This window comes from Haliaeetus leucocephalus, unplaced genomic scaffold (assembly GCF_000737465.1).
Source record: "Haliaeetus leucocephalus isolate CR32 unplaced genomic scaffold, Haliaeetus_leucocephalus-4.0 Scaffold240, whole genome shotgun sequence".
Taxonomy (NCBI): domain Eukaryota; kingdom Metazoa; phylum Chordata; class Aves; order Accipitriformes; family Accipitridae; genus Haliaeetus; species Haliaeetus leucocephalus.
In genome coordinates this window covers 3,878,051-3,945,647 of record NW_010972676.1, presented here as the reverse complement: position 1 = coordinate 3,945,647, position 67,597 = coordinate 3,878,051, and the positions used below count along the sequence as shown (strand labels likewise).

General features: G+C 37.3%; 2 protein-coding genes across 2 annotated transcripts; both read left to right on the top strand.

The window, feature by feature from the left end:
- Nucleotides 1-11,991: 11,991 nt before the first annotated feature.
- Nucleotides 11,992-33,674, top strand: NMNAT3 (nicotinamide nucleotide adenylyltransferase 3). The gene is made up of 4 exons (XM_010568265.1): nt 11,992-12,100; nt 23,777-23,960; nt 28,737-28,846; nt 33,265-33,674. Exons 1-4 carry the CDS (start codon nt 11,992-11,994, stop codon nt 33,672-33,674), a joined length of 813 nt encoding a protein of 270 aa, XP_010566567.1.
- Nucleotides 33,675-35,212: 1,538 nt separating this feature from the next.
- On the top strand, nt 35,213-51,589 carry RBP1 (retinol binding protein 1, cellular). The gene is made up of 4 exons (XM_010568263.1): nt 35,213-35,337; nt 35,942-36,120; nt 47,913-48,014; nt 51,311-51,589. Exons 1-4 carry the CDS (start codon nt 35,265-35,267, stop codon nt 51,362-51,364), a joined length of 408 nt encoding a protein of 135 aa, XP_010566565.1. The 5' UTR covers nt 35,213-35,264; the 3' UTR covers nt 51,365-51,589.
- Nucleotides 51,590-67,597: the final 16,008 nt, after the last annotated feature.

The following is a 67,597-nucleotide window of genomic DNA, read 5'->3' as shown; positions in this document are numbered from 1 at the left end:
GGGGCGTTCGGTGGAGGAGTGGGGGCGTGCCGCCTCACCGGCGGGAGCGGACGGAAACGAGCGGGGCTGGGGCGGGCAGAGTCTGCTGTGACAGCTTATCTCTGCGGCACTGCGGGAAAACATCCAGGCCTTTACGGCCAGGGGCTGAAGTCTGCCGTACTCTCCACGCCAGATACACCGTCAGCATATATCCAGGACCAGATATACATCTATTTAAAATAGCAAATTAAAGCTTTTTATTATTTTCTTTTCTTTTTTTCCCCAGAACACCTACTCTAGTTCCAGTGGGAGTTAAAGAAGGCAAGAGGATATATGGTTTGGGTTTTGCTTTTTTTTTTTTTAATCTTTCTGGCTTTCACTGTGTAACTTGCTCATCTTTCTCCTCAACTTCACATGAAGAGGTTGTTTCCTCCCTTGTGCAACAGCTGTTGTTCGGTTTTATACATGATCCCTGATGTTTGGGGTTTTTTAAGCTTTGTAGCAGTATACTATGTGCGGTAGTTCATTTTTCAGGCATTATTATTTGCTACTTAAGTCTAGTTACATTGTGTGATTCTAGCAGTGAATTAGCCTCGTGCCTTTAACTTCGGAAATGCAAATTTTAGAATTTAGTGTAGCTATGATGAGCTAATTAGGGTGAGGCTGATCCAGGAGACCTTTGAGAAGCCCGGGGGGGGGGGGCACTGAGGACACAATAGGTGACAGTCCTGTCAAAGGGGAGTTTGAGCTCCTTGAGGTTCTGCCTTTTAAAATAATGTAATGAGACAAATCAGATTTCATTGCAGTGATGATTTCTAAGGTCTTAATTCATAAAATGTTTAAGTAGCTACTGCTGCACCTGGTGTAGCAGATTAAATCAGCTGGGTGAAGCTGTTAAACCCCCAGCTGTTTGCCCTGCCCATAGCAAAGAGTGGTTGCCCACAAGGAGGGCTGCCTGAACATCAAGAGCCAACTTCACAGCTATATTTTTTCCCCCTATAGTGTTCGTTTAGTGCAAAAAAATGCTGTAGAAGGCCCTCTGCCCACCAAGCATTGTGTATTTTTCTTAACAATAACAAGAAGAAACTAAGAAATTAGCCATATAGGCTTACAAAGTATAATGAAGATCTTAAAAAACACAAGAAATGCCATACTGTGTCAGACTAACAGCCAAGCGACCTGTCTCGGGCAATAGGAGAGAGGAGATGCAAGTTAGGAAAACGAACCTGGCCACTTGCTTCCCCTTGTATTCCCTGCCACCAGCCACAGCTGCTTCATTAGCGACACCGTACATGCGTGTGTCCTCCCTGTGTACACTTTTGCCTGTTGTAAAATTTTTTGTTGCTTTCACTGACTGCCCCCTAGATCTAGTACTGCAGGGAGAAGTTTTGCATTCAGTTTATGTAGTGCTGTCATAATTTTATAAAACTTAGCTGTAGCCTCCCCCAAGCCCCTCCTCTCCTAATAGTCCCAGACACTTTTCTGCCTCTCTTGAATAGTGGTAGCTCCATTCACTTGACCATTTGAACTGTCCTTCCTGAGCTGACACGAGAACCGCTCATAGTAGTCAAAACGTGAGCCCATCCAGGTTTTCTGTAGTGCTAAAACAGTACTCTGTGTGAGGGTCTCAGTACTTTTCTTCATGATGCCCAGCCAGCATTTTGTTGGCTTTTTGGCTGCCACCAAAAAACAGAGGAGGTGCAGTCAAAGTTTTGAGGACGGTATAACTGTATGGTTATGAATGTTTATTTCAATTATCATAAGAACTTATAAACGTTTAGGGTGATAGTTGTGATGTGATTGCAGTTGTAATTAGGTACCTAATTTCATTGTAGTTGTTTCAGAATCTCACTTCCTTTTTCTTTGGATAGATAGAAGTCCCTGTACAGGTGAGATATTCTTAAAGAGCAAGCAAAACATTTTGGACAATAGGCAGGGCACATACATGTTTGTATAATTTCCTTGAATTCTTTGGTTGTACAAGATGAAGCAAGTAGAATTCTAAATTGATCATTGAATTAAAATAGAAAGATAACGAGCAATGTGAACTCTTCAGCCCAGGAGCCATTTACTTAAACTGCCTCATTACTATGCAAAATCCTCAGTGTTAGTAGGCAAATTCATATATTAGTGTAAGAAATGCACATAATGCTTTTCATTTTGATGGCTTAAAAATTTAATTGCAAATAGCCTCACTGTCAAGTATGCTACACTTAGGGAAACCTGCATGCTACTGAATTGGTGCAGGAGGGCATGTTGTTTCAAACAGCAGCTTTATATATTCATTGTTAACCTCAGCTGTTGAGTTGGGTTTCTTGCCTCTGGCAGTAACTAAAAGATGAAGTTTCAGATGAAAATGAGACCTATCATGCAGTTAACAAACTGAGCAGTTCTATATATTGCAGAAGAAATCCTTCCTGCTTCCTGGAGGTGGTCAGGTAAACCTTGACGCATAGAAAGATAGCCTTCTTAGTCAAGTTTTAAATTTTATTTTCTTTACTTTGCTGGAAGACCTCTTCCATGTAACTGTAGAGCCAGTGAGAAGTTCTTTCCTAACTACAGAAACAGTGTCAGGAATTAGTTGCTCCTAACACAGTAGATAGCAAATAGTTACCCCTTTTTTGAAACAGAAAAGTAAGCAGTGGGATTATGGATGTTGATGTTTGTCCTGGTTAAACCAGGACAATGTTCTAACTTTGGTCTTGCTGGATGTTCTGGAAATCCTGCATTACCCTGTGGTTGCTATATGTGCAATATTTTGCATCTGAGTCTTCTGCGGTAGTACTTTTAGGAGTTTCATTAGTTTGCTACCTTTTAAAGCCAGCTTTGTAAGAACAGATTTCAGTGATTGAGGATGCATTCTTTACCACTTAAATATCTACCATTTGTGCGCAAGCTATATTTCTATTACAAGATTTGCGTTAGGTTCTGCTAAATGTATTTTGCTAATTGTAAGAAAATTGCAAAGATGTTGATAGACAAAAAATCACTGCGAATGGCTTCTCAAAAGGAACTCTTGAAGTTTTGGTAAGAGTTTGTTTTGACAGACAAGTTGGTGCTTTCACTAAATCAGCAGTTTCTTTGCTTAAAAACACCCACCCTAGGTTGCAGTTCTGCATATATCCTCTTTTTCTAGAAATCAATATATTGGTTTTTGTGAATGACTGACTCATACATGCAAATAGAAGGATGACTATTGGTTACTTAGAATAGTTTATACAACTGTAGAAGAAGAAAAAGCTTATTCACTAGTGTGGTAAGGGCATAAGGAATAGGAGTTGAGTGTTAGATGTTGAGAGATCACTAGAGATGATTGGATAAGTAATTATAAAGATCATACTGCAGTGAATACAAGAAGATGCCAGGAGCTGATTGTATTCTCTTGACCTTGTTGAAATGCTACAAAAAGGTGCAGGGACTGCTGTTGTGTAATGCATGCTGAGATCCTGCATTACCCAGCAAACACTGAGTGTGTGTAGTTTGCTAAGCTGGTCTTTTTTTACTTATTTTCTGCATAGTTCTGTGTTAGTGTAGTATCATTGGCTTTGTAACCACATGAAACTGCTACAGAGCTCTGTGTCTAAGCGTTGCTGAATGTTTTATGGGCAGTTAGAATGAAATGCCTTTTTTACAAAATGGGGATTATTCCGTGATTTTCCCAGAGAATACAGAGAAAGAACGAAAGAGCGTTATGCTGTGCTTTGTCTTTACATTTTTACTGTTTAAGGACAACAGATAAATCTGACAACCTCAAAATATTTAGTAAACACACATATATATACGTGTTAACAATATGGGAGTTTACTGTTGATGTGCATGAGTGGTGGTTTCTGAATTCCATGTTGCCGAGTTGTTGAATTCCATATTGCTGTTCAGGCAATAGGCAGCCTGTAAGCATGATTATTTTGCAGGATGAGGGTCCAGATTAAGAATATTAAGAAAAACATATCCTGCAGAATACTATCATGGGAGTATCTCTGTGGACATCTTATCGGCTAGACTCTGGAGACCGGACACTTGTGTGTCCCACTGTGTAATTCTGGTTATAAACTTGCAAGAACTCACAGGCTTAAAAAATAATGTTGTAGTTGACTTGAATTCACTGGCACTGTTTTGTGTGTGTTGAGAATACCATTGTTTTTTAAGGTTGTGCTAAGGAATTACTCTGCTCAAATTTTTTGCACTTGAAAATCAGTTAAGGCAATACCATGTTCATTATTATCTGGAGATTCAATTTTAGCATGTATTTCAGATTGTATGAGTCCTGTGGCCATTTTATTATGTATATTTTTCATGCTTTGTCCCTGTGAAGTTTTTATGGTGAATTTTCCTGTTTAGTGCCTTTCAACTGTAGTTTCTTTTTAGCAATGGAGCAGAAATGGTTGGGAATGGAAATTAAAAGCAGAGAACTAGTTTTTATTTGAAAGAAAAAAAAATCGTTAAAAGGACAAAACAAGTGTAAATCGTGTTTTAAGTTGATTCCAGAGATGTAACTGATGACGAGGTCTTTTGGGCCGTTCTGGGAAAGGGAATCTCCCAACTGATATAGCCTGAAATAAAGAAACTGCAAGAGTGAAGTATCATACTGTGATTTGAAGGATTCTAATCTCAGGAGAGGAAGAAACAATTCTGCTGAGGCTACTTTCTCTGTTAGCTGCCAAGGCATTTGGAATTTGGGCCACAGACATACTGCAGTTTTCTGTGAGGTAACTTTTCTGTGGGTAGCTTTTTGGTCACTACCATTTGCTGGGAAAATTGCTGCCTGGACAAAGCTGAAGGGAAAAATGGTGAGTACCCCAAAATTAAGCAGATCTTCTACCTTAAGCAAAAGAACGCTATGCATTACTAAAGACAGTATTTGTTGTGCTTTGGGCCATTTTCACAGATACCTGTAAAAAAGCCCGGATGATTTTTATAAGGTTGTATAAGCTGCTACTCTGGTGAAGACTGCAATGAGCTTGGAGGTGATTAGATTTGGGGGTTTCTTTGAAGCTGATTTAGAAACTGTGATGGGATTTGCATTTTCTGACTAAAAGTCTGGTGTGGGAATTGGAAGGGGCAACTTCATACTTCTGATATGCTGAATCTGATGGAAAATCATGTATCCTATCATACGCTTTGTTAATGGCTTTCCAATGAAAGTCAAAGAAATGAAGTGCACCTGAGTCACTGGAATTTAACAATAATATGATCCATCGTGTGGCCCTGAAGAAGCTATTTTAGAGGATTAGAGTGTCATATTAGGCTATGTGTAATATTTATGTGCACCTTGTAAAATTCTTCTTGGCTGGGGTGAGTAACTTTTTGATGAACAAATAAAATATCACCCTAGATTATACATTTTTCATTTTTTCTCTCACCCAGATACTTATGTTCATTATTAAAGTGAAACGTGCGGTTATACAGTCACTGTTGCAGAGGATTGATTTCAGTGACAGCACATGCTGGTAGCTTACTGACTGGAGTAACTTTTGTTATGGCAGTGACTCTCATTAGTAACAGCATGAGAAAATCTGGTACCCTGTCATATTTTTAAGGGATATTTGTGTACTGTGGTTTGCTATGATTTGGGTCAGCTACTAAAATGCACTTTTTATTTTCTGACTTTGAAAATGTGTCTTGCAAGCATAACATCCTTAATGTCACCTGGTGTAACTCAGCTGGGCTCAGTGCAGCTACATGAATTTATATGAGGTAATGATGTGGCCCAGTAAAAGAAGGGATGTGGGCAGCTTTGAAATTGTTCAGATCTAAATTTTATCTAAATTAATCTAGATTCACCCTCACAGGAGGAGATAACACTTTTATCCTGTGCTAGGATTCAGTCCATTTCTGCTCTTTGCAGAAATTTTACCTCAAGGGTGCGTCTGCCTCATAGCATGCACGTATCGGTGTCTTGTCCTCCAGTTTACTAATTTAACAGCTCATAAATCAGACTACACTGCTCAGCACTCCATTGTGCTTCTGATAATTAATCAGATATGGCTCTAATTACTGATTTTCAGCAGAACTTAACTGTGGTCATCTGTAATGTCATTTGTTATTGATGTATTGTAGGAATATAGGCAACAGAAAAAGAACTTGCAGGAATTTTCTAATGAGAATTATAATGATTTTTCCATCATAAAACCTTTTTTATATAGCTTAAGTGTGGTCTCCTCATTCGAAGGTATCTGCCCTTTTATGTATAGCCACGTGATGTACCATATTGTTGAAAGCTTTCTAAACTGCAGACACTCACATAAGGTAACTGACATTTACAAAAAGACACCTGCTTGGCCAAGGCTGTTGATACACGTGCCCAGGGCAGAGCACACAGAAGCACTCACCAGAAGGAGCCGTACATAGTTATTGCATGAAATGGGAACATACTGTAACTTGTCTCCTTCAAACCTTATTCTTTAAGTAATCTCTTTCATCATTAAAAACAATACCTACAATGTTCCAAAGCAGCAAACCTTCACAGTCTCTGGTCAGAGCTGTGCTTTCTCTTGCTTCCATTATTTATGAATTTTGAAGACAGACAACAAAGATGACAAAAGATGTGTTATCTTTTACTGATTAGAAGTACAAAAGAAGGCAATGTCTGTCATGCCAGGAGAAAAGCTGAACTAACAGGAGATGTGTTTCCTGCAAAAATCAAACATGGTTGTTTCTTTTTAAAACCATAATTACATTTTAAAAAAATGAGTCAATTATACTCTTAAAATAAGCATACAAATCTTACTAATACTGCTTGATGATAGTGATGTTAACTGACTTATTCCTAAGGTTTCTGTCAAATGCTTTTAAACTAGTTGAAAGTAGAAGGTGCAATCTTGCTGTAGAAATATCACAGGCAATTATTAAAAATATTAATCACATCAATCAAAAAGTGCTTTCATAGCTCAATCTGCATCTGTGTCTCTTGCTTTACCAAACTTTTTTCACTAACTCACTGTAAGTATTTTCTTTAGAATTCTGAAATAGTTGGGGTTTTTTTCTTGTGGGATTTCAGATGCTTTGAATTTGATTTGATCCTTTGAGGTGCACACATAGACATGGTACTGATGCAGCAAACACTTGAATAGCAGAGCGGACTCTGCTAAAATCTTGCCGTTTTTAAGCAAGGCAGCAGCAAATCACTTAAGTCATATGAAGATAGTTCAGAGGTACAGTAGTTGGGGGTGGAGGGGGACAGGTAGGAGAGTACAGATGTAACTTTTCAATGATTTTCTGCCCCTTCTCTCAAGAAACCGAGGATTTGAAGCTGGTTTGCCAGGTAGAGAATACCTAATCAACATAAAATGTTACCATACAATTTACCATTTCTGCTTCTTGAGTAAGAGTTTCGCAGTTGCAGTAAATGCAGAGTTGTGGGGGTTTGTCTCTTTTAGCACTAACATCTGAAATTACTGATTAGTACTAATGAGAGAGAGACTGTAAAAAAAAAAAGGTTGGCTTTTTTCCTATAACAAATTTGATTTGTTAACAATACCACTTTATAAACTCAATAAGAGAATGCTGAGAAAATGATGTGAAACGAAGTGCCTGTTCTTGGATGTTTTGGTTGCATTCCTTCTCTGGAACCTGTGCTTAATCAATGTCTAAATACACTGGGAAGGTAAATAGTGCTGTTGGGTAGGACAGAAAAGGTCCTAAAATCACACATGTGTAACAATGCATTGTTCCTTGTACTTCATATAGTAAGTTTATTAAAGTAGGGGTGATACCAGTATTGGAATTTCTTCAAAATAAATACTGCCTGTTTCTATCTAGCTTTTTCTCTTCCTTTCACTTCCTGGGTAGGTAGAATATTTTGATGCAAGAGTGATCGTAAGTACAAAAGTGATTGCTTTATAGAATTAATCACCCCCAGAGGATTCTTGAGATGACCATTGAATGATTATGGAGCACTCGCATGTATGTAGCTTATATATAAAAGCAGTAGTTTGTCACAGATGTAATAGGGAGAATTAGGGAGAAGACAACATGAAGCAGGTATCTACAGGTGTGGTCACTTCAATTAAGGTATGTGTGAAGCCAGGTCCAGTCTCTGAAATAGTTGAACATTAGTTGTGATTTCACAGTTGTGGAAGTGGAAACGCAGAGATTCAGGGCCTGAATTCTAGAAGTGCTGAATAATTGCTGTTTCTGCTGATTGATAACATCATTAGATTGCAACACTCCTAGAAGTTGGGTACCGAGGAAAACCCAGAGAGAAAATTTACTTTCTTGGTTGCAACCCTCTTTTAGATGTCAAACTCTAGTCTTTCTTCCCATCTCAGTCTATGTGCATTGTCCATTTTTAATTCTCCTTTCCTGTTGGAGATCAAGATACATGTGTGACTTAATTGGAATTTCTTTTTACAGCCTTGCAACAAGACTGGATTAACAGTTGAATTATCCATGCACGACTTCTCCAAAAGTACTTCATATTTTAGCTAGACTTGGGAGCAGCAATAGGAAGAAACGCTTCTGTGTTTTATGGGGTGCCATTAATGGAATATGCATTGTATAGGGACAATTGCTAGGGGACAAATTAATCACAGATTATTTATTTAACAAAGTACATTATTGATGTTACACTTGTGTGACTTTTTGCAAACATATAGCAACTAATAGGTGCAAATTGGTATTAGCATATTTAAACTGATGCGGAAACTACTGCTTTCTTGGTCTGTAGGCCATTTGGCAAGAAAGACAATTTATTAAGTATTCAGGACTGGCTTATTGGCTTATTTTTATGGAACGCATGAAATAGAAATGTATTCCCCTGGCACAATGTGCACACTCAGTAAATGCCTGATAACAGCATAGTCACCTACTTGTTTGTAATTTGCATTCAGTTGGTGAAACTAGTTAAGGACAGTCTGCTTCATGTGTGTAGGTAAAATGTATATGACTTTGAACTGAATGTTTGTAGAAGCCTGTAATTGTAGGAACACTGGGATGCTGTAGCACTTAAAGGAAGTGTGACTACCACTGCGTTACTTAAGATGAACAGGTCAAGAAGCTTTCTCCCCTGTTTAAAGTTCTGTGTTTAAAGTTTTCTCTCTTATTTCTCAAGAGAGCTTAGCTGAAAAAATCAGTCAACTCTCTTTTTTTTCTGTTTTTCTGGGTGGTGTTCTAATGACTTTAAACAGTCAATTAATACCAGCCAAGATAGCAGCTGAATCAGAAAGTTTTGTTTAAAATCTTACAAGTTGTATTATACCCATTGAATAAGTTTAGGATACACTATATCGGGGAAAACGGGAATAAAAATGCTACTGTTTTGATTTTTATTTACATATATAGATATTTCTTGTATATGGTGGGGGGTATATATATGTATAAAAACATCTTTTGAAATGCTTCTTTACAACGTGTTTACTATTAGTACATTCTTGGTTTGAATTTTTTTTTCTTTTTGTCTTTTTTGTTGTTATTGTTGTTTTGGTTTGGTTTTAGAGTTTCCATTAGCAGTACTGTCTGGTTATCATTAAGAGCCACAGGTTGAAGTGTTTCCCTAGAGTCTCCGAGGTATAAATGAATAAGAGCTGCAATCAAACCATCCAACACATCTGTTTCAGGTGAGAAATAAGAGACATCTATAGAATTAAAAGCTTTTTTAAAAACCAAAAAAAATCATTCAGTTTATAACTTTCAAGATGGCAAAGAAAAGAACAGCAAAGGAAATTTAAACTACACTTCATCAGAACAGAAGAGAGCATATCAGAGCCATCAACTAGCAGATGTAAGAGCTAGAGATGCTATTGATAACATCTAACAGGGAAGAATGAGTATGTGTTTTTCCCCCTGAACACATACTTGTTTGAGTGAGGTGCTGACTGATACTGCTTGGCAATTGGGTAAGGTTATATGACTGTGTCATTGGGTTTAGGCTGTCATATAAGATTGTATAAGCCTGTTTGCAGGGCTGAATGCTGAGCAACATCATTGTAGTTATGACTGTAAAAAGTTTCTGTTTCTAGAAAATTCTTAGTCTGGAAGTAATTGATTTGTCATTGAGAGTTCAGCATTGACTAATCTGTGGCAACAGAATTTATCTAGCAAAAAGTTGGGACTATAGGAGAACACTTAGATGGTCTAGCAATGATTTCTTTTTCAGTTAATTACAGGTACTACTGTTTTGCTACCTGTTTCAAGGCAAAAAGACTTCTCCCCATGCAATGAAGATACATTTACAAAATTGCTGATGTTGAACAAAAGAACACTTTGAGTTTGATTTCTCTGAATAAAGAACCTGTGAAGTTTGCACACAGTTTTCACATATGAGTTTGTTAGTGTCTATACAGGGATAGTAAATCAGTGGAGAGAGAGTGCTGTGAAATGTGCTTCCTACGACTGCTGTAATTGTAGACCGTAAAATTGTCACTAACTTTCAATGGTTCTACAGCCAGTGAGTCTTTTCTCCCCCAGTATAGCTCCCTTAGTATGATGGGAGATATGAGAAATCAGTAAAGTAAAATGAAAACATTATAAAAGAATCTTTATCTGTATATTCAGTACTAGATGGTCAAGGTACAGGTAGCACATATGCTTCAAAGAATTTTCTTTATAAAGTATTTGCCAGCTGCCAACGTGTCACAAGTGGAAATATTAAAACTTGTTGCTAGGTGCATTCAATGCTGTTAAATGGTACAGTCCTAACATTATAAATCCTCTGTAAATGAACTGATAGAGTTGGCAGCTATAAAACATCAACCTGACATTGATTTAACCATTATTGTTAAATTTTTCTAAGTAAGAAAAGGGAAAAAATAAGGGAATATACGGACTGGAAACAGCAAGAGGTAGGCTCTGAGCTACAGTGCTTTGGTACACTGCAGATGGAGAATAGGATTTGGCTAAACAGAGCACAGAGTCCGTACCGGATTTGGTCTGTTAACCCAAGACTGACTTCTGAAGTTTGGGATGCAAGTGTCTTCTGCAGGAAGACTGTTACACTTGATGGAGAGGGCTGGAGGCCAGGAGAAGGGAAGAGAATGATGTATGTATGATTATATGGGTTGAGCATTGTAGGGATTTCAAATCCTAGGAAAAGAAGAGAGGCCCATCTGAAAATCAGATTCACAGATATGTATGTGGGACACAACTGTTTTTATCATGCCCCACATATTCTGGATCACTTGTAAAAAGAGCTATGCAAATAAGTAGCTCCAAGCACAGTGACTAACTTAAACTGATTTCTGCTGCATTTTTATTGAGATGACTGACATTTTAACTAAATTATGTAAGGGTTGTTTGTAAATGCACCTGCAAGGTTCCTAACAGCATTGCTCCCCACCCATTCACACTATTCATAGCTTTTTAATGTCCCCAGTGTTTTCCTGTAACAGCTATAGTTTCTCCTCCTTGCTGTTCCCTGTTGTTGATCCACCATCACTTGCTCTGCCATCCAACAAAAAAACGGTACAGGCAGTTGCTGATAATCTGGTTAGAAGTGTTTGCTGGCGGGCTGGCTGGCCACCAGCTGCTTCCTGCCTACTTGTAAGGAAGTAAGTCAGACCTGTAGGTGTGGGTGCTGCATGTGGGGTTTTGTCATAAGTTGCAAAGGTCCATTGTAAGAACTTGCCTAAAAAAAAAAAATAATCTGCTTTTGTAGCAGGCCTACAGATACCAAAGTTATTAATAGGTGGTTGACAGAATGAAACCTTGTTTTCTGACAAAAGCAGGTTAAAAATAAAAAACCTGTAAAAAATCTGACAGTTTTTAGTAATAGCAACAATACGAATTTCTAGAAATACTTTCTAGCCCTCTCTGTATGTGGGGAAACAGAATTTGCTGATGCTCTCCTAATTAATATCAAAGAACACGTGTGTTTCTGAGCTAGTACTTCCTGTATGCTGTGATGATACAGAGGACTGATCTTCTGATACTTTACTAGCATTCCAGGAACAGACAGTTCTGAAAACAGTGCTCCTTTTAGCTTGAGGAACAAGGGGCAGAATGGTCTTTGTCAAGTTTGTCTTTTATTTTAATAATTTTTTTTTTTTTAGGGTGGTGTTTTAATGTTTTGATGTCAGAATGGTGAGCAGGACACCTCTCATTCTTCTAGCTTGTGGCTCCTTTAACCCCATCACAAACATGCATATGCGTTTATTTGAGCTGGCTAGAGATCACCTGCAAAAAACAGGTCAGTAAGGTGTTGTTAGGACCACACACACACGGTGTTTTACTGTGAAAACGAAGAAAGATTTTTAACACTCACTATAGATATGCTGTCACTTTACATCTGGCTTTATTTTAATATTGTTTATTTATCATTCAACATGAGGCTTTCATGGCGTATTCAATATAGAAAGTCTAGCATTACCTTTTCCTTTGACTCAGTACATAAACAAGTATCATAATGAGCATTCATGCAAATAAATGGAAAGTTTTATAAGCAGTTTTAGGATCATATTCACGGAACAGGCTGAGTCCTGTGAAAGAGTATGCTTAACAATTTTGGAACCGAGAAGAAACATTTATGTTCAAATTTCATGCTTTTATGATACATTGTGTTTTAATATGAAGAAGTGTTACAGTTAGCAGTTTTGACAGCCCGGTGAAACTGGAGAAAAGATGAAACGTTAATTATTCATTATCCGTCTTCACTAAGAGGTACAACTTATCTCCCCTAGCAAAATAATTTCCTCATAAAGGAGATCAGAAAAGCTAGATGTCAGCAGGCTAGAAAGTTTTGGCAACAAAGGAGAAAGGTGGATAACATCAGGAACTTAAGCAAGGATCAGAAAAGCTACTTCTCAGTAGCTTCTAAGCATTGAACTTCTCGGCTTGACAGTGCTTCTCAGCATTGAACTCTAAGCTTGATCAACTACTTAGTTGCTGAGGCGCTTTTTTTTTTCCCCGCATCTGGCAGCTAAAATATACACATATGTTTCTGGAAGAGGTTGGAAGGGAATCATAGTTTACTGGAACCTGACAGAGAAGTTCCTAGGGATGTGGTTCAGTAGGAACCTGAATAGAAAATAATAGTAAAAGGAATTTCGCTGTCAAATTGGGAGCAAGGGAAGTGGAGAGAATCTGGTAACCCACTGATACCATTGTGCAGTAAAAGAAGCAACTACATACTGACCATATACTGTGAGAATACTTTGACTTTAATGAGGAAGAATTACACAACTGGCTCTGAGGGCTGTCTCTATTGTAACTGTAAAATGATTTTGTTGCTCCCACAGGACTAGAAGTAAAGGGTTAAAAAGGGATTTGAATTGGCTTTTCTCATTGTAATTTTATAACTGCTTCTGCTGCCCAGCTGTGCAAGGAGTAGAAAGGCAATGTGAGATCAATTGGTACTTCTGTTTAAGTCGTATGTTACAGTCCAGTAACTTATTTCTTTACCTTGAAAGAAGGATTGAACTGAGAAATGAATCCTGATACTGTCTGAATCACAATTCATTGTCTGGTCTGTGTAACAAGACTCCACCCCTTACTCAGAGCAGTTTACTTAAACAAGTCTAGTGAAAATCATATTAAAAATGACATTTTGAAAGGCTGAAATGAAAGTTGTGCATTACATTGCACCTCTTTAACATCAGTGCTTAGTTCTGAATAGGATGTGACTTGCCTTTTGACTTTAGTTTAATGTGTGGAGTCTTACTAGTATAAGTACTTCATGCATTGAAGAAGGAGACTTCATTTGTGTCTGGGTTGCCTACAGTGTTGTCATTGTACTTTCTGAACACATAACCTAGGATGTCTGCAAACCAAGAATCCTCAATTAGCTTGTGGAAGCTTTACCCATCACACCTAGAGGTGGCTTTATTTGAAGTAACTATGAATGTATATGTATGTGTTTGTATGGATGGATACTTACAGATCTGGTATATGGTCTTTCTTGCTATGGTGAAGACAGTTTCTCAAACAGAAGGGGTTGGCAACACGCTATAAAAATGATTGACTCTGGATGCCTGTTTTATGGCAGAACCATTCCTACCCAGGAAATTAATTGGTCATTCTCTCATGGTTTTAGTTCTGCTTCTGCAGTTACCCAGGAGAGGAGAAATTGGAGCTTATTTGCTGAGAAGAAGCACTAGTTGCAGACTGGGAGCTGATAGTGGGGCTGGAGAACAATTCTTATACATGACTAAAGCTTGTTTGAATTGAGGTAGTGGTCTGCCATATTCACATTGATTCCCTTCTCAGTGAGAGCAACACACTTCTGAGCTAATACACACACTGAATGCCTGAAAAAGTAACTAGCATGAGAGAAGAATTAACTAGCATGAAGGGCGATGTTTCCTAGGCTGTGAGAATGACTTCTGGTGCTGCTTCAGTATTTCTGCTCAATCACAAATCCGGCAGAAACAATGAGTTGTGCAACAGCTTGGCTGGAGTTGACTTCACAGTCAGGTTTTACTGTTATGAATGACATAACTATCCCTAATGTGCATCCTGACTGACATCTCCAGTAATTCTGTCTGCTAGCTTTTTGCACATCAGTTCAGTTTCAAATGCTGTCTATTCTTATTTTTCATACATCCTTATTTTAAGTAGGGAATTTTATTGAGTTTCTGATACTTTAAGCAGTATCTGCAGTTTCATTGCCACATGTCAAGTAATTCATCCTTTTTTTTGTTAATGTCAACAAATCTTGTCGTGCAGCTTTTTAAATACAACAGACGTAGTTACATGTGACTGAATAACTCTAATTATTCTCTTTATCTGGATTTTTGTCTCTACTCTTGTGAATTTGACTCTTTACACATCCTCAGACATAGCTAGAATCCTCTCAGATTCAATCCCTTGTTTTAAAATTATTTCTTGAAACTTGCACTGACTGTGGCAAATGCCTTTCAGTCTGTTAGTATCTAATGCCAAATGGTTTTATTTCTCTTTGACTGTATTTTTCATTTGACCATAAAGTCCAAAGAAGTAGTACTAGAATCAACCTATGTAAGATGTTTAAAATGTTGTTTCCTAAGTATTGCCAGTGGAGGATACTTACATCACCAAGTTTCCAGAGAAGACCAAAACGGATAGAGGGCAAAGTAGGGGGGTATGAAAGGCAAGATGTTTCTATCTGTGACAAGACACATGCAAGGGGAGGTGAAGGAAAATGAGTTACTGTCTTATGAAAACTTGGGAAAATGTGACCCAATCAATGGGTTGTGTCAGATGCAGCACTGGGCAGCAGAGCTGAGAAGTCCAATGAGTAATTAGTCACTAACCAGCCTTGGGAATTTAGAAGTTTATGTTGTTCAAGGGCTGCATGTGATTAAAATGGACTAGTATTTTCAAGAAAGGGATAGGAGCAGATTGTAACAGCAGCAAGTCAAGTCAAGCAGGTCCTGCTTGACTAACCTGATCTCCTTTTAGTACAAGGTGACCCGCTTAGTGAATGAGGGAAAGGCTCTGGATGTTGTCTACCTAGACTTTAGTAAGGCCTTTGACACTGTTTCCCACAGCATCCTCCTGCAGAAACTGGCTGCTCATGGCTTGGACGGGTGTATTCTTTGCTGGGTAAAAAATTGGCTGGATGGTCAGGCCTGAAGAGTTGTGGTGAATGGAGTTAAATCCAGTTGGTGGCCGGTCACAAGTGGTGTTCCCCAGGGCTCAGTACTGGGGCCAGTTCTCTTTAATATCTTTATCAGTGATGTGGACAAGGGGATCGAGTGCACTCTCAGTAAGTTTGCGGATGACTCCAAGTTGGAAGGGAGGGTTGATCTGCTTGAGGGTAGGAAGGCTCTACAGAGGGATCTGGACAGGCTGGATCAATGGGCCGAGGCTAATTGTATGAGGTTCAACAAGGCCAAGTGCTGGGTCCTGTACTTGGGTCACAACAACCCCATGCAGCGCTACAGGCTTGGGGAAAAGTGGCTGGAAAGTGCCTGGTGGAAAAGGACCTGGGGGGGTTGGTCAACAGCCGGCTGAATATGAGCCAGCAGTGTGCCCAGGTGGCCAAGAAGGCCAACGGCATCCTGGCTTGTATCAGTGTGGCCAACAGGACTATGGAAGTGATTGCCCCCCTGTACTTGGCACTGGACAGGCTGGACCTCAAGTAGTGTGTTCAGTTTTGGGCCCCTCGCTACAAGAAAGACATTGAGGTGTCAAGCGTATCCAAAGAAGGGCAGCGCAGCTGGTGAAGGGTCTAGAGCACAAGTCTTGTGAAGAGTAGCTGAGGGAACTGGGCTTGTTTAGCCTGGAGAAAAGGAGGTTGAGGGGAGACCTTATCTCTCTCTACAACTACCTGAAGGGGGGTTGTAGTGAGGTGGGTGCTGGTCTCTTCTCCCAAGTAACAAGTGACAGGACAAGAGGAAATGGCCTCAAGTTGTGCCAGGGGAGGTTTAGATTGGATATTAGGAAAAATTTCTTTACTGAAAGGGTTGTCAGGCATTGGAACAGGCTGCCCAGGGAAGTGGTGGAGTCACCATCCGTGAAGGTATTTAAAAGAGGTGTAGATGTGGTGCTTAGTGACATGGTTTAGTGGCGGACTTGGCAGCGCTAGGTTTACGGTTGGACTTGATGATCTTAAAGGTCTTTTCCAACCTACACAATTCTATGATTATAAGTCAGCATAAATGCACAGGCTTCAATTTGTCTTCCTGCAACAATTCTGATAACCAGAATTTGAAAACAACACAAAATAACCCTGGTTTGATCCTACTGTTTTGGTAGTGTGTATAGCAATACAGATATATAATTGGAATAGGATCAGATCAGCAGTAGTTACTCACTACATACACAAAAAATACTGACAGACATTAGTTAAAATTAACTGACTTTAAAAATGAAAAGGAAACAAATCTTGGATTTTTTTTTATTACAAGATTTACAGCAGTGCTTGCTTAAATAGAGCAGTACCTGGTTAATTGTATTAGGCTCTACCCTTGAAACATGCATGAAGAGGGATGCATGTGTAGCTTAACATTCAGAAAGAATTAAAGTTGTAGAGTGCACTTTGCAGAGGTGCAAATCTAAGCAGCAAAAGCATAAATCTTAAGACATCTCAAGATATGCCATATCCCTAAAGAAGACACTTCTGTTATGTAAAACTCATTTTTCTCAATGCTGTTATCAGTGCATACAGTTTAGGTCCTAACCTTTTTCTGAATTTAAGGAATGCTTTTCGAAATGGAAGAAGTGTAGGCATCTTTCTGTTCCACAAGTTTTGATGCCTTACTCTAAAACCCAGCAAAATAAGGGGTGGGTGTCCCCTGCTTGCAGTGGTATTTGGGTTATGCCCTGTATTTGTCTTTGGAATCCTAGTCATCTGTTTTGTAGCATCTCTGAAAGGAACCATTGCTTCCCAGTCATGTTAATGGCAAAAGTCAGCTTGGATTAGAGCATTTCAGAATAAGGTGTCCTGTGAGTAAAGCTATGATACTTTATTATTCATATTGTTACTCTCAAGATGGTGGGTTTAGCCTTCTTTCTGAAGGAAATAATCATTTTCATAGCTGTCAAGAAACTCCCTTTCCTTCTTTTTGTCCAAATCCAATGAACTCTATGGAAGTGAAGTTGTATTTTGAGGTCTTGATATGAAATGTTTATTATAGATGTGATGTTTGGAGATCATTCAGCATTTATTTGAGGACTGATTATTGTGCATGCTTAGTTACTCAGCTGTTGGAGGAGGGTTCCTGAAGTCTCAATGTATTTGAGTGGCTGTCTGACTACAGAGGTAAGTCTACATCTTCAGGCCCTGTAGTTCACTCAACCAGGTGGATATGATTTATGTTTCTCTAGGTACTCATATGGCATCTGTCACTACAATTTTTGCACACCTCATCTAATTCAGTGAATGCATCTTTCAAGCACTCTGAAGTGGTGAAGGTAAAGTCATCCATCCTGTGGAGAGCTATCCTAAAAGATTGTCCATTACTGCTCTAATGTATTTGTTCATTACATTGACTTTCAATGCAATGATTGCTGAATTTTTTGCCCCTTTGATTTTCCTTCTGTTGAATTACCCTCACAGAAGGTGACCAAACATGAAGTAAAAACAGTCTTGCCTATTTTCTTTTTCTTTTTTCATGCTTAGCAATCTCTACATACATGTCATGGGAAGGTAAGCATAGGATGGTATCTTTTTGATATTTAGGCTGTAAATCATTTTTAACAACTCAAATATTTGGGATTACTTGTATCTAGTCATTACGTGGTGGTTTTATTTTCATTTTCTCCCCTACATGGCATCTGAACAAAGATGTTAGATGTCCCTCCCTCCACCCCAGTTAATTAAAACCTATAAAAAAATTAATGTTTTGTTTTAAATGGAACAATGAAAAATCCTTGCATTTGTTTTCCTAGCATTAGTAGGCTGAGAGTTCTGCAAGGGTAACTGTTGATTTCTTGTGGGTTCAAGGGAAAACATTACTGTTACTTTAATACACAATTTTATCGTGTGATTTTAATGTGTGTAGTCACACATAGAAGGTTGATAAAAGAAATTAAATAATCCAGTTAATTAAACATATTTGTAAAAGCAAGTGTGCTAATGGTTGTTTCAGTGAAGAAATAAAAACTTACATTAATGTAAGCTCTTGTTGCATCTTAGCTGGTTAGAACATGAGATTGTATTGTAACTATTTTCCAACATTGTTCACTTCTGGTAACAAGTCTTACATCATTTTATGTTTTGAAATAGCTATCACTTTCATCATGAAAAAGGACTGACTCATTGGCAGTCAAAGTGATTTTTGTTATTTATGTATTTGATGTTGTATACATAATATGCAGTAAAACTTAAGCTGTTCATCAGCCTCATTTTGTTAAATCTTAGATGTGTAGATAACTTTATGCCCTTAGAACAGGCTTAGTGACACAGAGAAAATGCTTATTCCTGGACAAAGCTTCCACAATTCAAACCAAAAATTTGTAATCTTGAGTCCTGCAATTGTTCACATTAATACACTAATATATAGAAGTTAGTCTCTTGCCCAGTGCTGAAAAGGAAATTGGGGCAGTCTCCAGAAAAAAAAAAAAAAAAGCAGGGAATTTTCTTTCGCTTGTGCTTACAGACTTTGGATACATAGGACAGAAACCTTAGATAGGCGATGAGTTAAAAAATGTCATCTTGGTTAAGGTATGTGGGGTTTGCAGGGAGGTGTTTTGGTGTTTGGTTTTCGGGGGGGGGGGGGTGTTTGCGTTGGTGGGGTTTTTTTGGTGTTTGGGCTTTGGGCTGGTTTTGGGGTTGGCTTTTTTGGTGTTTCAGGTTTTTTGGTTTGGTGGTTTTAGAGGGTTTTTTGGTGTTTGGGTGTGGTTTTGGGAGGGGGTGTTGGTTTTTTGTTTGTTTCTTTTTCCCTGTGGATGAGAGCTATATGGTCTTTAAACTAATGTCCATAACTGCAGGAAGGGAAAATCTGCGTATATGAGTTGGTGTCACATTTAATTGATGTCACAGAAGCTACCAGTGAGTCTAACTCTGGGTTTTTTCTATTATAAAGTATAAGTTGGGAGAGCTGAATACTGAATGATAAGGAGTTTCATTGTAACGTAGAGATGAGACTGGCATTCGTCTGTAATATTTTTATGTAAGCCTACATCAGTGAAACTTCTAAAGCTTTGGAGTTTTAACAGGAAGGTACCAAACTACATTAAAATAAGTGTGTTGGCTCATCAGCTGTTTTCAGTCATATGAAACCATAAAATCTTCCACATAGTAAACTTAGCATGAAACATGCATCTTTTGATACTGTCATTGCTTATGACTAATGTACATTAGTACTGCCTATTATTAGTGATGTGCTGTAAATCTAAACTTTTATCGAGAAGATCCTACTTGGGGTAGTTACTTTGGTATAAAGAATCAGACTGGATAAATGCATGTGTCTGTTTCTCAGTTGTCATAGAAATGCAAAAGAGGCTAACATTTTGTAGGCACTGTTCAGCAGGGAGTGAAGTTTCTAGAAACTTTGTTTATGCTAAAACAGAGATAACTTACAGTGACCTTTTGTTGTGGCTTAACCCCAGCCAGCAACTAAGCACCATTCAGCCACTCATTCACTCCTTCCCCCTCCCAGTGAGATGGGGAGGAGAATCGGAAGAAGAAAACTCGTGGGTTGAGGTAAGAACAGTTTAATAACTAAAATAAAATATAATAATAACAGTAATAAAATAATAATAATTGTAATGAAAAGGAATATAACAAAAAGAGAGAAATGAGACCCAAGAAAAGACAAGTGGTGCACAATGCAATTGCTCACCACCCACTGAACAATGCCCAAGCAGCGACCTGCCCCTCCTGGCCAACCACCCCCCCAGTTTATATACTGGGCATGACATCACATGGTATGGAATACCCCTTTGGCCAGTTTGGGTCAGCTGTCCTGGCTGTGTCCCCTCCCAACTTCTTGTGCCCCTCCAGCCTTCTTGCTGGCTGGGTATGAGAAGCTGAAAAATCCTTGACTTAGTCTAAACACTACTTAGCAACAACTGAACACATCAGTGTGTTATCAACATTAGTCTCATACTAAATCCAGAACATAGCACTATACCAGCTACTAGAAAGAAAATTAACTGTATCCCAGCCAAAACCAGGACACCTTTATAACGAAATACTAAATGCCACTTTTCCTTAATAATAGTACTTTAACTTATTTGAGGGACATTTTTTGTTTCACTACTTTTGTTATATTTAGTTTTCTAACCAGTTATCCTAAGTAGTTCTTAGAGAATGTAAGTTCATAGCAAGAGGAAGTTTTTTGCTGCTTTTTATAGGTACGTTTTGAAAAACAAAGCCACTTAAGGGCCTGGAGGATTTTTACACATACTTAGGACAAGCAATAATAACATATTTCATGACGAAAACAAACAGCATTCCAAAGAAATACAATTTGAAGATAATTGTGGACCAAGGAAGGCTTGAAACTACCTGTAATAATTTATGGGACAGAGAAGAGAATTGCAGTGGAAATTAAAAAAAAATCAAGATGGCAGAATTTAATTATTTTCTCTTTGCATGCCTGCCAAAATTGAGGGACATATTTGAATAGGTGAACTTTTAAATTACTGTAGAGGACACAAGTTATTTAGAGCCAGTAGTAAAATATTCTCCTATATTTTGAATGGTAAAGCTTGTATTTTTAGGTGGAAGGTTCTCATGTGCATCATGATTGCATAGTGCTGCATTACTCAGTTGTTGTGAATCATCTTAAATAGTTACTGTTATTTGACTTTTGGTACCTTAAGTATTGGCAACCTTGATTTTTCTCTTCTATTTGGTTTCAGTTCTGCTTTGGAACAAGCTGACAATGGCATCAGAAGCTCTTATCTTATCCAATTTGTGCAGTTCTAGGCCAGACTAGAGGCTGAAATCTTAACAGCTTACAAGGATATGGCAGAGTTGCAATCATTCTTGGCTAGCATGATCTCATACAATTTTCATTTTTACATTTAATATATTCATTTAAAATATAAGGGAACAATTTATATCTGTAGAAACTGAAAAGAAAGGAACCAAAATGTGGAAAATTACTGTGTAAGAAAAACCTTTTAATAAGGGTAACATTAATGAATTCAAACTGTAATTTCTTTCCCTTTAAATGAGAATTTGTTACAGCATTGTATATTATCAAAGTATCAGAGAATAATTGTTGTCCATACGTCAAGTGAAAATATTTCCAATTTCAGATCAAGAGATAGACTTAATTATATACACATCTTTGCATGTTTCTGGAGAATTTTATCTTGCTCTATTGACCATTTTGCCTATAATGAGAATGTTTTAAAACAGAGGATAGTTTGGACTGATATTTTAACAGGAGACATTGCCTGTAAATCTCATTGAATTTTAATGCTGTTTTTTAAGTCCAATTTGCTCAAGTTCTTTTGAAAATTTTACCCTATTACATCAAAATAAATGTGGAGTTACAAAATTGTCATTTTAGAATATTGAATTGTGTCGTGGTTTCAGCCTAGCCGGTAATAAAGGACCACGCAGATGCTCGCTCACTCCTCCCGCCCCCCTCCGGTGGGATAGGGAGGAGAATCAGAGGAGAGAAAAGGAAAAAAAAAAAAAAAAAAACCAAAAACAAACAAACAAACAAACAAAAAAACGGAACCCCGAGGGTTGAGATAAGGACAATTTACTGGGACAACACAAAAAGAGAAGTTACAACAACGGTACTAATAAAAGAATACACAAAAAGAGTGATGCACCATGCAACTGCTCACCACCCAGAACCCGACGCTCCACCACTTCCTTCACCGAAAGCCGAGCGAGAGAGAACCCCCCCAGCCCGCTCCCCAGTTATATACTGAGCACGATGTCACACAGTATGGAATAGCTCCTTGGCTAGTTCAGGGCAGCTACCCTGGCTATGCCCCCCACCTCCTAGGTTCCTGTAAAAATTAACTCTATCCTGGCTGAACCCAGGACAAATTGTCACATGCCAGTACGAGAAATTATGAGTCCAGGGGTACCATTTTCATTACAAAGCAATAGAGGGAACTTGCTGCATTCTTTAAGTTTCTTTGTTGAAACAACTGAATTAGACAAAAGGAAGGGGATTTTTTTCATCCTTCAGTATCATATTTACCATAGTTATTTAAAATGCATGTGTTACATTAGAAATCATTTTATTGTATTTCTGTTTGTTTGAAACACCCTTTCTCTCCTCTCTGTTTCTTGAGGGGTGCAGCTCATATCAGAGCTTTATTTCCCTGTTGATTTATTAAAATGAGAGCTACATTAACTGGGGTTGTTTAGTCTGGAGAAAAGGAGGCTGGGGGGAGACCTTATCACTCTCTACAACTACCTGAAAGGAGGTTGTAGTGAGGTGGAGGTCGGTCTCATCTATCAGGTGGCTGGAGATAGGATGAGAGGAAATGGCCTCAAGTTGCAGCAGGGGAGGTTTAGATTGGATATTAGGAAAAATTTCTTTACTGAAAGGGTTGTCAGGCATTGGAACAGGCTGCCCAGGGAAGTGGTGGAGTCAACATCCCTGGAGGTATTCAAAAAGCGTGTAGACAAGGCACTCTGGGACATGGTTTAGTGGGCGTGTTGACGGTTGGACTTGATGATCTTGAAGGTCTTTTCCAACCTAAATGATTCTATGATTCTATGATTTTTGTTTCCTGATTTGAGGCCGGAACTGCAAAGTCTACCAAAAAGAGCTTGTTGTGTTAATGATTACATTATGTTACAGTAGAAAAATATGGGCATATTTTCAAATTTAATTAGCATGATCAGTCAGATAGAAAGGTTCTTTAGTGGCTGCTAAGCTGATGTTTGGAGCATAGTGCTGTAAGTCTCATTTTAGACTCCATTAGCCCCATCTTTATTCTTGAATCTTCTGATTTGTCTGAATCGCATTAATCATAGCTGCAGTAATATGCTATAATTCTTGTTTTAACACAATGAAAAGGCACAATGATTTTGATAAATAACAAGCATCAGATGCATAAGAACAAAGCAGTGGTCAGTTAAGTCATCCATTGCTCTGGCTTTATAAAAGCTGTACTTACTGGAATATAAAACTTAATTATATCTAGCAATTTTGATAGGTTTTTTGATAGTTTTTTGATAGCATCATAAATTGTAAACATCTACGTGCTTGAAAATTGTATGTTCATCCAGCTTTCCTTTTTGAATCATCTAATAGGATAAACATATTGGTAGTAATTGTTAGCAGTTCACAGAGGAACAAGAAGGCTGCTTTTTAATTTTTTAAATTGCTGTTTCTGTATTAAAAATAATACCTAGGTCACGTTGTTCATAGCCTCTCAGAACTTTGAAGTTAACCATGCTTTGAAGAGGTTGAACTAGCTGAGCTCCCAAGGTCCTGACCAACCTAAATTTTCAAGATTCTGTGCCAATGACTTATTTTTTCTTTTTTTCTTTTCTTTTTTTTTTTTTCAAAAGGAAGGTATCAGGTGATTGAAGGCATAATGTCTCCTGTTAACGATGACTACAGAAAGAAAGGCTTGGTTTCAGCAAGGCACCGGATAGCAATGGCTAAACTAGCACTGGAGACATCTGACTGGATTCGAGTTGATCCATGGGAGAGCGAGCAGGAGACATGGACAGAGACAGTAAAAGTATTAAGGTAATTACGTTTTTGCTCCTTTCTTTATGAAGTTACTGACTGCCAAAAATCTGTCAGGCTACCAGATCGATGCACAGAACTCACTCATGTAAAACACCCAAGCAAAGCAGAACAGGTCTGTTTATGGCATTATGTGCTATGAGATAAAGTATTAGATCTGCAAGCAATGAAAATTCACATCACTTTCCTTTAGAAAGGCCACGTAGTAAGTATTCCCCATCTGGAGTCTTTCCTAGTGCAAAGCAGATAGGCTTTCCCCAGACCTATGCAATACACCACAGTACTGCACTTATGCCATTTAAGTAGTTAGATGCATGTGGAAAGCCTCTGCCCAGCAAAGGTCTTGCAAAATTGTAGTTACTGAAAGAGTTCTGCAGCAAAGATCTTGCCTCTCATGTTATTTCTCTTGGTTTTAGGTCTCTAAGTAGGTAATACAGAGATCTTAATCAGAAAGTAAGAGAGTTTACAAATAAACCTATTCTTGAGGAGCATCCCTATTCCAGATTAGCTATGTTGGCAATATTATTATGCCTGCAGGTTTATCTATTCACACATCCTTGAAAAGTTTTCTTGAAAAGTTTTTGTATTAACTCTAACGGCAAGTTAAGCCCAAGCCCATAACTGCTGATGTTTTCTTCAAAATCACTGAGTCTGCTGTGGTTTTGTGCTGGAAGGAAAAATAAAACAATTTGTCCAAAACCAGTTAACTTGATGTAAGGATCTTGAAACATGCCTTTTTCCCATATGGTTGGTCTTGGTGTTCTGGTTTCGGCTGGGATAGAGTTAATTTTCTTCCTAGTAGCTGGTATAGTGTGTTTTGGATTTACTGTGAGAATACTGTTGATAACACACTGATGTTTTAGTTGTTGCTAAGTAGTATTTATCCCAAGTTAAGGATTTTTCAGTTTCCCATGCTCTGCCAGCAAGCAGGTGCACAAGAAGCTGGGAGGGAGCATAGCCAGGACAGCTGACATGAACTAGCCAAAGGGATATTCCATATCATAGGATGTCGTGCTCAGTATATAAACTGGGGGAGTGGTTGGCCAGGAGGGGCAGGTCGCTGCTTGGGCATTGTTCAGCGCGTGGTGAGCAATTGCATTGTGCACCACTTGTCTTTTCTTGGGTCTCATTTCTCTCTTTTTGTTATATTCTTTTTCATTACAATTATTACTATTGTTATTATATTTGTATTATTATTATTATATTTTAGTTTAGTTTAGTTATTAAACTGTTCTTATCTCAACCCACGAGTTTTACTTTTTTTCCCGATTCTCCTCCCCATCCCACTGGGAGCGGGGAGGAGTGAGTGAGCAGCTGCACAGTGCTTAGTTGCTGGCTGGGATTAAACCATGACACTTGGTAATAAATGCATTATGGGGCAAGGTATGAAAACACAAACTTCTTGTGCTAGCCACTTTTGGGAAACACACATGCTACAGAATTCAACAGATATTGTTAAAATGAAAGACTTCATGGATGTCCTTACAGAAAGCAAGTGTGCTGTAAGAACTATCAATGATTTCTATCCACTTTTTCTAATTTACTTCCTGACTGGAAACAGTTGGTTGTATAGCTTAAGGCTCTAAAATGTGCCTTCCAATGACTGCTGAGAAAGCTCTTACAGCTCTATGTGAAAGCAATTAAAAAACAGACCTGTTACTTTACAAAAGCTTATGTAAGAATACCCTATGTACTTAGAAAAAAAAACTGGTAGAGCCTTTTAGTTCTACTTTTATTTGCTTTACTGAGTGGACATAGACATCCAGTTGCTTCTTTTGACCCTTGCCTCCAGCCAGCAGAATAGGATCGGGGTGGGAGGAAGACTAGGCAATGCTACCCTGTCTTTGCAGAAAAGTTCTCTGTTCTTTTCTGTAATCACACTTGTATATTTCAGTGTGAGAAATCACCAAAAGGTCTGTCCTGCACTATTGGTTGGGTATGGGATTTTTCTCCTAAACTCCAGTTTTGTACAACTGTTTTTCTCTAGAGGAGCAGCCACAAATCTCAGATCAGGTGATCCTACTTAGAAAAGCTTTGATCTTGCACAGCTCCAGCTGAAGTGAGTACTACTTGCAAGATTGGGTTTGTAAATTGTAAATCCACTTCAGAGTTCTTTAGTATAAGAGGTACCATAAATAAAACCTGTATGTATAATTTTCTGCTCAGGGAAAGTAGTATTAATATGGTATGAACAGCCCAACTTCCTGCCACTCTAGAAAGTGAACCTCTATTTTTATAAATAAGTTCACAAAATGTTAAAATGGATGCCAGTTAGGGAGAGAAATGAGCTTAAAGCATTTTTTCCCAAATGGTGACCTGTATTAATGAGCTGAACCAGTGCCATAATCTAATGCTGAACCCTGTCCCTTTAATGGGGAAGCAGCATCCTGATGAAATAGCACATGTAGGTATCTTGGCTTTATATTGTATTCTAATTGTCACACATGAATATTAAAAAAAGAGGTGGCTCTAGGGCTAGATCCTTACCAAGTATAAATAGGCAATGGTTTATTGTGGAGTTGTGCTTCTTCACAAATGTTGAAGGTTAATCTATAGATTCTTCCCTTGTCAAAGAACCAATTGCTGCCTTCACTATAAGCTCCTTCAGGTAGGAAACTTTAGGACCAATAGAAAGAGATTTTGCTATTGCAAGGCAAAGGCAAAAAATACTACTGTACCTAAATGTCTCTTCTTATCAGTATTTTGAATTGTACACTTAACTGCAGTAGAACATTGTGTCCTGAGACACATGAATGGCCTTTTCCTACAGTACTTGTTTTACCTGAGTGCAATGAAATTGTCATATTTCATCAAAATCTGTGGATTTTGCAGAGGCTCCCAAATAGTTATAACATAAAAGAATTTTAAGCAGCAAAGCTCATATCCCACTTTTGGTGGTGCTATTAGTTGCCTGTTAAGTGAGTATGGAAATTTTGGAGACTGTCTCAAGGCTTTTTTTAGAGAGGAGAAGGGAACATGATGGAGCTATTTCCCACTTATCTGCTGTTCGTGAATATTCTTCCTAGAAAAGAAAACAATATTGTTTTCTACATTCATTCCTCTTGTAATGTAGATTTGATTGTGGTGCAGATATACTGTGAATTAATTTAGAATTGGCAAAGATCTATCTTACCCAACTTTCGTTGAATTGTGCTTGAGGTTTAATGATACAGTTATTCAAAGCTTCACACACAGTTCAGAAAGTGCTTGATAAACTGACAGATTGATTTGTCCTTTTTGGTGTATCTTTAAAATAACGTAACCTTCCCTGCCCCAGCACTCAAAACGCCTGCTGAACCAACCTTTTGGCAGTTAAGATTTTGCAGTACTTACAATGTTAGCCCTGCAGTGGGTTCCTTGCCAAAAGTTCTTATTTTTGATCATGGCCCAAGAATGTCAGTCCATGATACGAAGTTAGTGTACTTGACTATACATAGCATCAGCCTGTTTACAACAAGGCAGGATTAAAAATAGAAATGTAGGAAGGCACAGGCCAAGCTACTGCTACCTACTCTCTACTACCATATGTCCCTCACCCCTTGTCTATGCAGTCTCTTTAGCAAATGGCTGAGCATCAAAAATTACTAGAGATTGTTATGCAGCCTGTCCAGGTGTAGGTTCTTGACACTTGTGCAACTTATTCCTGTGGCTAAAAGTATCTGCATGATTTGAAGAGTGTACATGTAAATCACTAAACTATAAATTCATTCCTTAGGCTAGACATTCAAAGGGTTATCTATGGCTTTTTACACATACTGAATTCAGACTGTACCTTGTAATTCATAATCTTTGCTTTGATACAGTTATATAAGACCTGATGGTCACTTTGGCTATATATGTACTAGACAGAGATGGGACACTGGCTTGAATCTGTGTCTGCCCATCCTGTTTAACCATGAGCTTGTTTCCTGAAACAATTTTCACTGGTGCCAATATGAGCAATGCCTAAGCATTGCTCAGGATGGTGCAAGTCAGGGACTATTCTAAACAAGCAAGGCCATGTGGGTTTGGAAGGAAGGGAGTTTAGGTGTTTTGATCTAAGATTGGCACTTGCCCTCATGATCAAAGAAAGGGCTACTAACACGAGATAATAGTACCAGTATTGCACTGGGGCACCAGCGATCAGGAGCAGCAAAAGAATAAAGTAATAGAAACCTGGAAAAACTGACAAAAGGATCCTTGCCTGCCTTCATGCATCTGAACTCAGTAAAATTAGAAGCATAGCAGATGTCAAAAGTCTTATAAGAATTGTATATTTTGAGCTTCTCAGGACTGTGATTCTTTTAATTAAAATGAAATGGAAAACCACAAGGTGAAGACTCAGGGAACACAATTCTGTGGAGAAGAGGATGAGAGAGAAAAAGAATGTCTCCTCCTGAAAACTGAGCACACATTACAGAAACATCATCATGAGGGGTTGTATTTAATCAAGAAATTAAATCTAGTGATTGAAGTGTGATTTAATCCTGTTTCAAGCAAAAACCTCCACAATGTTTTAAATGTAATGTTACTACCAAAATTGCCATAATGGTAGAATTTCAAAAAGGAATTGAAAACCAGTATGCCATTTTGGAGATTGCTTGTGAATTCTGCAAAATGTTAACTACATTGATACTAATCTCGTGGTAGAATGAATATGCTAAATTCTTAACAAATTGTATTCAAATCCAAAGTGCATAAAAGCAGACTGTGTTCTTGAATCTGAAAGTGCCAGGTAATCGCTTTGTGCATCTCTGAGAGGATTACCTCACACAGAAGCCTTTCTTTTAAATGCAGGCACCATTACAATGAATCACTCAGATTGCTCCAGTCCAAGAAGGAATTCATGAAAAACAAATGGCCCATAGAAAGATCTACAGAGGATCCCCTTTCTTACCAGCACTCAGGTTGGTTCATAAATGTAAACACGACTCTTTGTTTAGCATTAAAAACAATACAGCTTTACCAGACTAGACTTAATTGATGAAAAAGTTGAACATATTAGCTGTTAAGTTCTGAGGGTTGGAGCTGCCTGCCAAAAACAAGCCATGCCAAATGCCAACATGACTGCTGGTGCAGTTATTTTGTAGTAATTCCCATGTAGACAGGAGACTTACTTTGGAATTGTATTAATTCTTGGTTTTATAAGCACTTCTTTAGCTATGTCAGATATGTATGTTGTGGCCCTGCTGGTTTTGCAAAGCATAGAATCTATGAATAAAAAATATCAAAAACTATAGGGATTACTAGACAATGGATTAAGTGTATGGATACCACACCAGTGATGCTGATGCATTGGTGTTTACTGCATTTCTGGACAGAAAAGCTTCTGTTGACATTAGAAGTATGGCAAGTTCTGGAAACACTGTCAGTTTTGGGTTTCCTATTTTATCATATTCCCTAGCCCTATGACTTGCTAGGATGCTGCTGGATTTTTGATACATTGCATTTTTTCCTGTAGTATTGCAGCACTCCTTGGACATGAATAATACATTTAAGTTGTTCATGGTTGTACAAAAATTTCCAAAAGATGAGTTGTTGTTATCCTTATAGATGGTAGAGGAAAAAAAGGTCTCAAGGCATTTGGACTGCAGTGGAATCTTGTGTCTGATGGGGTTAATGATTGTTAGCAAGTGACAAGTCAGATTATTCCGCATTGCCGTACTAAGGAAAACTAGTGTGAAAGTAGTAAGGACTATTTTAATGTCCATGACAAAAAATTCTTTTGGCTATTATTTTCTGTAGTTATTTCAAGCTCTATAGTATTTTATGTACAAATGCTCAAGAAAACAAATGTTAAAGCTTGTCCTTCTTTCCCAATAAAGATTCTCAGTTTAGAATTCATCAGTCATCGTCACAGGATTCCCCTACAGTCAACAACAAAGGTATAGCAAAAAACTGGGTGAGAAGGAGGACAGGCAAGAAATCGGTTTCTCTGTCTAGTACGTAGTGGCTGGAGATTTTTTTTATTTTTTTTTTTTATTCAATCTGGGAGCTATCCACAAAGAACAATCCGTTAGTTTGAACAGAGAAAGGCTGGCATCCTGTTGTACTTTTTCTGCCTTCAGTGCTTTGACTGACTGGACAGTGATACAGATTTGGCTATATGAAACATGTGGCCCACCAAGAAGGAACAGAATGGTGTCTTCCCACTTCCTTTGGTCACTAGCATGGTATGGCATGGAGCATGGGGAACGATCAAGAGCTACTGAGAACTACAGAGCAGAATAGAGTTCCTCCCCTTTCTCATAAGTAAATGCTGGTTAGCACAAACTTTCTAATGGCAGGCAACTGTTACCCAATTCCTCCTCCCTTCCCACCCCCACCCCACAAAAAAAAACCTCCCAACAATGAAATCTGTTGAATCGGGGTTTTCTGTGAAGTTTTTAGAAAGGCTCAGTCACCTAATGGAAGCTTTCAGAAAGATCAACTTGATGGCTGAATTTAGCAGTGGCAAAATTCCATAATATACTATTTTTCTACTATATGTGTGCCTACTAAACTGTGAGACTTCTTTGCGTGGTGCTGAACCTCATGATTTTGTTCCACATGAAATAATCAGGTCGCTTTAATATATATTGAAAATAAAAAGGTTCACGGAGGACAGGTATAGACAAATTATTGCAGTTTTAGTAAACTTAGAATAGCTTATTGGTGCTAGTCATTCAGGATGAAGATGAAAATGACAGGACTATGGAGTTCTTTTTCTCTGTTTTTCAGTATCCAGGGATTTGCCATCCCTCCTTGATTCACCAAATGTAGCTTCACATGCCGTATTTCTTTTCCTACTTACAAGAGATGGCTGATTGTCTTAATTTCATTTTTAATTGAATCCCCTGCACTTCAAGTCTCTCAGTTGCCTTACACGAACAACTTTGTTGTCACATCTTGAATGCTTTTCCCTGGCATATTCCAACAGCAGTCTCCCTTAATTATACCTTAAATCCAGCTGCTTCCTTTGTGTTAATAGTTATTTCTCCTTTAGCTTACCCTCTCCTTTTTCCCTGAACAACACTTCAAAGAATTGCAATTCATTTCTGTCCACCATCGACTGAGCTACGCCAATCAAAAATAAGCAAAAATTTCCCAGATCCAGATGTAACATGGCCTGAAATGAAGGCTATTGTACTTACCAAAAAATGGAGCATTGCAGCAGCCATTTGGGGTTTATACCATTATCTGTAGTGGAAGCTGCAGATCATCATTTAGCGAAGTGCCCTTGAAAGACCAAAGACACATTTTTCTCATTGGCACGGAAGATACGGGGATATGCGGAAATGTACGTGTAAAATTGACAGCCATTTTGTAAAGCCTACAATCTGTTAATTTAGCTTCTAGTAACCTAGAACTGCAATGCATGTACATTCAGAGAAAACCCATTAACACTATAAAAGCTCTGGTGTGATATTAGCTCTAATACAGCTTGGGACAGAGTATTGTTTTATTGTGGGGGTTGCTGTTAAGTAAAAAGCAAGCTGTGACATAAAACCCAAGTAAGGCTCTGGAAATCAGAGGACTGGAAACAGTCTAAACATGGAACTGAGAACAGGGAACTGTAAGGAAAGAGTAGAATCTGTGAGTGGAAAGACAAGAAGATTGGAACTGGCATGAGGAAATACATGGGCAGAGCACAGCTTGGAAGGGATGAAGCAGAAGATATCAGCTCTATCATGATAGAGCTTCCAGGGTTGTGTGAATCCTAAGGTTCTTGGTGTCTCATCGTTCATCAGCTGTCAGAAGTACCTGGGACGTTGTTTCAGAGTTTAATTCTCCTGTAGCCCTTTTGCAAGTACTTCTGCACTAGCTCAAGTGTCAGAGATGAGAGCATTGAATCTAAAGGTTCCAACCTTGCAGATGTGGGTATTAAAATAAATTTACTGGGTGATTTGGGGGGGAGATGACTGTTACAAAAATTTCACATTCCTCCCAAATACACTAATTATAAACTCTAAAAAAAAACAGAATTACTTTTTTAAGAATGTGGACAGTGTATGGTGATTCTGTCAGGCATGAATGTTTCAAGATAGCCTTGTCCCATAGAAGGCCTCCTTTTGTAGTAATGCTGCATTCAGACCACAGGAAGGTGCAGTGCAGTACTCCTGCCACCTTTGTTGTAGGGATCAGAAGGTATGTAGTGGGAGGGTGTAAGAAGAGAAGAAATGTTTGCTGAAGTTAACTCAATGGTATGTACTAAACCTCTGCAAAACTGAGTGAATCTTGAGGCACATGCTTTTCATGCAACATGACTGGTATGTTTCTTATTTTTCGAATTGCTAATTTAAGGTGTTTGTATAAGACTGGCAGATGTGCTAACTGTCTATAAGCACAAGTAAATGTAAAATGGAGACAATACCTCCATCCTTCCCCTTCATTTCACATGAATGCAAGGCTGTGAAAATACCTAGTCAATGTCTGTAAAATACTCAGATGGTATAATGATGGGTGCTGTAGAACAGACTTTGAGGAAAGAGGTGGTCTGTACTGGGGCTTAGGCAGTGGCCAGCAAATAAGAAATTGAAAGAAAACAGAAAAAATTGTACTAGTGAAGTATCATTCTTGGTCATTTTTCAAGGTACAGCAAATTTGACTTTAGATGTCTTTGTACTAGAACAAAAGTGCCGTGGCCACATGACACAAAATACTATCTGTACAATATTCTGCTGGTTCAAATTTCTCTAAAAATAAAACAAAACTTAGTAGGTCAACTAACTAGCTTATTGTACCAGTAAGGGTAGTTAGATTAGATACAGTCCATCACATTTTAGATGATATAAGTGCACAAATGCAGGCAAAATTCTAGGTTGCTCTCTGGCTAACGTGACAGTATGCAAACATTGTGTCTGTGTGCCAGAGTGCAGTAAGGCAGCTGCTTCCTAAGGGATGGGGAGCCATATGGCCACAGTGGCAGGCAAGGGCCTCACTAGCTGGGGTTGGTCCCACTATACCTGAGCAAAGTGAGTAGGGCAGGCTGGGGTGTAATAGCCAGGTTCAACCAAGTCTAGTCTTTGTGCTAAAATAATTCTCTTCTTTGTTTGCTTCTTCCCCTTTTTGGCTTGCCTGAGTGGAGGAATAATTCTCCTTTAATATTGTACAGGTAATATTTGATATACTGTGAGTGATGATGAAGTAGGTGATAAAGTAATTGTGACCAGACACATAAAATCCAAGCTGATTTTTTTTCTTGCAACCTTTTGAAAGAAAACCGGAGTAAAAGTAAACTATTTAAAAAAAAAAAAAAGTGATTGAGTTAAAAGCAATTTTCAGTATAAACTTTCTAGAAAACCAAGCAAGTATTGAACTCTGTCATTTCCTTTTGTCTTTCCAGTTCTACCAGAATTAAAGCTGCTCTGTGGGGCTGATTTTCTACAGACGTTTAAGACACCTAATCTCTGGAAGGAAGAACACATCAAAGAAATAGTGGAAAAGTTTGGTTTGGTCTGTATTAGCCGTGCTGGCTCTGATCCAGCTCAGTATATCAGTGAATCAGACCTTTTAACTCAATTTCAGCACAATATCTTTCTGGTGAAAGAATGGATTCAGAATGAAATCAGTGCGACACAGATACGCTATGCCTTGTGCAGAGGATTAAGTGTAAAATATCTCATACCAGATTCTGTTATATCCTACATTGCACGCCATAATATCTACACAGAAGGGAGTGAGCGGAAGAATGAAGGTGACTTGCTTCAGCCTCTTAAGTTGCATAACACAACAGTAAACCCACTAAATGACTGACATCTGTAGTGTGTGAAGTGGACAGACCTGGCCTTTTTTCATGTAAAGTTCTTGACAAAGTTGTTTCTTCCTAATGAGGGGAAAGTACATCAGTCCAAAATTTCTTGAATTCATGTGGTGTTTTAATTTTATGGTTTTGTGTGTGCTAGTGCATAAGCAAATTGGGATGCTCAGCTGCATAGCTTAAAATACATAAACAGCTTCCTTGTGAAAATAAAAGAAATAAGATCCTAACAATAAATATTAACCTCCAGTAATACTTAAGGGTCAAACATAGTACTTTTCTGAATTGTAATTCTGTAATCCTACAGACAATTTTAGTATGAAGATGCCTTACTGTTCTGAAGCGGCAAAATAAAATGAACCATAACTTTTCTTTTCTTTTTTTTTTTAATATATATATATTTAAATATGTATTACTGCTAAATGTTGACTTTTTAGAACCCTGAATAACTTTTTGTGTTTTGGCAGTTTGGACAAGAGATGGAAATAAATCTTTATTTCGTGGAAGCACTTAAAAATGCATGCACCATTCACATCACTTTTAAGCCTCCAGATTCACAAATGACAGATAGTCCTCATCCCCAGATTTAAAGTAGGTTTCTTTGCTTCTCTGGTCCAGGGTCTTGTCTAAAAGTAAGTGCATGCCAAAGCCCTGGAGGAGATAACATATCCAGGAGGAACTTCAGCTGTACCATTTGAAAATACACAGTGGAAAATAAATGAAAATAGCTAAGACAGTGTGTCAGTATTTAAGCCCTAATGTTAGCCAGAGAAATCCATTCTTTTGTATGTTGGTTGCCTATTCTGCTAATTCAGTCTATCTCATTTTTGACAGAAGACACCTTCAAAAAATATGGGATCTCTATGAAGGGCTACTTCTGTATTTCAGCGTTCCTTAAATTAACTGAAAGCATGCAGTCAGTAGTGAGGTAGCATTTATCAATATACAGAATTAACCATTGCTTCTTAATACAAGTTTCCACCTAACTGGCCGTTTTTGGGCCCTCAGTTGGCCAAACAGCTTCCACTGGTAGTTCTTTAGAATTAAGGAGCTTGTGGAACAAGTTAAAGTAATGCCAGACAGAAATTGCTTTCACTGGAAGAGTCTGTATAATCATTTTCTGAAAAGAAGGCATAAAGTAGCTAGAACATATTCAAGGAAGAAGGATTCACCTCAGAAAAACACATAAGATAAGCACTTGTATAGCTTTGGCCAATATCCTAAACTAAAGCTATTTAAAAGGTTTTTTTCTGAGTGGCATGAAAAATGAAAAGTAATATGGTTAAAATGGATCTCTAGATTATCAGTACCCTTACAGAAGTTAGATGGAAGGTGAATGTTTCATTCTGTTTAAATCAAGTTATCCTGCTGTCATTAGAAATCTCTGAGGTTCAGCCTTGTGCAAGGATTTAAAGGCAACACTTCAACAATAATCGGATTAGAAGGTCTTGCATAGCTACATGGTCTGAAAAAGAGATAAAAGAAACAGGAGTTCAAACTTGCCATAAAGCAAGGCAGTGAGCTGCGTGGTACAGAATCAACACATTGTTCTGAGACTTTGATTTTGACAATTACCTGAAGTAGGGATGCCTGCAGATTTCAGTGGTTACTGGAAAATGGTCAGCAATGACAATTTTGAAGAGTATCTGAAAGCACTGGGTAAGGTTCTCTTTGTGTTTCTTTAATAAATAATCAATAAATGCAACCTGTCTTAGTCTCTACATGAATCTGTTTTTTCTTGTACAGTCACAAATCATTTTTGTGAGAAATATTTTTTTCAGGAATGCACTTTAAGAATTGCCTTATGCAAAATTGCTTTGTCTTAAGCAGCCTCTACTTTATACCATCTTGAAGATTACATTAACAGAGATTAAACTACATAGCTTGAAGAGGTTAAGTGGCAGATTTCAAACTTTAAAAAAAGAGTAAAATTTTTATGTATAATAAAGAGACAATAATGTAGTTAATGTAATTTTGTGTGTTTGCATTTGATGTAAAGTGCTAGTATTTCTATAGAAATATTGAAGGCCTTATTAACTGTCAAATACAAATGGGTTTTTTTAGGGTTTCACATAATCAGAAAATCAAAACATTAACTTATTTAAGTTAAAAGAATTAAGTTACGGACTTTTTCCTGATGAGAAAGCTGGCCTGAAAGATCTGGACGTTTATTTGTCTTTGTTTGTTTTAGTTCTCCCAAGATCTACAAGCTCTGTTCTGTGGTAGACTTTTCTGGTTTAAAATAATTCTTTTTTTTTTTCAGATGTAAATGTTGCTGTAAGAAAAATAGCAAACTTGCTAAAACCTGACAAAGAAATCCTTCAGAATGGGGATCATATGATCATTAAAACGCTAAGCACTTTTAGAAACTACATCATGGAATTTGATGTTGGAAAGGAGTTTGAGGAGGATTTAGCTGGGGTGGATGATCGCAAATGCATGGTAAGAATTAGAACTGTAACAATGGACAAAAAAAATATTAGTAATCTGAGGCCTTTCACGGACCACATCTGTTAGCCATTTTATGTGGCTATTCCTAAAATTATTTCTGTACTCAGTTTTCCGAGATGTGCACACAGTTTTTAGCGTGCCTTTACATTAAAGGAATGCTAATTTTAAACAGGAGCACAAAAGAATTTTATCAATGAATTAATACTAACGTCAATGAAACGTTACTCAATTTTACTGGGATATTTGTTAGTCAAAAAGACATTTAGGTTCAGACTTTCAGACTCGCTTCACTGAGTAATGTTTTACAGTAAAGGAAACCCACTGATTGCAGGGTCAGGCACTATTCCCCATGTGTAAGAATGGCCAAGTGCTTAGAAATGGCAGCTTTTCTTTCTTGTTCTTGCTCCTGTTCCTGTGCTCCTTCCTTCCTGGGTGTATGTAGTAGAGCAGACGTGTTAATTAGCCTACTGGAACAAATCTTATTGCAATCAATAAGCAAACACTGAGAACTATGCGTTACGAGCTCTTTTTGCTTGCCAGAGAGACAATATTTTCTAACTTAGGACTGATGAATACCAATTAACTGGGGAAAAACTTGAGAATACCAAGTTCTTTCCTGGTAGTTTGAAAGTATGACATCTGCAATATCCTACAGGGAAGAAGTTGATAAGCAGAAGCAAATTATCTCAGGAGAGACTATAGAGGAGAAATCACATAAAAGAGAATTAATAGGTTTCCATTCTTAGAAAGATAGTGCCATTTAAAACTGATACTATTCTGTAACACTGGGATATGCAAATTTGCTTTTGCTCTGGTGATGGCAGGAAAGGGAAAGATCATGAAGATCAGAAAAAAAGAATGGCTAGCTAGCAAGTGCCTCAACTAATCCTTCTGTACTCCTTGTTACAGAGGGTTGAAGCATGATAGAGTGCAGAATATAAAATTCACAGAAGGGAGAGGCAATGTGTAATTTATGTATAGGAAAGTGCCCCAATATCATAATGCATATTTGACTGCTGGAAGGCTCTTAATCAGGTTAATGAGGTCCAGATCCACTGAACAGTCATGAGCCCAAAGACTTAGGTGGCTACATTACTATCAAAGATAGCAATGTTCAAAACATATGGTCAAGCGCTAGAAACGTCTGAAGTCCTCTGTGTCTGAGTCAGAACTGTCTCCATCTAAGCATTATCTGTACTTAAATGACCATTAAACTCCATCTAAAGGAGGACTAAAACATCCTTTACATGGCAGAAAGAAGTATATGTGCTCTGAGGCTGTCTAGCATGTACCTGCAATGAGTTCTTAGAAAATGCATCAGATAACCACTGTGCTGAAAAATCAGATTCAGAAGACATGGAAATGTGGCCCTTGCCTAGTCCTGCTTTTGAAATGCTAAATACATTTAACACACAACTCTTAATTTCCTGACAAATACTGTAAATGTTTCATTATTTGTAACAGGCCAAAATTCTTTACCCTATTTTGCTAAATTGACTGATGGGGAAGAATTCAAAATTTTGAACCAGAAAGAAGGAATTAGAGAAAGATTATTCTAGTCATTACAACAGCCGTTTGATTTGGAGCAGAACCTAGTTCAACCTACTTACAAGGGTTGCTTAAACCTTTTATCTATTGGCTGTTTAGTGCAAAATGCTTACCTAGCCTTGGAAACAGAAGGTACCAGCATCTTCTTGCCTTTACCAAAAAAACCCAAGGGGTAGTCACTAACCCTGACTGTTTTGTTAAGAATGACTTAGGCATGTAACTCCACAAAAACTTTCAGAAATCCTCTATGTCCCTTTGTAGCCTCCAACAACGGATACCAACTGCAGCTGTACAGCTAAGGTCACTGATCACTGGTTCCCTAGCAATGTATCATACTTTATAGTTCAATTTTTTTATTCAAGATTTCTTTTTTATGGTTTTCTCAAAGGCAAAACAGTACAAGAAGCTGTCTTTCTGAAACCACTTCAGCCCAAATCTGATAATCATAATGTTAGGCAAAACTTGCAGTTGTTAAGGAACAAAGTAACTCCAATGGTCCCAAAAGAGTCTTGTGAGAGAAGGGTCATGGAGGAGCTATGAGATACTAGGCCACTCCCTTAGTGGTGGTATGAAGAAAACGACCATAAAAGCAAAGGTTGAGTATCATTCTTGGTGTTTCCTTTTCTCATCTATAGCTTGTGAAACCGCATGCCATAAATGGCTTAATCATTAATAGTCAACCTGTGTAATGGGAGAGATTGTGAATCAAGTATTGTTATGTATATTGTGGACTGAGCAGACCACTGGGCAAGTTTTATCCAAACAGCTCGATGTATAAGAAGTACAAAGTAACACGGATAAGATAAATTACACATTAAACATTAATCTATATAGCAGAGCAATCATCAGGAGACTAGCAAAAATAACCTTAGAAGTAATTCATCCAATAGGTATAGATAATTTTTTCTTTTAATGAAGAATGTGTCATCTAACTAAGAGTTATTATATCAGTAAAAATAATATTAGCACAGCGAACAGGTTAGGTCTTGTGTATAATTCACTGAAATTGTATTCAACTTCCAGTTGTAAAACACGTCTTTGAGTCAGCCTACCGGGTAGAGTGTAACTACAATAATTCCAAATCGATACTATCTGTGATGTGTAAAGGCTAAAAAGTTTTGCTGATACTTATTTTAGAAGACAGTAGAAGTTTATACTCCTGTGATAGTATAGGCCCCCTCCTTCATTTCAGTTAGGATTTTTTCATTTTTATAGTTGGTCATGCCTGGAAGCCTGTCTGAACTTTCTGGAACAGTGAGTTAATTGAGTTGGATAAACCTTGGCAGTTTGTTTATCCTTTTTTTGACCTTTATCCGTTGCTTTCTTGTATGCAACATGTTTTTAGGTGATTCTGTTTTCTTAAGCTATATAGGTAGCAGTTGATGACATCAGTTCCTTTAAGATTTTGTTTCTGTTGTGAAGTGAAAATTTGCTACTTTGGAATCTCGAGAAACTTAAAAGCCCTGCTGGCTTAGTTAAAGATACAATTTCTGTGTTCTGTAAAACCAAAGATTAGGATAGCAAATCACACAGATGTGTGGACACAGGAGAGATCACTAATGACAGTGCAAGGTACTTCCAAGAAGACAGCTGATACTCAGTGCATTCTAAGCATTACTGAAACCGTGTATGGAGCAAGCTGCCACACAGCCTGGTCTCTCAAGTAATGCAGACAAGACATCTGCATTCACTTAGCTGCATAATGCTATCCTGCTTCTCCTGGAGCTTTTCCCCAGAGATTTTATCTCCTAGACAAAAGTAAAATAAGAGTTTCTCTATTTGTTTGGCAGTTTCGTTGAAGATGTGTTTCTGCAAGTTTAATCATGCTTAATATTTAGGGTTGTTAAAAACTCAGCGGTTTGAACTACAAAGGTAAAATGAAAGTTTACGTATTCAGGAGCATCTTTTATTCTTTGCAAATGTTACAAGGTGCACATTAGATGGTGTAGAAAGAAGTTTAGAATGTTAATATTGTATTACATTATTTCTCGTATGATGTGAAGTTTGAATCGGACCATATGATAAAGTTTCTACTATTTGAAGAGTTTGTTCATGGTTTTAATTGGTAACATATATCAGATGTATAGTGTACAAAGACAGAAATTTAAAGTTAAATGGATAACTATGGCTTTGGTATTTTCTAAACTGAGTATTTGATCCTGCTATCTTCATTCTCACTGAAGCTCCGGTCTCATCATAAAATTTCCTCAATTTTAAAGATAAATTTTATAATGTCTAGTTGGGATTAATTTAGTGAGCATCTCAGGTATTGCACTAAGTATAAAACCTTGTTTCATGCACATAAACTTTACTGTGGAAAAAATTTACTGTGCATAAAAGAGGCAGGACGTTACTGAAACAACAATTAATTGAAAACCATCTGCGAAAGTATGTCTCATTCATCACCAGATAATTTTGCCTCCGTTTTTCACCATCAGTAATGAACAGTGAAGTGGAGGAAATATTTGCAATGTGAAATATGTGCCAGTAAACATAAGAACGGGGCAGGATCTGACACTAAGCAGAAAAGTTGGCCTTATGTACCTTCACAGTGTATTTGCTTAGTATATCAGTCAAAAGTTTATAGAAAAATTAACTAGAAAAACTTAAAGGTTGAAACAAAGGCTGAAGTTTCATGTTCCAAGTCTTTGCACCCAATGAATCAAAGCAGATTGAGAATGGGATAGCTCAGATGCAAAAATTACTTCCCTGACGTTTTTACTTTTCTAATCATTTTGCTGCTAAAGTCAGAGAAATTTTTTGCTTTATAATTTTTCCCGGCTGTTCAAGCATTTGAATGAGCCTAAATTGCTTTAGCTCACACTATCCAGAATGAATCTATCTTTTGACAGAGACTAAGGGCAAGTAAGGGGTTTAAAAAATCAAGGAAGATACTATGTTTTAAATATGGAACAGCAGAATTTCTTGGATAACTGAACACAGTGTTAGTTCCATTAGAACTGAATATTTGGCTAAGCAAGTGAAGGCTGCTTCAGTAATTCCGAGCCTTGTGCTCTTTGGCATAGTAATTTTCTGCTTACATTGAAGCAGGAAAGGAAATGACAATGACTGGGGACAGGTGAACAGATAAAACAGCAAGAATTTGAAACTGAAGGTGGGAAATTGCACATATTAACTGTTTAGTTAACCAAAACAGAATACAAGCGAATATAACCATGGATAAGTTATCAAATGGGTGTTTAGGGTTCTATTATTGGAACTAATAAACTTTTAGTCATAGTTAAGACTTGCTGGGGTGGGGTAGAGTGAGGGGGATTTGGGATTTGTAGAATTCACTCATGAGCTCTATCATACATCTTACCATATGAAGTATGTCCCTGAAAAAATACAGTCATTTAACATTTAAGACAGACACATAAATATTGTTCATAGGCACCTGACCAATCTTTCTGTCACACAAACCAGTGCTAGTTACGTGTGCCATATCCTGGTGAAAGGAGGTAAGCTGTTTAAAACTGGTCATGGCTCTGTTTTAAATAACAAACATGCCGAATGTGAAACTGATTCCTCTCTAGTTTGTATTCAGGAAAAATACAATGAAGTTTAGTTGTTCTGGACATAATTTGATTTATACTGCTGCAAGGTCAGAGTAAAGCCCTGTTATAAAATCACGTGGCTCATGAAGCTTATTTAACTATTTAGGCTGCGTTCCTCTCTTCCACAAATGGAATTCACAGCTGTTAATCTAGTTTAGAGTAGGTATTGGAGTGAAGACTTTGCTGCCAGAAAAACAACAACCAACAAACAACATTCCAATACTTGGGATTTCAGTAAGGATCCCCCACAGGGTGAGAAGACTCAAAATAAATTGTGCCTGTTTAGTAAGATGCAAGATCAGCAATATGTCTTTACTTGATCCCTCTGATTCAACTATTTTGCTTCTTTACCTCTTCAAATGCTGTCCTTTTCTTTTTGGCTTGTAAGTATTTTCTCATATACTTTGTTGGAACAAGCATTGTTCTAGAATAACTGCTGCTGGGAGGTGTTTTTGTGTCATTGCCTGTGTGTCTATACTAGTTTTTCCTCAAATCTAGTGGCCTCTCTCTCTGCAGTACTGTAAATTCCCCGGATCCTCATTGGAATAATCTCTGACTTTTGCGGGAGTTTAATTCAAAGGAGGTAGTCTTCATGTAGTTTTCTGTTGATACTTCTGACCTTTTACAAACTGCTGTCCACAAGTGAGGAAGAACAGTCCTCCAGTCAACTCCTCTGAGGCTCCAGAGAACAGAGGTCCACTCTTGTATCTGTCTCAGGCTCTCTAACTCTGGTTCATTCAGTGTCTGTGCCTCGGTAAAAAGGAGCTGTTTCCCTTTTTTGGCATTGTTTCACACTGTTTCACACACTCTTCTGGCATTACTGTTTATTACCTGTAAGTGATATGCTCAGCACATATCAAATGAGATCTCTATAATCTTTTGCCATATAATTTAAGAGGTCATTAACTTCAAATTTTGCAGTGCTGGATTTATGTTCAAAACCAGAGACTGATCAGAAGCTTTGAGCTAGTTATTCACAAAACCACTGCTAGCATACTGAAGCTTTGTAGGGGAGGTGGTTTTGGATGGGCTTAGCACTTGAGCTTTTTGTGAATCCTAAAAAGCTCAGAGAGTTATGAATGCAGAAAGTGCAATCCCGAGAACCAGACTTACCAAATCCAGTTTTGAATGACAAACAATTAGCGTTACATACAATTGCATCTTGCTAAACTTACACAGAGGATAAATGAATTATATACATTAATTTAAAGAATAAGTGTCTTAGAATCGATTCTGATCCTTGCACAAAGTGAATTTGATATGCTGTTTTGTACTTTTTTTTTCTGGCATAGGAAATATACAAGTCTTCCCATTTTTGTATAATTTGTATACAATTTTATTTCAGTAAGAAAAAAAATAATCCACCATTCCTAAGAAATAAAGCATTATGCATTGTCCAAAATATTGATTCTACTCCTCCTCCCACATATTGTCACCTACATAGCCAGGAGCTTTGGCACATTTACTTTCCTACTCCCTGGAACATGTCTCTAGTCCTTGCTTTCCTTCACTGCTCTTATGAGCAAGGATTGAAAATAAGGAATTTGAACATTTAAGATCTGATTCTATCTGACAGCAGCTTACCCTTTGATCTAAAATTTGTCAATCCAATCCTAAGCCTCTTTGCTAGAAATGGAGATGCTGACAATCACAGAAGCAAAATACTGCTTCTAGAAGTGTCTCATCTTTTGACTACAGTGCACTTCAGTAAGCTTATCAATCAGGTACAGAAAGCCCACATTATAACCAGCTTGTCCTTCAATAACAATCTGAGCAAGTTTGTAATGGCACAAACACATTTCAGAGTCCTGTAGCTATAGATACCTATTATGAGACATCACATCTGCGAGCCCCACAAGCAGCTGAGAAATGAACTGTATTGTACTACTATTTCCTATGAGTTAACTTTGGGAGTTCTGTTGGTGCATGGCTAAAAACAGGAATGATGAAATGGGAGGTTAGATTTATAAGTGCTTCTGCAGGGTTGAACAGAAGTTAGTAAGAGAACGAAAGGTTGGTATGGACTTTATCATTTGACCTAGTTACAGGATGGCTAAATATGTATGGCCTTTGTTGAGCAACAGTATCTTGAGATAAAGTCCAGGAATCCCACCACTAATTTTTTCTGTTGGGTTTGTTGTTTTCTCAATAGTTTGTCTGTCACCAACCTGCCAGATGCAGATTTTATGAGATAAAAGGAGTTACAGGATGGAGAGATGACAAACCCTGAATGTGGTTGTAGCCCTCCTGTTAGCAGTGTGCAGCATGCCTCCTACACAGAAGGTTATAGGTAGTGACTACAACATTATAGAATGCCCCTTCACAGTTACATTAGATTTTGTCTGTGATATCAGTGCTAGTTTATTCCATCAGCACTTCATTTGATGAAAATTTCCCCAGCAGACTGCTTACCAGAGGTTTTTATATCACTTTGATACTTAATACAGATGAAAATGCTTTATCTTGAGAAGCTATTAAATATCTTGTTGGATATATTGCCATGTTTGACCAAAAGTTCTAGGATATTTTCTCCAGTGTTATTTGTAAACACAATACAGGACACAGCTCAACTTGGATTTTCCTGTGTCATCTGACCTAAAGAATTACTTTCCATTGTTTAATCTTTCTTAAATCATAATTACAGTTGTAAAATGACTGGTAATTCTCATAAGCAGAGAATTACTGGATTGAGATGGCGCACGGAGTGTGTCGTGCAGTTTTAGACCGTTGTAGTCATTTGCTGCACCATAATATAGAGACAACACTCTGAAGGGAAGTAAAAGAAAAATAGAACTGGTACTGCTGTGTTTCTCCTACAGATGTGAAATCAATAACACATTTTTGATGAAAGGTGGTAGCTGCAATTCATATTTGTAAATGCATTGTGTCAAAAATCTATGTAGCATTAACAAAAAATGTTCATGGACTACTTTAAAAAAAAAAATGTTATTTTCTTTCATTCACCTGTAAAATACATTACATATCTTCAACTGCAGAGCACTTGACACAAGAAAGCATATTAGGAATAGCCAACATAGGAATGAGAAACATTTTGCGGAGCCAGTATCAAATGTTTTTGCACTTAGACCTCATTGGGAAATGCAAAATTCTCTGATAAAATAGTTTGACGACTATTGCAGTAAATTACAAAAGTCAGTATCTCTGGCTGTGGGTCAATATGACTTACCACTAGAAGCTGGAAATAATAGCTATTGTAATTCTGCAAGACTTGACTACTGTTACTGCTACTAGAGAAAATGCAAATACATAGTCAATAGATTTGCTTTGTTTTTACTAAATATTTATTAAATCTACCTTGTCTCATAACTGAAAACCGTAACGAGACTAATTATCATTTCTTCTAGCTTTAATTTTCAGGAAGATGGTGTTGCTATGCACAGGTGTTTAAATCTTCGTAACACAAAAAGATTAAATCACTAACAAAAGTATGTGAATGGCCAAGTAATAAAAGGAAAATATCTAAGTACACAAAAAAAGTGTAAGACTATAGAAAGCATATTATAAAACTAAAGAAAATTTGAATTTTTTTTGTGTTCTCAGACTTCAAAGGCTTATTCACCTCCCGGAGGAGCTCCATTCTCTATTACCCCTCAAGAACAAAGAATATATAATCCGAAATATGTGCAATATTGGTGGCTAGAATTTTTGAGAAAAGTTAAATTGAGGCAAGACTCATTCTTATCTCGCTCTATTAACTTTTCTTGTGCTTCTTCAGTATTTTTAATCACACTGTCGACTAATCGCATTAATCACTGTTTTCTATTGAAGTTTCCTACAGAATTATATGCATTTAACCTAAGAAGTATTAATCTTAGGTTTAAGCATGATCAGGTAGTAAGTATGCAAAACTTAAGCTTGCTTATGATGAACTAGATGATGTGCTACCTAGTTGAAAGGAATAAGTAAAGTCTTCCATTTATCCTACAAGTAGTACGAGATGCTCAAAAAGGCACAAGCCTTCAGTTTTAGAGAAATACTACATTTTCATCTAGTTGGTTCTGTTACCATCAGGAAACTGCAGCTTTCCAGTGTCTCAAAGTTTGTCTACTTCTCCTCTTACTTGTGGTGGAAGATGAAGAATAGGAACAGTCTGCCCAGGGATGCTGCGCTCACCAAACCCTGGCAAAGATTTTCTGTCATTCCAGATAGGAAACAGCAGCTCAGTCTCTGTAATCAGGCAAACCTTAGGTAATGCTATTATCAAAATGGTGACAAACAAGGTTAATTATAAAAGTCTACTTTTCTAAGAAGAGTTGCTTTACATAACAAGTAAAGCATTTATCTTGATAGTAAGTGTGTGCTGGGAGAAGAAAACAACAGCGACTAAAGGTTCATACAGAACTGCCTTACTAGTCTATTCAAGTGCTTGACTCCCAATTATACAACAGCAATATCCTGATCCAATCTTTAAAAATAAATCTTTGCTCTTATATACAACAGAGATCATATTTACCAACATTTGGCCTACAGTGGTATTTTTGGAATATTATTATTATGTTCTGACTCAAATATTTGGAAATGTTCTAAGGCAAGCACTGCTGTATCTTAGCTATTTGAAAAGAGTGGGCTATTAGCAGCAGCCAGTGCATATATAACAGCCATATCAACTCCAACCTCAACTAATACTCAACATGTGTCTCAACAGAGATATTTGGAATGGAAGAACTTATTTCAATTCAAGTTAAAAGAGAAGTTTCTATCTTCTGTATTAGCTGTGTCTTTTATTATATGAGACATTACAGTTTGACCTAAAGAAAGAGAAGATAAAAATGCTAGTGATTAATCTTACTGTCATAAAGTGGTTGTTCCTGCTAACAAAGAAGAGGACATTATGTTCTCCTGCAATATATTCTGTCCTTTATAACCTTCACAGCAAATACAAAAATCAGAAAGTGTATGGTTTACTCATATCCCTTCAGTATTTATATTTCTGAAAAGGAAGGCAGAGGATGATAACTGAGAATATTGGCTGATAAAACAGCTTGGTTAATGGTCTGTGGTATTATACACTTTGTGGTTATCACCAAATTGCCAAAAGCAGTATCTAATCTTGACTGGAAAAACAAGAAAGCCAGAGAAAAAAGTGTGCTGTTTTCTGAGATGAAACAATTTCAGTCACCCTTGGAGGCCGAAAAAGTTAACATTTCCTTGTGCTGCTGCAAACATTTCTCAGTTGCCCCCAAAGTACTAAGCTGGTGAATATTATCAAGACTAATAACTTCCACAACTGACTTTGAACATTAGCAGTACGAATAAAGTTAAATCTTATTTTATCATGGTATATTGCCTTTGCATTCACATATAAACCCACAAAATTTAACTATTAAGCTAGTCTAATGATTAAACTATGCTGAGCTAATACTCAATGGATAAAAATAAGTGTGGTTACTAAGCAAAGTTGCATATACAGGTGCTTCATTCCACAGTATCCATTCTCCCAAGGATGGAGACTGCTGGCTGTACTCATTTAAAGATAGTGGCTATCATGGTTATCATTTAAGAATTAGTTGTTTGTGACATACATACACAAATTAAATAAATAGGGCTGCATAGTTCTTGAATGTTGAACTGATTTTAGTTCCCAGAATGACAAATATAGGCTGACTTCTTTTCTTAGAAACTACACAGAATGGATGCAGTAAGTTTTCCTTTAATGATAGATCAGAATTCATCTTTTCTCCATATTTGACTACTCATACAGGCAGTGGCTGAAGACTTTCACAAGGTCGACAGTAATGCCATATTTAGTCCTCAGATTCACTTCCAACAAGCTGGTTTAAAAGCCATGTGCTAATATTGATGTTAAACTATCCTTACAGAGCACAAATTGTCACTGCTCTTCCCCTTCCCTCTTTAAATATTTTACAGAGTATTGCTTCTCTTTATCTTAGGAAGATATGAAAGGCAAATTGTCAGTAAAGACTGACCAGAGTAACAAGCTGTAGGATGCACCCTCTAACTTTAAGTAGTTTTATGAATCAAGTTCTACTGAACTACTCAGGACAGCACCAATATTCACAAAAGTGCTATGTTGCATCCTGCAAACACCTCCTACTCTTATTCTGCCAGTCCTGGTTCAAGTAGTTCTCCAGCTACAGTTATACAAAGCAGGATGCTGGCAAAACTACCAATTTGCTGATATTTCAAAACCACTCTGCTCAGTGACGGAAGGCAGGTTAAGACATGGGGAAAAAACAGCTCAGGATTTAAAAGCCTTGTTCGTCCATAGGTGCCAGTAGGTGGGTACTTTTTTCAGGTAGAGCAGCTGGGGAATCCTTCTTATGGTGGAAAAAACAAATTGAATCTCAAGTTTTCAGCTCCTTTTGCAAATACAGTGTTAAGCTGCACATCCCTTCTGCTGCTGTATTTGTCAACAGGTAGAGGAATGCACTCTTACACAATGATTTTCATTATTTTTTTTTCTTGCATTTAAACAGGTTTATCTCACCCTTCCAGGTTTTGACAGGCAGTTGGGCAGTAACTTTCTATTTAAGCTCATTTCTTTTTTAATTATCCTAAGTGTTACAACACTCTACAAATATTCTTCTTATGAGATACATTAATCATTTATTATATTAGAGAGAAGTTTTGCTTTAAGGAGACTAATTATAATATCAGAGAATACTGCAGTGACACTGAACATGTCTGCTTTGTTAGACCACTGTATCTTGGGATGGAGATAAGCTGCTTTGTGTACAGAATGGAGAAAAAGAAGGTCGTGGTTGGACCCAGTGGATTGAAGGAGATGAAATGCACCTGGTAAGATCATGTAACAGGTTTTAAATGCCACTCTATTAAAATGGTTAGATGTAATGCAGCAGGCTGTGTGCTATGTTATTACTTTGACATAATTATGCATTGGTGCAGCATTTGACTTGTTTCTAAAGCAACAATTTCATTTGGAGCCATTATGCTTTTATGTCCCTTACAAAGGCTGCCTGATTTCAAAGCAGTACTCTTTCTGTGTTAACTGTCTGTCCAGACATACCAGTTTGAAATGTTTACACTGAGGAAGACATTTAACAGAATGTCCTTCATGCAGTCTGTGAAATATGCAGTATGGGAGCTGGTGAAATTATGCATCCAACAATAAGCCATAAGGTGAAAATACACCATTGTTCTTTTAAAATAATTACAGACCAGACTGCATTATAGCCTAGAGAACTAAAACAGCAATTAAGTTTTTGAAATGTCATTTTCTTTCAGATCATCATTTTTATCTTTCTAAGTTAACAGGACCTGAAAGAAGATGCCTATTCTTTTCTCACATAGCTCTTTATAGCATCCTCACTGTCTCATCAATGTGGGTAAAAGGCAGTCTTCCTGCTGAGATAATAAAATCCAACCTCCATTTCTGTTCACTGTTCAGTACTATTAGCATTCAGCAGTCTAAATGGATGTTCTCTAAATATTCAAATCAGTAGCAGAGTTATGAAATCTTTGCAAAAGTACCCCAAACCCCTTATTACTAAGCACAATTTTCAGGAAGTACTGGAAGTCCTAGAAACCAGTTCGGGAAAGGAATGTATATGACAGATCTTACCATCTGGACTACATACTTGATATAATGCAGGTAGGGAGAAAGTTACTGTGTAAGTAATCACTTTATAGCTGAGGTCATGGGCTCACTGAAAGTAGAGGGAAGCAATAAAAAGGAGACTCCAGAATTTCCTGTGTGTATATATTCCTTCTGTCTATACACAAACACACTAAAGTATTTCCGCACTACCTCCCAGCTTCACAACAGTTGGTGCCATGACACCAAGCATCAGCCCTTTCAGGTTCTCAGCTGGCAAACAGGTTGCAATTAGCCATACAATGTCAGGCCTAGAAGTTCAACTTATACCTTGCTGCACTCAATCATACATACGCGTGCTCTCATCTGCACACATATGACGCGATAGCACTAGTTGCTGTTGGATTTCTCTGTATTGGCATCCTGGTTTCTGTCCCTTGTCAGCTCTGGAGTCATTATCTCTTCCCATTTCCTGTCTCCAACATGAATTTCTTTAGCCCTGATTTCTGCTATCCTTACTCTGATTCATGCTCTAGCCATACAACCTAGTGATGGACCTCCAGGCCAGACCACTTCCTATACTTGACCGTGTCAAGAGTTTGATTTTAGAAGCCATAAATTGAGATTCAGTTGCTCAAACATATGTGTCTAGTACCATTTTAGGTACCCCAAGGTAACCTGACTGATCTGAGGCTGCTTTTTCAGAAGGTTGAGAAGAGTTCTGTATCATACCTGACAGCTCATGCTGGCATCCATGCACTCATTGGCACTTGTACAATTTATCACAATCTATCTCTCATGTACACAACAATCAGTACAAAATTATTTCATGCCAAGGAAGTAACCAGGTATTTTAGAGCACAGTCCCCAATATTTCAATTTTACCACTTTTTATATTTCATGAACTTCTAAAGATGTCCACTTTATTTCTCTGAATCCTTGTTAATGTAACTCTCTCCATTAAACATACAGTAAAAGAGTCCCATTTAGCATCTTTTTTTGACCAGCTGAGATTACTAGGTCCTGTACTCCTGAGAGTCCTTTGTTACAATGGGCAGTTACCTCTAAAAAATTGATACTTTGATAGCTTTATGATCCTATTGAACTTTACACAATGAGCCAAGTGTTAATTTAATTCTTTCCACAGTTCTGTAGAGAGTAGTACCACATCCTTTAGTAGTTTATCACCTCCTATTTTCTCCATTTCATTCTATGGTCTGTACTTTGTATTTCTTTTTCCTTCTTAGATTCTATTTTATGTGAGTGACTTATTTGACCATTCTCCATTTCCTTTTGAGTTTTATTGCCCTTTTCTATTGTATTGATTGCTTCTGCTCTGTAGGTTTTTGTCACTGTCAGCAGATCTCTTCGCCCTTATTGCACACTCCTTCTTCCAGGTTACCTATATAGAAGTAAACAAAACAGGTCCTAACTAAAATCACTGTATCAGTCTGCTTGTTTCATCGATTCATCATGAAGCACTTTCTCTTACTAGGGATAGCAACATACACCAATAAGGTTATTGACTCAGTGTAAGGTTTTTTTAATATGTCATTTTATCAAAGTCCCCCATAAGAAAATGTGCATAACTTTCGAGGAAACTCTGCCTCCTGTTTCCCCAAAATATTCTGACAGCTTTATTAAAAGTCTTATCTTGAAATAGAAAGCACATCCCTTCTGCTAGATCATACATAACCTTTGTCTTTATGTCCCTTAAGAAGTTCTATCCCTTTTTCTTATTCCACTAAAGCTAGTCAACACCTCCACATATCCCCACACATAAAGTGTGCACTTGTCAGGTCTAACTTAAATAGTTTCAGTAATGGAGAAAATTAAACTGCATCTTCAGTGAGATTAGGTAAACAACAGTTGGCCTCACAAATTGGTGCCCAAGACGTAAACATCATTGAACCTGCTTATGCACAGTTCATGATGATCCAGTGACTAGCAAGTAGGGATTTTTGAAAAGCTCTTATGGAACACAAAGGAACAGTAGACAGCATTAGGCATCCAGTATGGTCAAGTTCAGTCAAAACTCACTGCTATGCTATGATTTGTAGACCTAGATCAAATCTGTATGCAACTACCTGTCCTTTTCTAGCCATGACCATTTTGTTGCTAGAGTGGGCTTTCAGCTGATTTCTGGTTTTGTAGGTTTGAACTACCAGTCATCAACATACAGATTCAGAACTGGTTATTCAGCTCCATCCCCAAATAACTTATTTATGTGTCCAACATAGAGAATGCCCATTTAAAAGACCTAAGCAGTTGCACACACTGCAAATAGAGAATAATGCACCAGGAACACATTTGGCCCTTTAAGATCTGAGATCCCAAAATAACTTCTCTTACTCCACCTTTCACCAGAAAACAAATCTAAACCAGCTGGTTTCTTTAAGGATTAAAAATAGGCTAAAACATGTACAAGCTACCCAATCTAATTTGATGGAAAATTGTGGATTCAAATTAAGCACACATGAATGTATAATGCATGTATCCTATGTAAAAGCTGTATTTTTTAATTATTTTCTCTTCCTAGGAAATAAGAGTGTGTGGAGTCAAGTGTAAGCAGGTCTTTAAGAAGGTGCAGTGAGCCTACTTCTGATACAGAAGTGAAGAACAGTAGAATTTACAAACTTACCAGCAAATGTCCAAATGCAGTAATGAACATCATCAGTGACAAGAGCAAACACAGAAATGAAGATTACACTAGAACTGTATAGTTAGAATAAAATATTTTTAACAAATCATTTTAAAGAAATAACTGCAAATAAAACTATTTTTAGAAATGCCAATTAAAGATAATAAACACTATAAATGTGTGCATACCATAATTCTTGACTATACCAGAATAGGACTGTTTGGTATAAAACAAGATACTGGTATTTAAGACCTTGTAAGCTAATTTTTTACTTAAAATGGAAATCACCCTTCCATAGCCTTAGCAAGGGGCCTTCAGGTAGTCTTGTTTTCAAATGTTGAATTGTAATTGTAAGGAAGTGAATGAGAGCTGTAGTATATGGCTTACACTTAAATCCTGATTTCACTGAAGCCAGTGAGAGTTTTACCATCAGCTCCAATGGAGCACTACTTCACTGAAAGCATTCCACCAAGAAAAAAAATCTGGTTTCTCAAAATAAGTAAAGTATGCATCAATAGTCTGGAAAGAAGCACGGCCAAGGGGCAATTCTTTTCCAAACCCTTTAGCCAATATCTGCCCATTAATTTTTTTGTCTTATTCTGGAGAAACTAGTAGTAAGATCACTGCTAGAAACTGTATGTAATTGTACACACAGCACATGAAAGATTCGACTAGCATTGCTTTGTACAATATCATTAGCAGATTTTTTACAACCCATCATAGTCTTCATGTTCTCATGCAGACTGAGTGCGTAACGAAGCATTGGCCTAGCAGTTTCCAACACTGGTTTAATCACTAATTATAGTAATAGCAATCTGCAAACCAAATTGTCATATTTTCAGTCTATCAACACACTGGATATACAATTAGAGCTATCACTTCACATCAAGTTCAAAAAGACACAAGGACACAGGGTGCCTATTTGGATCAGACCTTTAGCACATGACACAGTATTATACCTATCTCCTCTAACAACTGTTATTAGCCATTTTCAGGGACTTAATCAGTGGGGAAGTTGCTATAGCAGAGTCTGAGGTGTTCTAAAGTGGGAACATACCTTTCCCTACTCTGCTGCAACTCCTGTGCATAGCATTGCTTTTGCCTTCTTTGGAAACCCAGTGCTGAGACTGAGAGAAATATTAGACATGTAAATGGGAACAAATGCCACCATTCTCTACTAACCAGAGACAGTTTTAAAATATGCGCTATTATTAACCTTGTTTAGAAAAGCTAGCAGCCTGATCTAACATGAAGAAATGGAAATTCAGAAACAGTCATTGTAACCTATAAAGTAGTAGAGCAGGGATGATAAACTTTCTCAACTATGGTATTTCAACTGTACTATATGTATTGTGAGTGTAGCACTAGATGTGCTGTAATGGACATCTAAATTCAATTTTGTAATGTTTTGGGTTTTACTTTACATCAGAAAGTACACAGAAAATATTATCCATGAAGATTTAAGCATCCCCACGTGATAAACAGGTGAAAAATACTCCCTCTCCATGTACATTCTTGTGTTACTATTGCAACAGCTGTGGCTCATACTAGTTAGAATTACAGACATATGTAAAGCAATTGTTTAAGTTCCCTTGTAATTTTTTTTCTTGGTAATACATAATACTCATGCCTAAAGAAGACTGGGAATTATACTTGAGCAGTCAACCAGATACATGCAGAAGCTGTTTTTCTCTCATGGAAGAGTGTATTAGCCATCTAGCTATGTTTCCATAGCTAAATGGATATCCCTCCTGACCAGTATACAGACCAGCAGTTAATGGTGATTAAGTTTTCTTGTATTTGGAGTGGGACCAGTCAAAATGAGTTGGAGTTGCATTTAAATAAGACAGAAAAGTTGTGGGGGAGGGAAAAGGGTCAGAAACCTATGTATCTTGGGTTAAAAATACTGATCTGCTTTAGGGAAACTGCAAACAGCTGTCTACTTAAAATGTTATTTATCACCTTACACAAGGTTGGGGATATCCCAGTTGCCAAAACTCAGTGCATCAGTCATTTGTTTTTCTTGAAAGATTATTGGATACAGAAACTTCTTTCCTTCAAATTTCCAAATTATTGATTTCATAACCATGCACACCCTCCAGATATCTCTCCACTCTTCAGCCCCAAGGAAAGCAAGAGAACAATGGAAAATAAGGAATGAACTCCAACTTCTCATTTATAACAGATCTTAATTTTTTTCAAACTGCCTATATTTTCCTTCTCATGTGAAAATTGAAACTACACAATAAAGAGATGGTTTGCACCACTATCCATAATTAAACTTTGCATAATTCTTTTTAATGTTGAGCACTGACTGAGATCTTTTTTGAAATGCAGTTTTCCTTCAGTAGAACTTGGCAGTTCATAACCCTTAATTTACCAGATGTCTTCTAATTTTTGCCTGCAGCTCCCTGCAGTCTTGTGTAACATTCACAAACTCTTTTTGCAGAAGGTTGTAAGTGGATCAATTAACATCTAGCTAAGTAAATCCAATTGTTAAAAGCTATTATTACTGTAATCAAACAGACAGGTTTTCCCCTTTGGGTCATTCGGTACAAGGGCAAATTTAACACCATAGTAATAACTAGTGGCTTATCAACCAGAAGCAATGTAACCTGCTTCTAATTATGGATAAAAGGCAAGCTCAGGAAGTAATTCCACAGTTCACATACATAAAATACAGAAACTTCAGAAATATTTAACTTTGAATATATTCTTTTCAAATCATCTCAATTGCTTGTCATTATAATTGTAACCTCTTCTCTCTGCTGGAGCAATCACTTCCCTTGCAAAAGGAAATTATGTTCGTTCGTTGCTTCCATGATGATGCTCTCCAAATAATGTGTATAAAATTAGCCATGCTGTTTCCATAAACCTTTAACAACTTGTTATCATGAAATGTAATTTAAAACTTCCTCCACAAAATAGCTGCTTACTGAATGCATAACATTCAACAATTACTTGACAAACATCAGCCTCCCTGACTACTTTTAAACCTACTTAGTAGCCAAGACCTTCACAGTGAATTCATATCCAGATTTGCATACTAGTCAGGAATCAAACTTCATATTAATTTCATTGGTCTTCCACAGAATTTCAGCTACAGTTTGCCAATACCAATCCTGTATTTCGGCACAACTGCATTACTTCCAGATAATGGACATTTTTAATTTTCTAAGGAAAGACCAGTGCTTACAGCAGCAGTGTAAATCAAAAGGCAAAAAGGTGCATTTCAGCATTTCTAAAAGTTAAATCCAGTCTTGATATTACTCTCAATCCAGAAAACTCTAGGTGACAAAAGCTGAAGAGTAAATTAGGGCCAATGTGTTCCATAAGCATGATTGTTCTACTTCAGTTCCCACAGTTCAGGCTTTTGTGTTCATTTTCTAGGTGGGTATGATCTTCTGAAGATGATTGAGAAACTCACTGCCATGTTTTATAGTTCTCTGGCTTTTCAGTGAAGGGCACACACAGAAAGAATACACACTTGCTGTCTTTATAGCACATGAAGGCATGTTGTGCATATGAAGTTTCACCTTTATGGAAGAAGTAGAGATATATCCATGCTTTTAGCAAGCATGGTGCAACAGAACAAAATTCAGAGCCTGAAAGTTCAGGATGGCCAAACTTACTGTGAAAACAGAAGCACCAATGTGTAATACAGCTATGAGCAACCTGCTTAGCTTTGCTGGAAACAGAGAATGAAACAAACATTAGGGGTAAACCAAACTTAATCTACCAGAGGTGCACAACAGTACTATAGCTATAAGATCATCCAAAATTTCTCAGATATTCACCTGATTTTTCCAGGAAAAAAAAAATTTTGCATTGGTAATGTCAACTTCAACCTTCTGCAACATTGTTGAAATATTTTGTGCAGATCTTTTCATTATAAGCCCCCTATACTTAAGATATGTCTAGTTCTGAACTGCATGCATAAGTTTGGATTTGTATCTCTTATCCTGCTACTTTATTCCTTCCCCATAAATTCAGTCCTTTCTTTGCAGATTAGAGTGACTACAGCTTAGATGTTGAAACTTGTTCCAGTCCTGGGTATTCAACCCACTGTTAACTTAATGCTCCCCCAACTTCCTCCTGTTCCTCTTCCCTCTTTCCCTTCAACTCACTCACTATCCAACAATGTTGCATAGTCTGAGTAAGAAGGTCTGGAATGCAGCTAGTTTTCTGCTGGCTTTCTTATAATTCCTTCCTTCTCCCGTTCCCCTCACGCAAATTTCACGATTGTTCCATACATTCTATAACTGTTTTCCCTGGAAACTGCCTTACTGTACACAAGGCTTACTTTTCCCCAGGAAATGCTCCCAGTAATTAGATCATATCCTTTCCTGCTCTGCCCTGTCCAGCAGAGGGCATTCTGCTCATTTAGACAACACACAAATTTGGGGCTTATCCCCACCATGAATTCCCACACAACTTCTAAGAGGAGCAGAGCCTGCCGCATTAGTGGCACTCTCCATAGCACCAAGTTCCAGTGCCAGAACTGGGCCAAGTACCCTGACAGCTCTACCAAAAGCCTACAACTCTAGGCTGCAGGCCACTTGGACCTCGGAAAGGTTTGGGCTCAGAAAGGCCCCAAACAGGGACTTCCATGGAAGTACTTGCTTAGAAGCAGTAACCTCATTGTTTCTACAAATGTCTTTCCTATAGAGTTGAAGCAAGGTGCATGGAGGTGTTCAAAAATAAAACCAAGTTTTTGGTTATAATTTGCAAAAAGGGATTTCCTGGCTTATGGCCAGTGCAGTAGCTATTAAGCACAAGTTTTATATGTTCAGTTGTAGTTAAAGACAACATCAATGCAAAAGACTGCTTGCTTGATCTCAGATCCTTTGTTATACACATTTAAAATTGGCCACTGGGCAGAACAGAGGAACACAAACCAGTCATGAAGTTTTTTATAACATTTGGAAATTAAAATTAAATATCTCAAGCACTGATCTCTCAAGAATTATATTTGCTAAAGTTTCACTTTTGTGAGTGTAGTTGCAGTATTACATTACTTATCTCCACCTTCTGCTGCAAAACCTTGTTTGTTTAGCTAGAACTCCATTTTCAGTGCTCAAACCACAGATAAGTTGGGTGACAATTTTCTACTATCCAATTCTTAGGATGGCTCCACTGATACAAATAGTAGGAGTCCTTAATCTGCATGCCTCTTAGCAAGTATTCACGTTATACTGTGAATTCACGGGAGCACAAACATATACCCAGGATAGTTTTCATCAAAGCAGAGATAAAGTTTGGAAAAAAAAACCTGGCAGTACAATCATAAAGGTACTGAATTTGTGGCTTAGTTTAATCTGCTATTCATTAGAAACTTTCTTAAAGCAAGAGGCATAGGAAAGGGCTAGTTTCCACTCTGAACATAACACTTCATGTAAAATATAGTAAGCACCAAGCCTAATTACTGATTTACTATTAATTATTATTTTACAGTTCTCCAAGTTACTTACAGTTCTAAGATCCCAGTCAATTTAGAAGTTAATGTGTTACTGTTCCAGAATACTGGTGGAAAAGTGCAGTCCATCACTGTGCATATGTTACTATCTCTGTGCAAATCAGGTGTAAAATGTAAGATTAGAGGAACTGCCTAACCTTGAAGTCAACAATCTTAATGCATGGCAACACACTGCCCTCTGTTCTAGTACTTGAGGTAGCAGAGGATAGCCAACATCATCCAACAAGATATTTAAAGCCTAATGAGGACAAGTCCAAAGAGAAACCAATAAAAACAACTGGAATATACTGGAGGACCTAGGAAATTAACTGAGTTCACGAAAATCTTTGTTAGCATTGCAGGTGGGACAAGATAATGCTGAGTCTATTGAGATCCACTTCACATTCATCTGCCTCCCCTACTTCACAGATAAAAGTGAAAGATATTTCATTCACATATTGCGAAGACAATTCTTACCTTTCTAGAGATAAGAAAATTACTAAGACCCTTTTAATAGCATGAAAGTTAGGAAATATCAAATTCTCTACTTCCCAGAAATATATACACATTTATTTTACACTTCATTGTGCTAATTCAAGGTTCCAATCACTTTAGTAAGTTCTAAACATACTTTATTAGTAGTACTAAACATTCTTACAGGTTTAAGTAGTAAAATGTCCACTGTCTGACAGTGGACAGCAGATTAGGCAGATGAATAGCAGTTTAAGAGGCTCCTCACAGAAAGGACACTTCTATATTTCCTCTTCTCTTCACCTGTTTTTCAGCTTATTTTAGCAATAAGAATTAAACATTTAGTGTGACCCTCAGCTGCCTTTCTTATGGTATTTGTGATTGTTCACCATCTGATCTACCCATGTTATTACATAACAAAAACAGGAAAAGGATCAATTCAGGTTGTGTGCTTAGACCATGGAATGATTAAGAAATAAGGCTTTCAGAGAGTAGAACATGAAAGAAGTTTGAAGAGCATAAAGTATCTGCAAATGCAAAGGATCAGATATAGAACTGAAACCCATTGTAGTGGCATGATCTGTAAAGAAAACAGGATAGTCTTCTAAGCGTAGAAGGAGAAGGAAGGGTAAGAAAGACAGAAGAAGAATTAGCAGCACTAATATTTTTTTAAAAATTGATTATGTTTGATCTAATAGCATAATCTGTACAGATGATATTTTCATTTGGAAAATGATTTGTTTTCTGCTTTATATGAATAATTCAAAACATATATATTAATTTTAGTGGGGCAAATAAGGGTATAAAACATTTATCTCAGTATTTGAAGACTGGATATTTGATATGAGTGCAAATCTAATCTATACAAAATACATGTATGTCTAAGAACTGTTAATTTGTTGTTTCTGTATTCTAGAAATCCAGGATTTTTTAATAGATACTGAAATGTTTTGCTGAGACAAAAGAACACATATTAAACCAGATTCCATTACCTAAAGAGGTATTTTAATATTAATTAATATTATGAAATTAATGGTATTAATCTTGTGAAATGCCTTTAATGTGGCAAGAGAATTTCATCTTCAGATATACTCTGTAGTGCCATGTATGCAGAACACCACCCTTTGTGACTTCCATGTAATATGACTAACATTATACCACAATGTTCTTCCAGCCTTTACTGATCTGTAGCTCAAGCCAGAAGATGTTATCTCTGGATTTAACAGCCTTCACCGTATTTTTCTTTCATAAAGTTCTCCAGTCACTTTTGGGATCAATGTAAACTTTTAACGAACACAACAGCCTCTGTCAGTTGTTGAGAAAACACCTATTTTTGTTTGCTTGAACCTGCTATCTGCTATTATGATGTAATGCCTCCTAATTTTTGTACTGCAAGAGATACCAAACAGCCATTCCCTATTTTGTCCATGCCACTCAGATTTTCTTCACCCCTAGTGTCTCGGCAAGATAAGTGTTCTAACAAAATCAGTCACTAGGCTGATTCCATTGTATAAACTTGATTGTTTTCATTGCTAGAGGCTTTTGTTTAAAACACTAGAAGATCACAGTGTTCCCATTTCAGTCCACACCACTGAAATACTCCATGGAAACACATGGACTAAGAGCAACTCTTACAATCTAATCCATGGAAAACAGAATTGAAGTAAGAGTTAGGGTTGCAGTCTACATTTATGCAACAGTCTAACTATGAAAGATGGGAAATAATTGCTTAGTGTGATCTATGTAACAGTTTTATTGTAAAATAAGCATGAGCGGGCTGAATGGCAAATACCTTTTAACACAAAGGTGCATTAGATTCCTAAAGAGTCTCTTAGGGGACTGAGCAGTAGAGGGTAATAGACTACTGGCATGGCATGAATGATATGCTCCACTAGATACATCCACTTTCATCAATGTCTATTATTTGATTGACTCTACTATATTAAATGTAAGTGGACAGTAAAAAGGAAGAGTTCTCCAGTACAACATTAATAAATCATCCTAGTATGTATCATATTGTATTGTATTCTTTTTTGGACAGTCTCAACTGTAATCACATAACAGCTTTATGGCTATTCATCCTTTCATCCTCTATTAGTAACACATTTGTCTTGGAATACTACCTATGTGGTACTGCTATTTCTATTTTAAGGAGTTTTTTAACCTCAAACCAAACGTTTATTTAAGTAATTGACTCGTGTCTAGCAAAAGTGCACACAAAGGTAGAGTCCCTTCAGTCCCATGTGTCTTACTACCAAGGCAAGCACTTTCTCTATATTAATAACTAATACTAAGTATCCACACTGAACACTTAAGCAGAATAGCATTTCAACTCTTCACCAATCCCTTCAATAGGACTGCCTGAATAAAATTCATTCTTTCAAGGGCCACATTCTTATTAAAAGAGGAGAGGAAAGGATGGGAAACAGTCTGTGGTTATTGACTCTATAGTTATTTACATAACAAGAGATCATTTATCTCATGGTACAACACTGTTCTGATGCTGAGCAAGTTAATAGCTAAATATTGTTACAAGAGCATTTCAAATTTAAAATATTTTATTTAAATGATCAGCTATTTGACAGTTCAAGATTGGAGCAGAAGCATGAGCAGTTATGGGTGCATAAGCATTGTAGAGTACGTAACATTTAGAACTTGTTTGTGCATGTACAGAAATATAAAGACCATGATTATCAGCAGTAAACTGCAAAGATGTGCAGTTCTTAAAAATGCTTTTATTAACACTGTGGAATCACTTTAAGAGCTTTACTGTAACTATTTGGTTGGCATTTCTTTCCCCTTCCCTTTCAGCTACACAAAGCAACAGTACAGAAGTGCAGAGTTGAAATACAAGAAAAGATGAAGAAAGAGCTAACGCAAAATTGTACTGGAATTTGAAGTTACACTTAAACTGAAAGGTCCTTCTCCATCCTGATGTTCCCACCAATTTTTTCTCAAGTGCTAGTCAGTGCACTTACTACAAAAAGGAGGTATTTATAATGCAATGCAGTCACCATTATAATTTTTTAGGGCTTAGAACCATAGCATATAGGATGAGCTCACTGAAATTTAACATTCAATCAAGTGCAACAAGACTCACAGCAGTTCATTGCCCTCCTTCTCTAATTCTAAATCAGCATGATTCAATTTATCTTTTCTTACCGAGGCACTGATGCTTATTATCCATAACCATTACAATTTCCAACACCTCTCCAGCTGGGCATGTTAAGGGCATGCAGAAGAAGTTAACACATTTCAGTAGTACTTCTGTGAAATGACTGTGTGATCTTTCATTCATCCTGTCAAGAAAAAAGCTGCCATTCTTGATGCTGACATTTCCAAGTTTATTTTTGGAGAGAAAAAGGGGAGAAAAGCGCCGGTTTATACCTGTTACAGCAACACAGCAAAGAACTTACTCAAATACACTACCAAGCAGCTCCTCCAAACACCCAGTTTTAGGTACAACAATGTAGTTCACTGTAATGCAGTCAGTCCTCTCCACTGTATCACTGATACCAGTCTTCATCAGAGACACTTAATTACTCAGGACAATCCTTAAGGGCAACATACGGCCTAAAATACCACTAGCTAGAAAGCTAATCATCACTACTCCTTTATTCCAACACATATGTTCCATTATTTCAGATATAAACACAGATACTTCCTCAGTTCCTAAGAGCTGCTCACAGATTACTCTGAAAGAATTTTGAAAGAATTACTTGTGAGTTTTAGACCTATTATACCTAAGTATAAGAAAGTACATAACAGACTTTCATAACACTCTGCAGCAGTAACACATCATACCAGCTTTGTCTGAGATCAGCTTCAACCAATCTCAGACACGGGGGCTGACTTAGGAGCTAGCCAAACAAAAACTGCAAACTGGATTTCACACAGTCCTAAATGATGCAGGAACAGATGACTCATTCCTTATCAAGCAAAACAGAAAATAAGTAGAACGTCAGAATTCCATTCCACTGGTTCCAGCTCCTTAAAGACCAAAAAAACCCCAAATTTCCATTAGAAACTTACCCTGTCATCTTTTGTGCAATGGAACACAAGGCAAATGTCTCCCCAAAACATATGCAGGATTATTTCAGAGACTGCTTTTTGCAACATATGTACAATCCTTTATGATGTATTTTTCTCACACAGTAACTTTGCCTTGCAGACATTTGAAGTATCACATTACACAAAATTCCATTTCTGTTTCCAACTCCCAGCATGATGGCGTATATTTTTTACTATATTTCCAAATGTATTTTGGTGACCAAAGAAACAGATAGGCACTTGAACTGCTGAAGGTCACTCAAAAACCTTACCAGGTGCTTAACTATTAGTAAAAATTAACAGGTAATAAGCACCTAATTTGCTTGAACATCATGTGGATTTTTTTTAGGACAGCCTTTTTCCCTCTTCAGCCACATAAATGCTTTGAAAAGCTGGCCCAGTGTCATGCAGCACTTCCCACTCCAGCTTGTACAACTTCAGGAACATCTAGTTGCCTTCCCAGTTACATATTCCCCTAAAGTGAATGGTTTTCAGTACAAAAAAAAAAAAAACAGATCAGTTCAGAATAATCAGATTCTCTCATCAGGCAGTAGAGTTGAAGCAGGAATGCCTAAATCTTAGTGGAGGCAAATGTAGAGTACATTCCCAATTAAAACAAATAACATTGTTCTTCTTTTAAGTCCCCCCTGCACAATGAAAATTTAAAAAGCCCCATCATAACAAAATCATCAATAGCAAAATAAATACAGCTTTCAATAACAGAGCTGACCAAAGGTTCACTACAGTTCATCTCTGAAACATAAAACCACAAGACACTGGATCATGTGCCTAAAGACAGGATGGCAGACTTCTTATCTTGCCTGGTAATTCCTCCTCCTAAAAATGTCTGTATAAGCCAAGAAAAAAAATAAAGGTAATAGGTATACACAGAAAAGGGCACTTATCATAAGAGAGATTTCTTTGTGAAGTAAAGCTCCTCCGGACTTGCTACAACTTTTTTGGAGCACACTATGTGCTGTTGTGTAACATGTGCATTCCATAAAACAAAAAAACAAATGTTCATGATAGAGCTTGGGCAAAGCAAGATGATTTCCCTTTCTTCATATTCCTTTCCTTTCTCAAGCAAGTGCTCCTTATTTTTAGAAGATTGAGCCTTGTAAAGCTCTATCATGGGTCATTTTGGTGCTTATTTGCTGATAATTTGATCTCTTCGTAATGAAAGTATTTGCTGAAATAACAGTTTTTTCATTCTCTTTTTTCCTTGAAAGGATAGCAAAACTACCTGTAATTCCACCGAGGATTTCAGAAGTAGGTATCTCCATGTTTAAGATTAATGCAAATATTTTTACTTGTTGCAATTAGATATCTAAATTCAATCTACTGTCTGCATTGCAAATGTGCTTGAACGGGATTCTGCAAGGTACTGAGATCTCTACCTTGATACAAAAACTATTAAAACACAATACTATCCACTAACAGAAAGCAAAATGTTATGTTGATATGCTGGCTAGATAAAAGGCAGATTACTCAGCAGCCTGCATGGTCAGACACTAATGAAAAATGTATTAATGGGGGAAGAGGAACAGTTTTGGGCTGCTTTTAATAAATCTGAACTTCCAAAGCATCCCATTAGAGACTCAGTATAATGAGTGTTCATTTAATTTAATAGACATTATATAAAAGTTTATAATAATCATATGATGTCTTCTTTGAAACTTCAGATATCTCTGATTGCCACGCAGTAATATAACCTTTACTCACAAGTGAAGGATACGTTGTTGAACAGAGATAGCAAATCAGCCCACAAAAGCAATGAGCATGTTCCAATGAATGGCAAGCATAAAGCAGTTTCACAACTGTCCATTAGCAGGGCTCATATACCTTCCAACCATGTTGTACTTTGCCACTGTCAGTGTTACAACATGGTGCTATTTGAATCCTTAGGACTGCTGGCTGAAGATGGAGCTATATTAGACACATTAGACTTTTTTTTCTACCTTTAAATGCCCGTTAGTTGCAATCTCTTGATAACAGAGCTAACTCAGGCAGCAGTCCTCTCCCCAAAAAGTTCATCTTTCAACTGGGAAGCAATAAGCACAATACCCTGATAACCAATACACTTTCTTTTCCCTGACAGGGTTGTCTTTTACTAGCAACAAAGGCAATGATAAACATCATTCTAACAGATACATAGCTTACTACAAAGACTTCTGTTTATGTTTGGCAAGTTAGAAAAAACTACCCAGATATCTATATTTTTGAAACTAACACATTTCACTTCTCCACAGGACTTTGTTTTCCCACTGTCATGAAAAGACAGTCCTCACAGGGAGTCTAATAGTACTGAAGAAATACTTCCCAGCTCAAGCCCTTTTTTCATTGTTGCTATCACAGGGGCCAAAGCTGACACTTCACTTGCACTGCTTTCACACACCTGACAGTCTGTGTCGATGTTCATGAAAAGGAGATACTTGTTTCCGTATTGGTTTTTCCTCTGCTCAAACCTCAGATCATCTGGAAATTCCGATACAACCAAAGTGAAGCCAAGCAACTAATAACTATAACTTCAAATACAGTCTGAAAGGGACAAGTGAGAAAAATCTCTGGAGGCCAGAGTGCATACTTTCATTTTGCACTAAGTACCAAATAGTTTTAGCAAGACAGAGGTAAACATGGCTGTTTTGCCTTATTCATCCAGCTTCCCTAAGTTCTTCTTGGCAACATTCTAGGCAAGTGGTTATACTAATTATATAGTGGATTACAGATAAAAATATACTTTTACATCCATCATTAAGGATTCTTTTCTTTTCCTTCTTTTCCTTCCTTCCTTCCTTCCTTCTTTCCTTCCTTCCAGATTAAACCCAGTTAGTATATGAAAAAACTCACTGGTATAGTTCTCACCATTTCTAGGAAGCTTTTAATGGAAATTTGGAAAAGTAACTTTCAAATGCTTTCTTAAAAGTAACTCTCCTAATCAATTGGTTAGCTTGCTTTTCTCATATAAACTAGAGAAACGTATCATCGTGATCATGACTCTGAATTTCTAGGGAATTCTTTCCTGATCTGAGATTATATTTAGGCCTGTTTTTCACTTTGGATTTCTCTCCCAGAGAGGGACTTTTTACAAGGGCATGTAGTGACAGGACAAGGGGTCATGGCTTTAAACTGAAAGAGGATAGATTTAGACTAGATGTAAGGAAGAAGTTCTTTACTATGAGGGTGCTGAGGGACTGGAACAGGTTGCCCAGAGAGGCTGTGGATGTCCCATCCCTGGAAGTGTTCAAGGTCAGGTTGGATGGGGCTTTGAGCAACCTGGTCCAGTGGAAGCTGTCCCTGCCCATGGCAGGGGTGTTGGAAGTAGATAATCTTTAAGGTCCCTTCCAACCCAAACCATTCTATGAGTCTATGATCACCTAGTTCAATTCTTTTTTTCTTTTCTTTTACTCTTCTAGTGAAAGACAGTCTGCCACTCTGTTATATTTTTTGTATATATATGTACATCTATACCTATACCTATACCTATATCTAGCTACATCTATAAATTTTCTTATAAAATACACATTTTAAGAAATTTTCTTTTCTTTTGTATCTTCTATATTAAATGTACCTGGTACTTTTTATTGAAAACTGAAATTTCCATATTTATCAATTGCCTATTCAATGCAGACATCCAGTGGCAACATCAATAAATCAGATATAAAAGATCCTTTCCCCTGCTTTGCATGCATGTGCATCCAGTTCCTGAAACCACATGGTATCACTGCTATTAAGAACATATCCTGTCAGATGTCTAGGAGAAGTCTTAACTTCAGCAGTGTGTCCTGAGATATATTGCTTGGCCCACCACCAATGATTCTTAAATTGACTGATTATATACATGCTTAAAGAACCATCTTGCAGTGTCAGGTATGTTGCATTTGCATTTTAGTAACACAGAGTATACCAATTCATTTAACTACATCAGACAATATTTGGATTTTTCAAATTACATTTTTTTAAAGATTACTATAAATTTCCATCTTAAATGCTATTTCTATCAAATAACTGCCAACTTAAAGCCAGAAATTCACCACAAGGACAGACAGATATCTAAACCCCATGGTTACTACCACAAGTTATTTTCTAATAAGTTGCAGGATGCATTGGAGAATTAAACACTGGCTTCGTTTCTTGAACAGAATATGGTGGAATGAAGCCAGAGCCTTTCCCACAGCAGGAGTGCTTTTGTGGAGCTGGAGATGCAGGCAGAGAAGAATAACCGTACAACACTGTGAGAAGAATAAATTTGTGGGATTTACAACACAGAGCATCCCTTAATCAACAGGAAATAGAGACATGCCTATGTTTTAAGAGATATGCAACAACACATGATGATAGCATTCAGTTACCTAGAAGATTTTGCTTCTGGGTTACTGAGCTAGTAATTTTTTCTAGCTGAACTAGTAAAACTGGTTTATGGCAAAAAGAAAGCATTCAGGAAACAGATACACTCACCTATCTAGGAATTTTCCTACGACTAGGATAACAATTCTGTAACTGCTCTACACTGGTAGCAACATAGTGAAAGAAAACAAACAGACAGAATTTTATTGTGGGTTTCTATCAATATATCTGGTCCTAATTTACAGTCCTTCTGTGACAGTGGCTTTAGGTCCTTAAGGTTATCAAAAGAATGGTTTTAATCTTTTTCTAAATGGCTACAGTGAATTCAAAATTGCGCACTAATTGCAACAACTGATATGACTTTTTCTGTTAATCTGGATTCTAGAACTTTGAGCAAAATCTTTCTATCATGAAATTATACCACTTATGAGGTATGTGAAAACTTGAGATCTAAAATATTTGAAAGTAACCTTATAAAGTGTTCTCCAGATGAGGTAAAAGGACTATTTCTGTTTGACAAAATTGATACTTTAAAATGTTATTCTAATGGATGAGGCCCCACACTAAAATGACATTTCAGCTTTTATGGTTAGGCATGAACAACCTAAAGGAGATACATATTGTCTTACCTAAATTGTGCTTGCCATAGAAGCATCAAAGAAAAAAACTCACACTGCTTTCTACAGATTCTTTTAATTCAAAAACCATCATCAATGTCTGAGTAATGCAACCTTTATCTGATGAAGATAAGAAGTGGCAGTTGCAGTTACAAAACTTAGCCACAGAACAAATACAATTAAGTTATAGATTACAGTTACAGATATTAATGCATAGCTCATGCAGGGAATTCAGATCCTGAAAAAATCTTTGAAGGGAAAACTTAGGCAGCCTTAATGGTAATGACAAAGCACTTAAACTGGGTTCAGATTTTCAATGTACATTAAAGTTAGCGCAGGAGGAAGCATGCTTTAGTGGATAACATAAAGGGTTATACTCACTAATTTGCTCTGACTAGTGGCTTATTTCATTACCTTAGCCAAACCATGTTGCTCCCTAAGTTTTTCTGATTTTACAAGGGCTCGTGATTTTTGCCTGCTTCCTTGAAGCCTGTGGATAAAGAGCTCAGGAGAATTAAAGAATAAATAAATTCAGTATTCCCCATTTATTTTGAAAATCAAGGTCAACTTTATCCATTGGCTATTATTTTTCTACAGCATAATTTTTCATAATGCAAACCACTTCAAGAAAAATGAGTTCTCAAGTCAGTAGGATCCACTGGATGTTTTTTTATTATTGTCAGTCTCAGTAACAGGATCACTGGTGACATTATGAAGTCTCTAAGAGCTAAGCCAAAGTCCTTAGAGAGGAGGAAGGCTTCTAATTAATAAAGTCTGTAACACCTGCATCCAACTCCATCAGCAAAAGCAGATGGAGTAAGAGAGATAAGAATGACTGAAGACAGACAGTCACTAATACAAAAAAAAAAAAAGAAAAAGAAAAATATCCAGTGGCAGAAAGCCAATTATTTTATTTCTAAAAGAATGATTAAAAACATATTTTTGCGCATCTTTGTTCAAATTGAAGGTAAACATGAAATGTGCCAAACTGGCATAATTGCAAGCTATGTGTACGTCCTCACCCTACCACAGTATTTGCAGTCTGTTGCTACTCTTCTGTCAATAAGATGTCAGACATGTTCCTCTACTGAGATGAGAATGAAGGAATTTTCTCTTCTCTTAGATATCAACAAAAAGGTTGTTCCTGCATGTTTTGGTATGATCAAGCTAAGAACTGACATTAAATAATAAGTGTTTAGCCAACAACCAGATGTACAACTGGTCAAACTTCCGTCCCTTCTCTGTAGG

Excerpts from the sequence above, each read along its gene's own strand:
- RBP1 (XM_010568263.1), top strand. The coding sequence starts at position 35,265 with ATGCCTGCAGATTTCAGTGGTTACTGGAAAATGGTCAGCAATGACAAT. Across the intron at positions 35,338-35,941 it reads AGAGTATCTGAAAGCACTGG|ATGTAAATGTTGCTGTAAGA; the intron begins GTAAGGTTCTCT and ends TTTTTTTTTCAG. Across the intron at positions 48,015-51,310 it reads AAGGAGATGAAATGCACCTG|GAAATAAGAGTGTGTGGAGT; the intron begins GTAAGATCATGT and ends TTCTCTTCCTAG.
- NMNAT3 (XM_010568265.1), top strand. The coding sequence starts at position 11,992 with ATGGTGAGCAGGACACCTCTCATTCTTCTAGCTTGTGGCTCCTTTAAC. Across the intron at positions 12,101-23,776 it reads AGATCACCTGCAAAAAACAG|GAAGGTATCAGGTGATTGAA; the intron begins GTCAGTAAGGTG and ends TTTTTTCAAAAG. Across the intron at positions 23,961-28,736 it reads GAGACAGTAAAAGTATTAAG|GCACCATTACAATGAATCAC; the intron begins GTAATTACGTTT and ends TTTTAAATGCAG.